Genomic DNA, 72,089 nt, shown 5'->3' on the forward strand with positions numbered 1-72,089 from the left:
TGCGTCGCTCTTTTATAAAGGAGTGACGCAAATAACAAAAAATAAGTTTATCTGAAGAGTTATTTGCGTCGCTCCTTTATAAAAGAGTGACGCAAATAACAAAAAATAAGTTTGTCAGAAGAGTCATTTGCGTCGCTTATTTATAAAGGAGCGACGCAAATGACAAAAAATAAGTTTATCAAAAAAAGTCATTTGCGTCGCTCCTTTATAAAGGAGCGACGCAAATGACTCTTATTTGCGTCGCGCCTAGGAGCGACGCAAATGACTTAAAAGTCATTTGTGTCACGAGCAGTTGCGTCGCTCATAGAAGTGACGCAAATACACTATAAATTAGCGACGCAAATGAGCCTTTTTCTACTAGTGATTCTATGGAGTGGAATTTGACTACTATTGCTGAGCATTTCAATGAGAGGGACCAAAGATGTATTTTATCGATTCCACTTAGTTTGCGAGCTCCGGAAGATAAGCTTACTTGGGCATTTTCGAATGAAGTTTTATACATTGCCAAGACAGCTTATATGCTACGGAAGGGATACAATTTTGATGCTTTTCATTTAGCTTGGTTCGAAATCTGGGGTATTGAGGCTTCTCCAAAGGTACGACATTTCCTTTGGCGTTTATGTACTAATACTCTGCCTACCAAAGATTTGTTGCGGAGACGTCACTTGTTAGAGGAGGCTTTGTGTTCTTAGTGTGGCGTGGAAGATGAGACAAGTGAGCATGCCTTGTTCGATTGCTTTCGAGTGCAGAATTTGTGGAGTGAGTGTGGTTGCAAAGAGCTAATTTTAAACAGAGAGGGTAGTATGTGTGATCTCTTGGTGCAGTGGAGAGGGTCTAATATCTTGTTAGTATCATGCCTAGGATCTTGCTATTTTTATTATGCTTTAATATTAGCATGAATATGATTATGATTATAATTGTTATAATTTATGATGATTATGAATATTATTATTATTATTTTGATAATGATTATTTTATTTATGATTATTATTGTTTTGATTTTATCTATGATGATTATTATTATGTTGCTTGATGCTTATTATTTATTGCTTGATCACATCTTTTATGCATGTTTAAAGGGAATTTGTACTTGTAATCACGCTTAATAAGATAATTAATAATCTTGTTAGGGTTAATTGTGATTATAATTCAAGTGATCGCCAATAATAGCTTATTTGTGCATTTATATTCAACCAACATAGATTAAACAGGTTTAGGGTTAATCCTATTGATTGTATGTTAATCAGAAAGCGCATATGAATACGAGCAGAATAAAGTAGAGGCCTATTAGTAGGGCAGGTTCAATCTCTTTTAGGTTGGATTTGTACCATCATCCCCGAACCCTTATTTGGTTCATGACCTTATGGAGTTGACGATCTCTTGGATCGATAAGGGGTGTAACCTTTACCTCGGGAACGGTTTACAAGTTCCTAAAAAACTTGTTGGCGACTCTTTTGCTCTATCTTCTTCCCTTTTGGACGCCACCGTACTTTAGTGTATGATCACAGTGGGGTTCAAGCTAGTGGGATTCTAAAGGCTTGAAATTATTCCCTACAGTTTTTGGCGACTCCACTGGGGAGGATTTCTATTTTAATTCCTGAATTTGTTTCGGCAATGATTTAGAATGAGTGGATGAGACTCGAAAAGTTCTAAGTATTTCATGTGCGTAATTTTGATTAACATTGTGTCATATGCATAAAAAGGTTCTCATTGGAAAGACCATCCGTAATGAGTAAAAAACATAGGATTTTACACGTAGGAAATTTGAGAAATGTCTTTCACAACTAGGACTGAAATAACACCACGCGAAACTGGGTGATTTTATTAAGCACAGAAAGTTGCTGAGGCATGTGGGAAGTAGCGTCAGGGGCCAGAGCTTGGCGCCAAACTTTTAGCCGTAGCGCCAGACTCCAGTATTGGCGCCAGGCGCTACAGTTAAAAGTTGGCGCCAGTCTCTGTTTGCTGGCGCCAATTTCCCCCAATACCGAGCCAGAAATATGCGTTCTAATTTCGACCGGTTTTTCGTATTGTTTGCTCGATCCTACTTCCTGATTGAATTTTTTCTCACTTTTCTGAAACCCATATGTGTTCTACATATGGACATAACCCTCTGGGAATTCATGCTCTATCTACCTGATTGAACGCTCCTGGCAACAAAGGGTATATCTGAGAGGTTGAATTCACCAAACCATGGAAGTGAGTTTTTTCTAAAAACTCGCGGTGTTCTATCCATGCGCGTTAACCCTTCACGGTTAGGCTTCTACGCGGTGCATCTGGACAATTAACCATGGACCCTATTTGACTAAACCATATCCCGAACTTTAGAGAACTAGAGTCATGGTTAGGTTGCGAACTCATTGCATCATATTGTGCTTACTTGACTAATTGTGCATTATTTGTTGTGCATATATATCCTATGCTCCTCTTAACCGTTTGTTGATTTGTGTTGAGATTATAATTAATGACTTAAAGAACTTTGCCTAATTAATTAATTAATTAATTTGAGTCAATAAAGTTTTTTCTTCTTTTAATCGGAATCGACCTAGTACGACTTTAGGCATACCCCAGTTGACTAATAATACCGAAAACAGTCCCAGACCGAGGCTCCAACATTGGTGCCAAAATCTGAGCTGTAGCGCCACTGTATGGTGTGTAGCGCCAGACATTTACTAAAAAGTCTGGCGCCAATCACCATATTGTGACGCCAGTCCTGTCGCTTGGCCGACAGTTTGGATTATTTGTCGAGTCATCACCTAGGGTCTAATTAACCAGTTTACTAATTAATTCGATTAATTTTCGCTGTCAATAACACCTTGTCAAGTCATTAATCGAGTCTTGGTCACATAGTCTAGACACATGGTCATGATACGAGTCTTAACGCACCATTTACACTCACTAGTCTTAGCACACACTTTGAGTACACATCACCATGACCATGTCGTAGGTCCATGCATGAGTCGGTCTTTCGGTCTTTCCGTCATTTGAGTTGGGGGGTACATTCTATTCCTAATTCTTCATATCCCTCCATCTAAATCTTTCTTCACATTCTTCCATCTTTCTTCACCTCCTCCATCCATTGCATGTTGAATAAAGTTTGAGTCAAATAATTAACAATAAATATCCCCAATTTCCTTTTCCACAGTACTTGGTCGAGGAGAGAAGGGCGATTAATCAAGGACAACCGCTTTATTCAAGTCTCGCTTTTTGATAAACCGATTCGTTAAAAGAGGAAGGCTAAGAAGATAATGGCAACTCAAGAAGAAGTCAATGAGCTTAGGAACCAATTGGTTACCATGACTGAAACACTGAAACTACTCACCCTCAAAGTTGATGATCCCGTGAAGCAACAACGGATGGACCTCATGCAAGAAAGCTTGAGCAAGATATCTAGTGACTACAAATTTCAGGGCATGAGTTCGCAAGGGGTCTCGCTAGACAAGGAACTTCTTCCGCATAAGTTCAACGCCACTGACATCCCTAAATTCAAGGCAACAGATAACCCTTAATTCCATCTAAGAGCTTTTGAAACTATAATGAGCATTAAGGGTATCGATAAGAAGGTTTTCCCCTCTCTGCTCCCACTATCTCTTGAAACCGTTTGCCAACAATGGTTCTTCTCCCTTGATAAGGAGAAAACCTCTACCTGGGAATTGATAGTGAACGCTTTCGTCGGTAGGTACAAGTGCAATACCCAAGTTGAAACCGACCATAGACAACTTGAGATGCTAAGACAAAAAGAGAATGAAGGCTTTACTTCTTTCTTTAATAAGTGGAGGGAAACTTCCGCCAAGATGATTGAGGTCCCCACTAAAAAAGAATCCGTGAGGATGTTTATCAAGAATCTCCAAGAAAAGTATTCAAAGCACTTAAAATATCAACACAACTTGAATACTTTCAAGGATGTCTATGACGTAGGTATCGAGATCGAAGATGACCTCGCAAAGCAAAAAGCTACTAATAATAGCAACCACGGTGGCTGGAAAGGAAAGAAGAGCGACAATCCTTCTTCTTCCGAAAATGCCTACTCTAGTAATAATGTTAGTACCTTTGACCATAATGGTGTCTTAGCCATAGATAATCAAGGATCTAAAAGGAAACTCAGGCGAGAATTCACACCCATTGGAATGACCTACGATGCTGCTTTCGATCGTCTTTATGATCGAGGATTAATCAAACCTATTGGCCCTACCGAGGATCCAACACCAGAAAATCGATCTTCGAGATGGAATCCAAATTCCTATTGCAAGTACCATCGAGGAAACGGTCATACCACTGATGAATGCTACAGGTTTCAAAATCTCATTCAAGACCTCATAGAAGCAAACAAGGTCTCATTGCCTCTAGCTAGCGAGAAGACTGGGTGATGATGAAGCGAATGACACAAGACAAGAGGCGAGCTTCAATGACAAGATTTCATGACCTCTTTTTCTATTTCTTTTTCATTTTTTCCTTTCCCCAATAAGTCTAGCATAGGCACCTTTTCTTTTCCTTTAGATTAATTTTGTAGATTATTTTCTTTCTTTTCCTTTAATAAAATGAGCACTTATTTTCTTGCATATGATCATTTCATTATATTACATTTAAAAAAAATAAAAAAAAATAAAACATGTTGAATTAAGCACAAGGTATACTAATGATTTGAGGCACCCCTTGTAGCCACATCATATCTCCTTTCGCCCTTCAATTATACAATCCTTTCTTCATAAACCACTTTGAGCCTCGTCTAACGATATACCCTTCTTTTTTAACCTACATCTATCTAACCTTGGGATGGGATGGTGTGCAACTTTTGCAATTCTAAAAAAAAAAGCTTGAGTGATTTCAAAAGATCAAAATAAAAATAAAAGAAAAATAAATAAATAAAAGTGTACAAAAGGGTAAGTGTTCCAATGTCTTTGATATGAAAATATCTTCGATAAGAACACGTCTCCGATTGCGTCTCTTATCGAGTACTCGGTACCGTGCCTGAGAAACATGAATGCCAAGTGAGTGATAGACCGCATGATCGGGATTGCCCACACTTATAAAGATAAAATAAATGCTAAAGCAAAAGAATGAAAGAGCTAAAAAAAGAGAGTAGAAACTCAAGCATAAAATTATAAAGATTCAAAAGCGAGGTTGCACACCTTGGGGGCTTATCTAGGGTCTTGAGCCTTTATCCCTTTTTTTCTATAACCTTTAGCCTAACCACGTTACAACCCTTAAAAGACCTTTTTGAGGTATATACACACTTGTGCGAGGTTCGGCTAGAGCTACGTTCGGCCTGATTCCTAACGGATACGTAGGCAACCTCACATCGAGGTGCGGCCGTAATAAAAATGCATTCATATTCACATTCATACACTTACACCATGATCATATCAAGGGATCCCCTGTGCTCATCCCTATTCATTTAGAGCTAGACTTGGGGGCTTGATCCCTACATCATTAGCTTACCTAGCCTAAGAGTCACCACCATTTGACTCTTTTCAATAATATATTTTTCCAAACACTTAGCTCTTGCGGCCTAGCTTTAATGTCACTATTACACACTGCACATATACATGACCAAATATACTTCCCTTAGGAACCCTTTGTCATGAAATCTTAACATTGAAGCATGCCTTATCATATCAAAATCACTTATCAATCACAATTGTCATTGCATCACGAAGTATGAAGTGCTTAGCCTCCGTGCCTAAGTTACCCAAATACTTTGATTATGGAGTCAGCCATTGAGATAGCCTAGGATGGATTAATCCTTGAATCTTGAGAGATAGTATCAAACAACATTTGACTAAGCTCATTCAACATGCATCTTCAAACTTTCGATTCTTTTTCGCGTCTTTCCTTTTCGGGAGAAAGTCGGTACCCTCCACAAAAATGACGGAAAATTTTTGCTTTTTTGCATTTTCAAGTCGCATAATCAACACTATGCACACACGGGTCACGAGTCACACATGTCATGTCACTTCGAGTCGAGTCAACCTCGAGTCAGTCAATCAGCGAGTCAAGTTTATACCTTGAGTCGTGTCAAGTCAATGAGTCAAGCAATGCTAAGCCTTAGGTCAACCCTAAGATAATTAAAGAAATTGGCAAATTTCTATAGTCAAAAATAAATACAGGTGCAGCAGAACAGGAAAGACCCTACTCCAGCGCCTGGCGCCAGAAATATCTCAGCAACGACAGAGCTCGAAGCCTCCCAGAAAGGTGATTTCGACCTCATACAACAATTTTGGGTTCCTTGGTACGCTAGTTAGCCCCTATAAGCAATTTGACATGATTAAGTAGTCGGTTTGATTACAATTGCAATAAGTGATTGACCTGACGAAAAATCGTCTCACTTAGCTTAAGCGCCTAAAACACTGGCTCATTACAATCGGTTCAAAAGCAAGCACGTAACTGACAATATTTCCAAAAATAGATTGTCGTGCATCTTCTTCAACGACAATTTTTCCAAGATTGGATTGTCATCTCTGGCAAAGTTTCCAAGCGTGGATTGTCGTGCTCCTTCTTTGTTTGGCAATTTTTTCCAAGTTCGGATTGTCATCGCTGGCAAGTTTTCCGAGATTGGATTGTCATACACCCAGTTCCCAATGGCAAAGTTTCCCAAAGAATTGTCGTAGGTCTCTACTCATCATAAATTTCGGCAAAGGTTCCTCAACGTGGATCGTCATTCATTTCAGCAAGTGGCAAATTTTCCCGAAGTGGATTGTCGGTCGACTCTTTTTTGCAAATGTTCCAAGACGCGGATTGTCAATAGTGGCAATATTTTCCCAAAAGGATTGTCGCATAGCGTTGGCAAATTTCCAAGGTGGATTGCTTTCAAGAGTTATATTCCAAGATGTGGATTGTCGATCGTAGCAAAGTTCTTATGAAAGATTGTTACGAAGCATTGACAACTTTCCCTAAATCGGATTGTCATACATCATACAAGAGTTGTGTTGGCAAATATTCCCAAAGAAAAGAGGATTGTCATCACAGCAAAAGCACCGACATACTGGTTCACAAGCAGCAAAGCGCCGACGTACTGGCATAACAAATATTAAAAAGCAGTGATCTTTTCGAAGACTATCACAACGGGAAAAAGAAGCTCTTTGTTCAAAGACGAGTGAACATCGAAACAGCAAGATGGCGTTCTCTAGTTTGTAGAAAGTCATCAAACAAAATACAGCAACAAATCAGTTACTTTCAGAGACGTGTGCTCGACGGTGCAAGATACGCGTTTCTTAACTCTTTTATCTGTTTAACTAATGCTAGTTTTGCAGGTATCGGCGTTATAAGATTGATTTAGGATCGCAGAACGTTCTGAATCATTCTCCGTCCCTATCGATACTTTGGCTTTCATTTTCGAAACTCGCGTTTCTCCAAACTCAGTCAAAGTGGGGGCTTCTGTAGACACCCATTTGTGTCTCCCCAAAACCAAACCCAGTGATGAGTGCCTTTCACGTCGAATCATAATCGAATGAAACAAAAGTGTGGAAAGGTCTAGTGTTGCGGAAAGTTTTATTTCTTTTCTCTTTGTTTTTGAAAACTTTATTTTTAAGAAAACAGCCAATCCAGTTTGGTTGGTCCATGATATGGGTCTAATGATGGTGTAGTTGGATGGGGTTTGCAAAGACCTTTCCAACGATATATTATAAGCCCAATTCCGATGAATATTGAGGAAGTTATGGCCAATTTACTAAACTGGGCCTGGTTTGAGCTTTAAGTACGACCCTATGATCTAGGGGAGGGCTTAATATGATTTATCATTCCTAATGCAATTAGGAATGGTTTTAGTCTTCTAGAATATTCTAGAAGGTTCTTTTCATTCCTAATTTAATTAGGACTCTTCAGAGTTTTAATTAGATCAAATAGCATTTTCGACTGAAATTATATTATTTTATCTTCCAGTACAGTAAGTTTATCAGATTTTCGAAAACGCGTTAAAAGCCAATTTGGCGTCCAACCCCAGGCCTTGGCACCTGGAATCGGGATTGGCGCCTGGCGCTAGCCACTGGTCCTGGCGCCAATTAGCCAGGGCTGGCGCCAATGTGTTTTTGTGGTCTTCAGACTCTGTTTTGATAAATTATCTTTTTTGGATGATTTTTTCTATAAATATCGTACCAAAAACTCCGTTTTTAATCACCAAGTTTCACCAATTCTCTTTATTCTTAAGTTTTAACCAACTCTCATCAAGATTTTCTTGATTATTCTCTCTCTCTCTCTTTTTCTAAACTAGCCTTTTCTCACACACAAAATTCCGCATTCATTAGATCTAAAAACACCTAGCCATATTCGAAGTTGCCTTCGTCCTAGACGTGAAAGGTTTTAATTTATGAGGGTTTGGTCCCAAATCTCTCTTTCAATTATTTAATTTAATTGTTTTGTTTTATTATTTTCCTTGAAGTTACTAACGTGTGTATTTTGTAATTAGAAAGAGATACGAGGCATCCAAGTAAGTACTTTAATTGATTAATTGATTTATGATGTAGAAATCATGTTTAGGTTGTTATGATATTCCTAGTATCATGTCTAGGGTAATTTTAATATTAAATATGATTGCTATGATGCTTCCTATGTTCTTCCTAATATTTATGATTGTTAGTATCATGTTAGGGTTAAAGATTTGATTTTTATTGCTTAGTGACATCCTAGGGTTTGTTATTAATCTTGTTAGTATCATGCCTAGGATCTTGCTATTTTTATTATGCTTTAATATTAGCATGAATATGATTATGATTATAATTGTTATAATTTATGATGATTATGAATATTATTATTATTATTTTGATAATGATTATTTTATTTATGATTATTATTGTTTTGATTTTATCTATGATGATTATTATTATGTTGCTTGATGCTTATTATTTATTGCTTGATCACATCTTTTATGCATGTTTAAAGGGAATTTGTACTTGTAATCACGCTTAATAAGATAATTAATAATCTTGTTAGGGTTAATTGTGATTATAATTCAAGTGATCGCCAATAATAGCTTATTTGTGCATTTATATTCAACCAACATAGATTAAACAGGTTTAGGGTTAATCCTATTGATTGTATGTTAATCAGAAAGCGCATATGAATACGAGCAGAATAAAGTAGAGGCCTATTAGTAGGGCAGGTTCAATCTCTTTTAGGTTGGATTTGTACCATCATCCCCGAACCCTTATTTGGTTCATGACCTTATGGAGTTGACGATCTCTTGGATCGATAAGGGGTGTAACCTTTACCTCGGGAACGGTTTACAAGTTCCTAAAAAACTTGTTGGCGACTCTTTTGCTCTATCTTCTTCCCTTTTGGACGCCACCGTACTTTAGTGTATGATCACAGTGGGGTTCAAGCTAGTGGGATTTTAAAGGCTTGAAATTATTCCCTACACCTTCATTCCCAAATGTGGGTTAAGACAGGGTGACCCTTTATCTCCCTATTTATTCCTGTTCTGCATGGATGTCTTGTCCCGTATGCTCTCCTTAGCTGAAGACATCAATTTACTAAAGGGTGTTAAAATCTCAAGAAGGGCCCCTTCAATTTCACATCTCTTCTTCGCGGATGATGCTATGTTTTTTTCAAAGTCACCACAGATTCCTACAACACTATCGCAGACATTCTCGGTTTGGAAAAGCCTCCGGGCAACAAATTAACTTTAACAAATCCTTCATTAAATTTAGCCCCTCTGTTCCCCCCTCTTTGGCAGAATCTTTAAAAAAAATCCTTCGTTTTCCTGTAGTTACTAGTATTGGGAACCATCTTGGGGTCCCTGTTGATCTTGTGGGGGCAAAATCTCAACATTTTGCCTATCTAGTTGAGAAAGTCAAAAAGAAGATTATTTCCTGGGCTCACTACAGGCTCTTTGAGAGCGCAAAATTAATCCTCATCAACTCTGTTCTCATAGGTATCTCCTCGCATGTTCTAAAATCTTTCAAGATTCCTCTGGCAACAGAAAACAAAATAGATTCTTTGATCATGAGATTTTGGTGGGCTAAGACTGGTGACAAAGGTATCCACTGGATAAATAGACAGGCGACCCAACTCCCGAAAGGTATGGGTGGTCTGGGAATCCGTGCGGTAAATGTTTACAATGACGCCTTGCTTTTCAAACATGTACAGAGAATGCATACGAACCCCCAACTTCTTGCTTCTAAAGTTTACAATGCAAGTGTTGGCTGTCTGCTCTGCTCGGGGGATCCCCAAACTAAAATCCCTTCCAGCTTCTCTTGGGTTAGACGCAACATGCACAATCTCACCCTCAAAGTCATGAAAGGCTTTGCCTGGAAGATTGGCTCTGGGAGGAACATCCTAGCAAGTAGCTCTAAATGGGTGCATGGCCAAACACCTGTGGTCAAGTCAAATCAAAACTTGCTCTAGAGCTCAAAACGGACTGTTTTTGATCTTATTAACTAGTCCACTAGAAGTTGGAACACTAATATGGTTAGGGATCGGTTTGATTGGGAGAGCGCTCAGGCTATACTCTCTGTTGATCTTCCCACGAAGGAGGAAGAAGACTTTCTTTATTGGCATCATCACCCGTCAGGGAAGTACACAGTTAAACCCGGCTATGCCTTCCTTGCAGGTCTACTCCAGAGCTCGGAGCCCCCGCATAGGAAATAAACTTTTGATTTCTTCAGAATCATCTGGCACCTTGATATCCCGCCTAAATGGCGTTTTTTTTTTCTGTGGAAACTGGCTACTAATGTAATACCCCGTATTTTAAATGTATTTTATAAATTATTTATTTAATTATAAAATATATTTTGGGTCAAACTATTTTAATTATTGAATTATAAATAAAGCAAGTATTTATATTTGGGTCAATAAGTATTCAATCCAAACGTAGCCCATCTTTATTGAACCCAATCATCTTATTCTTACTTTGGGCCACCTACTTCATCATTTAAGTCCATTATTTTTATGAAACCCAAACCTACCCTAACCTACTCTACACTATAAATACTCTACTTATCCCCAAAATTTTACCACCCAAAAAGGTCAAATGGTCAAGGTAAGTTATTTTCTTTTTATTTTTATTCTTTCTTTCTTCTTTTCCTTTTTCCTTTTCTTATTCTTTCTTTTTATTCTTGATTTACGTGGGTTTTGGGTGACATAAACCCACCCAAATTTCAACACCGGCTGCCACTACCCATCGCCGGCTGCCACCACCTGCCACGCCACCGCCGGCTGGCCGGCCACCACCCACGGTGGTTCTTCCCTTCTCTCTCCTCTTTTATTTTGTTTTAATAACTATTCCTATAATATATACTTTGGGGTTTTGATTTTAAATTGTTTAAACATGATTAGTATGTTCTACAATTGTGTTTTGATGATTAAAGGTTGTAAATTTTAGATTATAAAGTGTTTAATTTTAAGATTTTATGAAGTATTAACAGTTAGGGTTTTAATTATTAAAGTGTTGATTTTAGGGTTCTAACTTACAATTGATTTGGGGGTTTTATATACCCATTGATTGTCAGTGGTAATAAAGCTTAAAGATTGTATCTTTATGGAGTTTTAATGAAATTTAAATGGGTTTTTATTAATAGAATAATGCTGGAATTTTTATTTACATACTACTTTTGTGTATTAATTAAAAGGAGTTGATTACCCATAAGTAGAGAATATTTTAAGTGGTTTTAATATAATTTTCAGATTTATTTAAGGGGTTTAAGCCTTAAAAAGTATGCTGGAATTTTTATATGAACAAGCAAATTCATGTTTTAATAATTAGATTTCCGTTCGTTAATATAAGTCTCGTTTTAATCCCGATCAGGTTCTAAACTCCTCCGATTTTGATAAAAAAAAGTAGTGTTTTTCGAGTGGAAACAACATTTTTGATTTTTAACGAAGTTTTTTTTTTATGCTTTAAATTTTATCTTTGAATTTAAAAGGGGTAAGAGATAATTTAATGTTTCTATGGATAATTTAAGTATAAAGATGTATTTTGATGAAGTTTTAAAGGATTTTTGATTAGTTGAAAATGTTGGAATTTTATTTAAAGTAGTATAATTGTGATTTTATATAAAAGGGTGTGATTATCCATTAAAAAGGAGTTTAATTAGGGGTTTTTAAATAATTTTCAGATTATTATAAGTTATTTAAAGTGAGTTTACGTTGCTGGAAATTGTGTATACAAGTGTAATTAATATAGTATTATTGTCCCTTTATGTAGGAGACTTGGTTCGAGAATTGTTGTAGAGTACTCGGTTATTTTAAGAGCTATTTGAGGTACGTACGCGTACTTAGCATATTTTGATGATGTAGAATCATGCTATGCTTGATTTCAATCAATTACAAGTAGTATCATGCTAAGGTTTATGTATGGAATTGTGAATTTATGGTGTTGGTGATTGAATTGTGAAGCATGAATTATTTGTGATGGTTTATGGTTGGAAAATTATATTTTGGGCATGTTTTGTTTGAACCACACCTTTATTTATGGCATGTTAAAATGCATGATCAATTAAACTACATGTTTAATTATGTTAGGATATTGAAAAGGAATTTTATTATGGTTCAAATAATTTTTATTGATGCTTTAAGCATGAGGAAGGAGCTATATAAGTGTCTATGTACACAAGGAATAAATTGTATGTTGGTGCCTTTGTGCACTTAAGGTGTTTTTAACACCGAGGGATAGGATTTTTGGCGCTTTATGCGTTTAAGGTGTCTTTGACACTGAGGTAAAATTTAAAAGGATTCAACAATAAATAATATGTGGTCACTAATTATTCAAGAACTTAAATTGGTATGTGTGTTGATTGAATAATTATTGTTGATTGACTTATTATGCTTTGAGAGTCATCACCAAGTCTAATAATAGGTAAATAACGTAAAGTGAAAGAGATTACGCACCAAAACTCTTGGAACGTATATACCTTGAGTATGAACAATGGGGGGTTATGGGGTTTTATATTTAACCATAACTTCTAATGGAGTACAGGACGCTGTATATTCCTTTTTTATTATTTATTATTATGCGCTTGAATTCCGCCACCTTTGTGTGGTTTGTCGCTGGCACGGTTAGCTCCCGTGCCAATTAACCTCAAATTTATTTGGGGGAGGTTAATAGGTGGAAACCCGTTCGATGCGTAATCAATGCAAAATGAATTAATTAGTGTCTAGTCATTGTGTCTTTTTGATTGGTGTGTATGCTTGTGAACAGGTGCAATGAGGTAAGTGAATGTTGATAGGTGAAAGCATATTAGTGTGGCTAATTTACGCTTATGTACTCAGCTTTGCTGATTGTGTGTGTGTTTGTGTATTTGGCCATGTCTTTATCTTAGCCCTATGATGACCCATTTTTAATAGAGAGTATTGGAAACAAGTAGAGATAAACTTTTCAGGTATTGAGGCATACTCATGATGGGGCACGAGTGAAGAGCGAATCATGCTAGTTTATATTAGTTACAATGTGTTTCTGCTTTAATTATTTATGCTAATATTTATATGCGGAGCTAATATCAAGTTTGGATTTGGGTTGGTTTTTAATAAGGGCCTTTAATGGTTCCAAGTTGTAGGTTGATTTTCATCTTACTTCGCTTATTTTGGTTTAAACTTTACTTTCGTTTGGTTAGCTTTTCAAGTTGGATTGTTTTGGAAAGGTTTTTAAAATTAGTCTTCCGCTGTGTATCTTTGATATTTGCCTTAACCGTTTTCACGGTGGCGGTAATTTCTTAGATATTCCTATTTAATGTTTATACAGGGCAAAACAGGTATTTTAAAATAAAGGAATTTCTAGGGTGTTACAACTAATAGCTTACCGGTTAATGGGAACCTTCTAATTAGAGGGTTGCACGCAGATGGAAGATGTGGTTATTGTGATAACCATTTGGAGGATACTAACCATCTCTTCCTGGAGTGTTCTATAGCAAGGTATGCCTGCGATAACTGTGGCATCCCGAGCTGTAAAAAACCAAATGGATCTACTCCGCTTAGAGAATTGATTCAAACCTATATCCTGTTGTTCTATAGTCAGGATGGAGTTCGTAGCAGCCGAACTCAAAAATTTGTTGCTACCCTCTGGTCACTGTGGATGACTCGCAACTAGAGGGTCTTTGAAGGTGATAATGGCTACCTTAGAGCCTTCTTCACTAACCTTATCCAAGCATTTGATCTGCTTAAGGCTTATCTAAAGCCGGACGTTAGGAGTCTTGGGACCTGTAGGGGCAGTCAAACGTCCGCTGTCATCAGAGTGGATGGATCCTGGCTCAAACAAACGGGAATCTATGGCACGGGATGGACCCTTTCCTCCTCGGATCAGGTGGAGATAGGGGCAGGAGGGGATACTGGACTAACATCTTCAACCTTTCATGCGAAAGCCTTTGCGTGCCTTTCAGCTTTAAAATGGGGCTCTGCCCATGGTCCGCACTCGGTTACTGTCTTCACAGATTCTACAGCCTTAGTTGAATCCCTTACATATGGGAAACAGACTAACATGGAGACATATTGGACGTTAAAGGAAATCCGCAAACTGGGTGCCTCTTTCGACTATTGTGTTATCTTAAAGGTTAATCGAGATGAAGTTAAGCAGGCTCACCAGCTGGCCAACCATTGCAGGATGCTGCGTATGCCTCTTTCTCTTCTTAGTAACTAGTTTGTTTTCTTTTTCATTTCTTCCTTTTATGTAATCTGCTATTGTAAAAAAAAAAATTGTGTATATTGGCTAACGATTGAATGCAAAGCTTACGGAAAATATTTCCTTCAGCAAATGCCGGAAATTCTAGTCAAAATGGTTAGAATGGTAGTGCTACTTAAAGCTTTTACAACTTTGTGGTAGTTATTTTTTTTAAAAAAATTAATAGGTAGTTGTTTTCAAAACACGTGAGGTAGTTGTTAACCAAATTTCCTTTCAACTATTATTACGGAATATATTTAGAAGCATTTTTTATTTCAAAGTTGAAAATAATGAGAAAAAAGCTATTTAAAGATAGTATGCTAAGAAAAATAAAGAATTATGAATATATATTGAAGTGAGACTGAAATATTGATATATATGTGAAATTTTTCTGTAAAGTATTCTTTTATTTTTATGTTTCCATAAAATAATGTTTTTGTAACACTTCTCATTTCCTTAACAAAACCAGAATTAATCAACTCATGGATGTATCCTAGCCTTTAATACTTTATTAAGCTTTATTTTAATATTGATTTTAAATCGTATGAAACTTTTTTTTTTTAACAAACGTATGAAACTAATTTTGATATTAGTTTAAATGAAAGTTTCTTTTCATCATCATTTTATTTAATAAATATTAACTTCAAATAATAAATATTGTGTTATGGCTTATGGCTATATGTACGGTCTTAAAATAAGTTTATTCTCTAACTATTAATAATTGTGTGCCTCCTTAGTTCTTAGTTTTATTTTTTTGTGTTTGTGTTCTAGAAACAAAATGCTACTGAGAGTGTTAGGGTATTTCAGGTATCAAGAGATCTTAGAGTCTAAGTCCAATTGTCCAAAAATCCTTAAGAAAGTCCATGAACTCCTTTCAAGAACGTCCAAGGGCTTGGCCTACAAGAAGGAGAAGGTTAAATTAGTTACCTTGGTGGTGTGACCCGGGAAAGCCCCTGCAATGCTTGAGTCAGTGAAACGTAATTTCAAAAGAGAGAAAATAGAGAGAACATTTTCGAGCGAGAGAAGGAGTGAGAATTACAAAAAGTTACCATAATTAATTATTTATGAGCTTTATAGATGTACTTTTAGGTGGTAAAATTGTAATTTAGTGGACACATTAGAGGTAAATCTGTATCTTGAGATGATTAAGGAAAGTGGGATGGACATGATGGAGTATTTTCGTCATTTCAACAATATTGGGCTTAGGACATAGAGCAGGCCCAAATAGTGTTGTTTGTTTTTTCTCTGTTCTTTGTTTTCTTTGGAATACAATTTCCTCTTCTAAATATTTTTTTTATTTTGTTTTATTTTTGAATGAGTAATCACCGACCATACAATATTTAGGCCCCGTTGTTTAAAGGTGCTTTGCTCTGCTCTACTCTGCTGAAATATGCTTTGCTCTGTTCTGCTCCTTGCTGAAATCTGCTTTGCTCTGATTTGCTGAAATCTGCTCTGCTCTGCTTTAATCTGCTCTGCACTTCCCTGCTCTGCTCTACTTAAAATTAATACTTAATATTGAATTATTATAATAATAATTAATATTTAATGATAATAATAAATATTTAATATTTAATAATAATAATTAATATTTTATAATAATAATAATAAATAATTAATATTTAATAATAATAAATAATTAATATTTAATAATAATAAATTATTAATATTAATAATAATAAATAATTAATATTTAATTATAATAATAATTAATACTTAATAATAATAATAAAAATAATTAATTATTGATATTTAATAAATAATAATAATAATAATAATAATAATAATAATTATTAATATTTAATAATAATAATAATCTTAAATTATTAATAATTAATAATAATAATAATTAATATTTAATAATAATAATAATCTTAAATTATTAATAATTAATAATAATAATAATTAATATTTAATAATAATAATAATAATAATAATAGTAATAATAATACTTATAACTAATAATATTAATTATAATAACAATAATTGATTTTTATAATAGAAAATAATATTAAGATAATAACTAATATTTAAAGATAATACTAAATATTAATTTTTAATAATAATAATAATTAAATAATATTTAATAATAATAATAATTAATATAATAATAACAATTAATAATATTTAACTTTTAAAATTTAATGATTATAATAATAATAATAAAGCGATAATATTAGTAGTAGTAGTAATAATAATAATAATAATAATAAATAATAATAAATAATGATAATATAATAATAAATAAATAAATAAATAAATAAATATTAATGATAATAATAATAATAATTAATATTTAATAATAATAATAATTAATATTTAATAATAATAATAATAATAGTAATAATAATAATAACAATAATAATAATAATAATAATAATAATAATAATAACAATAATAATAATAACAATAATAATAATAATAATAATAATAATAATAATAATAATAATAATAATAATAATAATGAAATCTACTCTGCCCTGCTCTGCTCGGCTCTGGTGAAATCTGCTCTGCTTTGCTCTGCTGAAATCTGCTCTGCTCTGCCCAGAAGCTCAAAAGAACAGGGCCTTATTGTACATTTGTACTGTTGTACATCCACTTTTCATCAAACACTAGTGTGTGGCTCGGACGATGCCCCGAGTTGCTAGTTTGTAATTAACGTTTGATTAATTTTTGCTTAATGTATTGAAAATCATCTTCAAAATTTAATATATTGAAAAATGATTTGTATTAGGAGAACCATATTTAATATTTGTAACAAAATTTAATACAAGTAGTTAAATTTTCCTATGATGAACAAATTGTACAATTAAGGACTAATCATCTTATTCAAGTTAATTATAATTTTATTGGGTAAATTTACACAATATATAGATAACTAAGGCGGTAAGACTTGCATCGTAATACTTGTTCGTCTCAAGTTACACCTAACTCATAAGTGTCCTACTATTTCCATAGATCTCGTGCCCCCGCCCCCTTGGGTTGTGGTGAAACGTGTCTGTCTACAAACAATGCAACCTCTGTGGTTCATCTTTCTAACCGCTGTGACTCAGGCTTCCGTAATAACAACTAGTTCTCTTCCTCCTAACTCTTCTCTTTTGCGCATTTCGTCGAACATCTTGTGGGCTCATCTCCGAAATCCTTAATTTATCATCCGTTTGATGCTTCCGAATTTCAGGAATAATCAATGAGGCATGCCGCCGCCATTCTCCGTTACCATCGACATGCACCGTTCCGTTCTAGAGGTATTGCCATTGTTTCTTGTTTGATCAACCTTTTTCTAATCGTCCAATTTGGTTATTTAATTCAATTGTTTTGGGTTTTCAATATTTGGGTTCTTCAAAGTAGACAATTTTTTCAACTGAGTTCAATTTTAATTTTTTTTTGGTTTATATGATTACTTATTGTAATGTTGCCAATATGCATGAATTGTAATTGCTCGCAGTTTCTGTGTAGTGTTTATCATTTTGGGCTTAACAATGTGTTGCTACTTGCTAGGGAATATAAACTCTATATGATCACTGTTATGGTGTTAACTCTTGTATGTAAGTTGTGTTGGGGTTTGATTATTGCCTTGCATTGGATTGGATATGTGAAAGGCAGCTTATAACCAAGCTTAATTTTCGCCTTGTCTCGTTTGTAAAAATACATTAGATCCCCAATCTCCAATTTCTTTTTTGCATTGCAGTATCACTTCTTAGTTCTTACCTTGAGCTGTTTTGTGTGTTAATTCTGTTTTTCTTTTTTTGGGTTACTGGTTACTTTAGTTCTTCCATTTGTAGCATGGAGGAGGACATGGCAGTGTTTATCATTGAGAGAATGGAACGGTCCGAGAGTGAATGAAGACCTTTGGTTTCCTTCCATTATACTGCAAAAATATTGGTGAGTAACTTGTTTATAAACTGTTTTACCACAAGCTTCACTATCCTAGTATCGTAGTGATTATGGAAGTATATTATGGTTCAATTTCTGGTTTCATTATTTTGCTCTCCGTCCACTGTGATTCTCAGTATCTGATTTCAGTCAGAAGTCAAAACATAAGTTATACAAGTACATCTGCTGATAAATATTAGTAGTGATATAATCCAGGGCCATCAGAGTAATCCTACTAGAGAAATGTGTCATGAGATAGGGGACTTAGAAGCAGTAAACTCATCTGAGGTTGTTAACTATTTGTGTTGAAAATTGACTGTTTATACCATAATATAATGGAGGGTCTGATGTTTCCCTGTTCAATATGAATTTTTTTCTTCAGTGAGGTATTTGAAAAGGATAAAGTTAACAGATGTTGAATTATGAATAGAGAGATGAGAAGAATAACATATAGCATTCTAACTTGTATTCAATCCACTGAAGTACATAGCAACATATGTATAGTGCATATCTAAGCTAAAAATAAAGAACATGATCCCATGATCATCATGCTTAACATTAACCCACTAAATCCACTACTATTATGAATCCACTAACACAAACTAATTACTTAGGAGTTAACTAATCACTAACAATTTGAAGTAAATATTCCAACAACAGATATTTGTGAATTCTGGAAGAAGGCAGGAATTTCTAATGAATTGGTGTCTGACATGCTTTTCTTATGGGAGTTTATATTTAGGAATTTTTTTTAGAATCACCTTTTGAACTCTTAGGGACAGAACCTTGTAACAATAATTTATTCAAAAAAAAAAAAAAAAAAAGGAACAGAACCTTGTAAACATCATGTTTTAGATGTCAGTAGACCGAAGAAACTCTTTACTAGATGTATGGCACGTACCAACTTGATTTTTAATAAGATATTCAATAATGCTTGATTAATTGATGATTACACCCTCTCCAGATTAAAAAAAAAAAACTCTCAGACCAATTTCCAATCCAAAACACAGAGGCACTATGCAATCAGTCAGCATATGCATGTACTTTCCCATACCGTACATTGTATGTTATCTAAGGGTGGGTACTTGATGCAGCTTTTCAACTAGTTTTAATAGCGTGCACGGTGAGAGGCCATCTGCTGAGTATGCAAGGCAGAGGAAGCAATCATTAGAGGAAGAATTTGGACACGTATTGGGGTCACACAGCTCCAAAAGTGTATCTGTAGTATATCGATTTGGACCATTCCTGGCATTATTCAGAGCAGCAGTTATCTCATACCATGTGTTAAAGTTGTCTGCATGGCAACTTTTTGTTCATGATATTCACAAACGTGCCACTAAGGTGAATTTTGTTATCTCTGTTCTACCTATTTTGAGCTTGTATTATTTCTACAAGATTGCTGTAGATCATGGGAGACATGCCATTAATTCTTGCATATTGTAGCTGCTAAATCTTTTTAAAATAAATTTATGCTAAAATAAATCAGGAGCAAAGACCATGATGCTTGAAAGCTAATATATACTCCGTATAATTTTATAAACAATCAAAGAGAGAATAATGCCAATTATGCTTTTGCAGTTTGCTTCAAAATCCAAAATGACAAAAGTCTCAGTTTATAGAATTTAAATGTTTGGTGGAATAAATTTTTACTAATCTTTAGTAAAGATTAGTGCCAAAGACAAAGAGCCAAAGGCATGCCTTTATTTATTTTTGGAAAATTTGCCATTTACAACCGCTAAAAGTATCCATTTAGCGGGTTACAACCATCAAAGTTTATTTTTGCAAATTACAACCAAAAAAGTCACCAAACAAAACTACAACCAAAATTCGATTTTCGGCCATTTTCAACGGAATATGATGTCACTACATCAATAAATGATTCCAAACTAGTATTGGCTGCTGGTTAATTTTTATACCAATAAATGATTAATGACGTAATATTGCAAAAACAGTGGCCGAAAATCGGATTTTGGTTGTAGTTTAAAACGTTTGGTGACTTTTTTGGTTGTATTTTGCAATAATAAACCTTGATGGTTGTAACTCGCAAAATGAGTACTTTTAGAGGTTGTAAATGACAAATCTTTCTTTATTTTTTAATTTTTCATTTTAAGTCTTTCTTTATTTTTTAATTTCCTTATAATTCTAACCTGTTTTTTCTGTAATGTTTGATGTATTTGATAACTCCTTTTGGAGACTAAAGAGTTTTATGCAGTTTTATACTATATGAGGTCCAACCTTCTAATGTTTGTTACAAATGTCTTATTTAATTATTTCATCTATGATATTTTTCTTTGAAGTATCTTTGGGACAATGCACATTTGCACCGGTATCCTGATACATTTGCAATTTTATGCAGTTTTGCGAAACTCTGATCCAACTGGGGCCATTTTATATCAAGGCAAGTTTAGTTTACCCTGCTGCTTTAGCATAGGATGTTCATACTTGCCCCTTTTTTTTTTTTGGAGAAAAATGGATCATATAAATATTATTATGCAAACTTTTTCTATGCAGTCATTATGATTGTGAGTTTGCAGTATTATTTTCATGCTTATTATCTCCATACCTTAATGTTTCTTATGTTTTCACTTTGAGTTCTAAATTTCCCAAAGAAGAAAGAGATGGCCTTTATCAGCTGTTGGGATACCATCATCTTCTTCTATATCCGAAAATATTCTGATGTTCTGGATATCTGCTTTAACTGACATACAACTTGTTGAATGCAAGATACATGTAAAAGAAGAGATTCTAAAAGTTTTGCTTTTGCCCGTGGAAAATTCGTCGTTTTAACGCATGTTTCCGACATGGATGAGCGACATTACACATGCTGTTACTTTTTCTTTCATGTAATTTTCAGAATAGCTATATATTGTACATAGTTTGAGGCTACTCTTAAAAATTTCAAATGGTACATAGTTTGAGGCTACTCTTAAAAATTTCAAATGGAATTCTAGACTTCACTTCCAAAGCATGCAGAGGATGAAGAGGGGAGGATAGATATGGAGTTCATGTGTTTCAAAAGAACACATGGAGCTTAAAATAGGTAAAGCGCTTGAGTTGACTAAGAAAATAACTAATATGCAAACTGTAGATATTGATTAACAATTTTTAACTCCACCATGGTGGAATATTTCTTAGGTTTTGATGAGTTTTGATGGTTACCATTTTGGGATCGACTTTATTTGCACTGCAGAGTTTATTCTTGAGGCTGATATTGTATTTTGCACTCATAGATAAGCAATTTGTGGCTTTGGGGAAAAGGCATATGCCAATTAAGTTTTTAGAGCCCAAATAGAGCTTTTATTATTTTTATCATAGGTTTCATCTCATTACTCACCAACTGCTTTAATGTTGTAACTTTTCCATCTATATCTTTGAACAAATATAGTGACATCTCCAGTTGTTCATCATCTAAGACTTCTGCCTTCCTCTACTTCTTGAATATGATATGCTTTATTTAATCGTGGCCTCAACTGCAGTGACAACAGTATATAAAATTAGATAACAATCATTGATACTGTAAATTGTTCTTGTTTCACAGGGAAATTTCTGTAGAACTACTTCCACTGGTGTTTGTGTGAGTGTTTAGGTAGGAATCATAATAATATAATTTTTTCTAAAGCAAAGACTAGGTTTGGCTATCTTGTTTGATGTCCGTATGCTTGGTGATTGCTGCTCATGTGATTTTCTACACTGTCACGTGACAAACTTTGTTTGGGAGGTTGTTTTCTAGGCATAGTTGTAAAATTTCCCTTTTGCTGTTTTGGATTCGTTTCCTAAACCATATGTGAGGTTTTTAGTGGGCAAGGGGAAGAAGATGTTGTGATGCAATGCCTTTGTGGGAATCTTGTGATGTGTGTGGGTTAGAATAAATTTGTGGTTCTACGAGAGTCAACCTATTAAGTGTGTCTATATGGAATATGTTGTAATCAACTGTCCTTGTGGGCTTAAAAAACTGGGGCTTTCAAGTTCTATTCAATTGAAAAGATTCAAACTCAAAGAAATGAAATCATTGTTTAGCCACTTGTTTGTGTTAGAGGGACAACTATTTCTTGTATTTTGTTACACACACACTCATTTAAGGATTCAAATTTGATAAGAATAATTGTTCAAAAGAAGTAGAAAGATAAGTAATACTAACAACTTCTCTTCTTCTTCTTCTTGAATGCCTTAATCCCATAAGTGGGGTCAGCTACATGAATCAACATGAGGACTTCCCATAAGGTCACCCATTTTAGTACTACTCTCAATCATTGTGGCTCATGTCAAGTGATGTGACAAAATTTTACACTTGCTGTCACTTGCCTACCGTAACCCTCCTCCTTTATCCGGGGGACTAGTAGTGGGAAACCCACTAGCGGAGTTCAATACTGGCAACCGCTTTTAAAACGGAGGATTGTGTGATGAATTATTGCGTGTTTCGAAATTTGAAGTAGCAATAGTGGTAGTAATTTCACTGCAATCTGTTGCTAATATATGTTTTGGAAGTTTTTTTAATTTCTTTTTTCTTTATTACTGTTATAGCACATGCTAGTTGCTTTTGTCATCAGAAAATTGTGAAGAATACTCTATCGATGTCAATTTGTTGTTCATTTGTGCAACCCTTGCTGGGATTAGAACATTAGAATGAAGAAAGGATTTGACTGTACTTTGAAATAAGATGTTTGACAATGCTGCAGAAGTTTTGAGAGTTGTAATACCAAAAATGTCAGGATTTGTTGAGTCGTTTTGCTGGAAGTTAGTTTAAAAAATTTTGATGATTTGAAAGTAAAGTGTATTACTTCGTATAGTTTTCCTAGGCCAATTATTTCATACGATACTACGGTTGCATATGTTTGGAGCTCCTCAATTTGGGTATGTACTTGATCATTTTGACGTTGTACTTATAGTGTTGCATTGGTGGCACACGGGCACCCTCAAATTGTTGAGAACTTACACTTCATAAGATTTTGTGGACCAGGTTGGAGCTAAATGCCTCCAAGGGGGGGGGGGTTAGAAGTAGTTGTAAAAATGGTACCTTTTTTTTTCCCTTTCTTTCTTTTCCGATATTTAGCCATGTGTAAGATCGGTGTACAAACCAATCCAAAGAAGCAAATGAATTGTCTCTCAGTTCTTATTTAATGCAGGCCATGAGAGGCTGGAGTATTGTTACCTTATTCATTGGCATAGAGAGATTAATTGATGTTGGACCATGTACCAAATATTTGTTGACCGACAAACCATTTGATTGTAAATGACTGGTAGCGGATATTCAAATGAGGTTTTTTTTTTTTTTTTTTTTTTTTTTATCTTATGTAATTTGAGGATAAACAATTATTAAACTCTTTGCTCTTGGAAACAAATAGTTATGCCAGATAATTTGCCTCTAAACTTAGACTAGCTAGGGATGAAGATGTGTGTTATGTTAGCTTGTTATCGTCTTTGTTTTAATACTCTACTGCTATCTAATTTCTTTGTATCTACAGCTTGGGCAGGCATTGAGCACTAGACCTGATATATTACCGACCATATACTGCCAAGAGCTTTCAAAACTCCAGGTTTAGGCTCTCTTCTGCTCTGTGAACCTCGTATGTTGTGATATTACCTTAGTGATAATCATCGAAATAATTATTGTTCCTAATTTCTCCAGGATCAAATACCTCCTTTTCCAACTTCTGTTGCCATGAGATCCATTGAAACCCAGTTGGGTGCTCCTGTGTCAGAAATCTTTGCTGACATCAGCCCAGAGCCTATTGCTTCTGCTTCTCTGGGGCAGGTTTATAAAGGTGAGAAATTTCTGCTAGTGATGAGATTGATTGTCAATGTTATTTTAGCAAATATGTTTCCTTTTCATCTCTTTAATGAGTATGCTGTTACTAGAGAAAGCCTTTATGTTATGCATGATTTTAATCCCAATATATTTGTCGATGATTCAAGTGATGCAGCTCATTTGCATTCCGGAGAGCTGGTAGCTGTCAAGGTGCAGAGGCCTGGTATGTCATTGTCATTGACTCTTGACGCATTATTGTTTCACATGATAGGCGGGCAATTAAAACGTTTTGCCAAGGCTCGCAAGGATTTGTTAGTTGCAGTGAACGAGATGGTGAGAGAATAATTTATTAGGTTAATATTTTTTTTTTTTTGCAAGTCTGTGATTTTGGGGCTGTAACAATTCATATGATATGTGGATTATTTCTTGAACAAACTAAAATCTTAAGTTGTAACTTCTGGCCTATTCTTTTCCGCTATGTGTTTGGTCTTGGAGTAACTCTAGAATGTATACAGGTTTCTGGGCTAGAGTTTCTATCACCTTATTCTGTATGCCCATTTTTTGATATGTTATTGGTCTTGGAGAACTCTGAATTTAGTCAGGATTCTTTGTGTATAAATTAGCACCTAATTTTTTTTAGTCCATTTTTTGGTAAATGGTTGGTCTTGGAGAAAGTATTGAATCTGTTCAGGTTTTTGTCAGGATTTTTTTTTGGCATACAATGTTTTAAACCTGTATGTACCTTAGACTGGAGTTTTCAGTCACTTGGTATACAATGGTAGTGGAATAGATGGTATTGACCTTTTGATTTTAATAAAGGAAAATAACCATTATTAGAGTGGAAGATGGGATTATTGGAAGGAATGATGTACTCAAAATGAAAACCAGAAATACAAATAACATAAATAAATCAAAATATATAGAGAATTCTAATGGAAGTACATATTTTCCCTTTTCCTTTGAGAATTGATACTTCCTTTTGTGTGGCCTACTAGCCTCAATCAGAAATTCTGAACAGGGATAATGCCTCTTGCGCCCTCAACTAGCTCCTTGGTGTCTTCAAAGTGCATGCAAATCTCTTTATTTTTGCTCGCATCTATGTTGTTTCAGACTCTTAGAACAGCTGAGTGCTTTGTAATCATTGAGAGGAATTTCAGTGTGTGATTCCAATATGCCTGATTTCTAGTGTCCACATATTTAGTAATCTTGGCTTCATCAAGACCTCAAACTAACTAATCCTTCCTGCTTAAAAGAACTAGTTTCGTCCAGTGCTATTGTCTTCAGAAAGTCTTTCCTTTTATTATTCGAGATAACTCTATGAAACTTGTCGCATTGATGCAACCAAAGATATTGTATAGTCATTGGTACTGTGGTGGCGTGGTGAGACGTATCATAAGCATTTTGCTAATATGTGTTTTCATTATCCCTTGAACCTGATGAATTTTCTTTTGGCTGTAACCATAGAGTTCAGGATTTATGTTTGTCACAGTGAAATCCCTACATGTGGCAGCATACAATTGTGCTTGCTTGATGCACTTCATGGGTAGATTGATGTGTATTCAGGAACTTGATGGATATTAGGCATTTACATGCCTAGTGCATTATGTAGCACATGTCTAGATGCTGCCTCTTTCATAGATAAACCTGCCTGTTGCTTGATCCTATCCCTTGAATTGTCTTCCACATACCACCTTGTATATTTGACTTTACCCTGGCTTTACTACCCAATTTTTGATTAGATATTTATATAAATTATAATCGTTAGCCTAGTGGTGAGATTTTTGGTATCTTATCTGTTTTCATGTCTGGTTGTTGCCTATACAATACCTCCTTGAAGACAGGTCTCCATGTGAAGGACCAAAGGCTGGTACTGCCACTGATCCTTTTTTTTTTTCTTTTTCTTGGTGTAGAGACTAGAGAGAGCTGCAAGAGAAAATGATTTAGATGGGATTTGATCCTAGGTCTTGAGTACTACACTACTACCCCTCAAGACTTTAATCAATTGCTACTGATCTATGAATCAGAAGTAATTCCGTTGGAAATCTTAATCATAAGTGATCTCGACTTAGTTATGAGTTATGATCTTTGCTCATTTTAGAGCCATTTAAAAACCCTCCTCATATATCTGTGGATATGGCTATGCGGATGTGGAATTTAGGTTGTTGCTCTCTTCAGCATGTCATATTCACTAATATGGCTAATAGTCAACATTTTGACAATTTTTGCGTTGATGCTGACAGAACTTTTATCCAATTAGTTTCCATAAAGAATAGATTTGAAGTTTTACCGTCAAACTGAGTGTTCATGGATTAAAGAAAGAGGAGAATATAGGAGATGTAGAAGGTGGAGACAAAATGTGTATGGTAATTTGTTTGAATATCATGTTAGGTAGGGATTAATTGTTACAGCAACATCTTACAGCAAGTTTTATTGTTACTTTCATTAATTCCTGGAATTAATATGAGAAATGTATACTGCTTCCTCTATACCCTTACATCCATCAACATATAATTCAGTCATCATGAGAATTATGTTAGTCTTTTTTTTATTCCTATTTCATGTAGAACAAACCTAATGTTTAACGTAATTTATGTCAAGTCTGATGCTTGCTGTGACAATTGCCTCTGGTACTAGTCCATTATATAGAAGGGCTTTCCTTCTTTTGATTTTTGAGCCTAGTTGAGTCCATATATTTTCTATTATTAGATTATTCATTTTCAGATATCTTCCCTATGTTTCACAGCCGTAGATGCCCCGGTTGAGGATTCTATGTGCAAGGTCCTAATAATTGTGTCTTTTCATGGTCGGATAGGTCAGGCACATGTTTGAAGAGATAGATTACATCTTAGAAGGAGAAAATGCAGAGCGGTTTGCTTCTTTGTACGCTTCTCATCCTGGTAATTCCAACATTTGGTTTTTTAAAATTTGTTTTGTTTTGTTTAAAAAGGTAACATGTGCACAATTGTAAAGACTCTTGTGACTAGTAATATAATCAAAGGTGGTAGAATTTGGGCTTCATGTATAGTGCCAAAACTCATGAAGGATTTTCATTTTTATGATTATATGGAAGAGTGGAAGGTGTCCAGATTGTTGTTTGTTCATTGTGGATATGGTCTTTTTTGTCTTTTGGATAATGATCCTGGTAAAGAGCTCATTATAAACTTCATGCTACAATTGCTTGGTGTATTTTTTATTTTATTTTATTTGCCTGCTCAATAATATTTGGATTTCTATTTGTCTGTTTCTGGGATTGTACTTGTGTTTTCTTCAGAGTTGTCAAAAGGATAACTATCCACTATAATTTGAAACGCATTGTTTAGAGGATTTTGGTACCTATCCTATTAGGCCTCTTATAATGAATTATCCATTTTGGGAAAAAAGGGATGAGAAAACTGAAAGTTGATATGCACCAGCTATCGCAACATTTTGTTCATATTTAGTAAAGTGGCAACAGTATATAGAGTTTATATGGCAGCATCAATGTTCTTAATTCATATAGTCTCATGGTCCTGTATGGTACCTTCTAAGACCCATGACTTGGTAGGAGATCTTGCAAGAGTTGCAACCATCACTATCTTGCTTGGATTAATTCATATTGTACCTGAAGTAAAGAAAATTTGCAAAGGTTTACTAGTTGTCTTATTTTGTTGAAAATAGGTTAAGTAGCTCTGAAGACAGATTGGGTCTTCTAGTTTGAGGGATCAAAACCTGTTACGCATATTCTTACTTTGGAAAAATTGACACTATATCTCCCATGTTTGTGATGTCTTCCCACATCAATCCCAAGTAAAATTTATTTGCTAATAATCCTAAATTCGGAGGTAGTTTTCTCATGATGGTTCAGCTGACTTGTTACCTTTTACAAGGATTAAATATGCTAAGTGGCTCACTATTTTTCTTTATCTATGTTTTTTCTTTCTTTTTTCAAGTCCTTAGTTCACTTCTTGTCAGTCTCCTCCTCATCCCAACTTTACTACCATCACCACCACATGACACCTTAACTGCACTGTCATATATGCCAGCAACCAGCATTTATCAGGCCCATTTGACAAGTACCACCACCTCCAAGTGCCCTTGCCACATTCACCATCACCTCCTAGCTCTGGCCATGCATAGCCACATTGCTTCCTGTTCTCAACAATCTGCTGAAGCTCAGCCCCTTTCCCTTCTATTTCTGTAAAGCCCAGCTCCCTCACTGCCCCTTTTCAACCTTTGCTTGTCCTTGGCCTGCTGCCCCCTCTCCACCAATATTATTATCTCCAAACCCCCATCATCTCCTCCTCCCCCCAACCCCCCAAGAAAAGGAAAAGAAAATAAAAGGATTCCACCATCATGACAGTCTCACTATCGTGTATCACTGAATATACCCCACACAACTTAAGTCACTTCACTTCACCTCAATAGCTGCACCTCACTGCTTCCCACAAATTAAACTAAGACCACCTTGACATTTAGAGGATTTGAGAAAGAGACGAAGATAATAAGTTAGATATACTTGTTTCATTAGTATATAACTTTCAATGGTCGAGTTTGACCATGAAAGTATGCATAATGTGTTGACAAGGTGGCTAGGATGGCGGAGTCATTGCAGCTATTATACAATTTTTTCCAGCAGTTTGATAGTGGTGCTTCAGAGAGAGATGGAAATGAGAGAAGGGGGACATGGTCGTAAGGCATCACTGTAACTCTATAAGTATCAATAGGAAGGGAACATACAGGGTATATCTCAGGACTAGGGAGGGGCAGAATGCTAACATGAAGATTGAATGAGGGAAGAAGAATAGAATGAAAAGTTTTTTGCCCTTAGAGGCAGCGTTTCCTAGATTCTTCTAAATTTCATCCACATCATTGGAAAAGTCTAAAAGGTATGTAGACAAACCCAAGTACTTACATGCAAGAATGTAGTGACACTTGATAGTTGACACTTTAGAAAGATATGTGATCAATTTTTAACATTGACTTGGCAAAGAACTCTGTAAATAATTTTATCTGGTGAAATATTCAACCATGATCTTTATTGATAGAGTGTGTCGTTATTCAATTGAATTAATCTTCCAGATGGTGTACACAGAGATTCCTTAGTTACTTTAGCCTTCCAAATGAAATGATTACAGGAAAAGGGGGCTGCTCTTGTGGCAAGGTTATATGACTCAGAATAGATTCGTATGAAAAGTATCACCAACCCACATCCTAAAAATTTCAATTTAGACAAATGGAATTCCCATAACCTCAATTATAAAAGTATGCATCTCCATATTAATATGGCAAATGGCCTTCATTACTTTAGCCAGAGGAGAATTGAGAATTTTTAGCTGCAGGGTCAGCGCTCGTCACTTTATGTGACTTACACTTGTGTAACGTGTCATGCTTCCTTTGGAAGCCCTATATTTTGCTATTGATATAAAAATCCTGTTCAGATGGATTATAAATGACTATATTTTGTGCAATATTTTTATCATTCTATTTCGCTGTTGCTCTGAAGTGGTCTGTATATGTAGTTGGATTTTACCAATCTATTCTTGAAAGTCAATTTCCATTGGCCTCCTGCTCATTGTCCTCATTTAAGACCTGACAAGCCTGTGCTGTATTAATTTTGCGCATGAGTGATTTACTACTATTGGTTGGCCGTAGTCTTTGTAGTTTTTCTTGCACACTCTTTATCCTGCGTCCAATCTATGTTTGTTTGCATGTCTGATAAAATCACCTTTATAAGAAGTGATAATATTTTCATCTCTCCTATACACTCTTTTTGGCTCTCTAAATCAGTCTCTCTACCACTTATTTCTGAGTAAAAGTATGATTTGATTGAAAGGTGATGATAGTCTTGCAAAGAAGTTTGATGCTACAACCGGGAATCCTCAAACAAATAGAGGTCAAGGCCTTATAAGAGTTCCTAAAATTTATTGGAAGTACACTCGTAAAGCTGTGCTGACATTGGAATGGATAAATGGAATCAAGCTTACAAATGAGGAAGCATTAGCAAAGCTCCAGTTGCCACGCAAGGAGCTTGTTGACCAGGTATAGGCCAAATTTGAAGCTTGAAACATTAACTGCATCATCCATAGTTATCCTATCTGGAGTTAGCAACCCATTACCATTTAAAAAAAAAAAAAAATCTTTAGAGCTTTTAATCACTCATTTTAGTGTATGTCAAATGAAGTGTTCAGATGCCTTCTAATGTACTTTATCCGTTATCTTTCATATATGCATTTGCTATTTGCACAAATATTAAGAAAATGGGTGGTTGTAAGATAAAAGGGGTTAAAGTAAGAGTGTTAAAAGGTGGTTGAGTGTAAGATAAAGGTGGAAATATTGTGAAGTAAGTGGGTTAATGTACTTCCTCCGTTAAATGTTGATTGCAACAAAGGGGGTGTGCGCGGAACCCAATGTGAAATTTCTTAAGCATGATTATTGAAAATTAAGGGCAAGTACTTAAGTATTAAACCAACAAAAAAAATCTACCACGATTAAATAGAACCACCCAGCCCGTGCCACCGAGAACCATCCAACCTTCCCACGAACCCTGAACCCACAAACCACCCACCAAACTCACGAACAACCACCAACAAACCTCCACCACCAAACCCACAAACCACCAGTCCACCACCACCTACGAACCACCACCACCAAACCCACAAACCACCACCGCTAAACCCACAAAACCCACAAACCACCTCCACCAACGAATCAACACCAATAAACCCACAACACAGAACCACCCACGAACCACCACCACCAAACCCCCAACAACCCACCCCCACGAACCACCCAGCAAACCACCACCCACGAATCACTCGCGCAACCCCCACAAACCAGATCTGAAATTGAAAAACTAAAAGGTGGTCTTCTTCAATTCATGAGAATGGGTTGAAGCCTTGAAGGAGGAGAGAGAAATATAATGAGGGAAATGAAAGATGAAGGAAAGAGAAAGATAATGGGGAGATGAATCTGATTTTTGATGGATGAGATAATTAAGTTAAATTAGGGTTATAATGATTTGTGATTATTTGCAGTATTATGTGTTAATAATTTTTTAACTGAGGGTATTTTGGTCATTTTGATATAAAAACTTGTTAAATAAGGAAAGAATTTTTTTTGTTGCAATTAATACTGAGCATCCAAATATAGTAATTGTTGCTATTAATATTTAATGGAGGAAGTATTAAAATGAATTTGTAAAAAATAGAATAAAGTGAAAGTATTATGAGCTTATAAAGATAGACTGAAATGGAAAGTGCTATGATTATTAAAAACAGAGGTAACATTATTTATTTAAAAGAGTGTTTGGATAATAAGAATGAATTTATATAGAATTGTGGTGTCCTGTATGCAGTGATGCCTTAATAAATTAAGGATCCAGACAACAAAAATGGAACCAAGATCATGTCTTAGGTGCCAGTTTTGTTTTTCTTTGATTGATACATTGTGCTTGGCATGCTCTTTTACCACTATTCTCTGCTGGATAACTGATTGTTTGCCGATAGCTTCCTTTTCTTTTTTTTTTTTTTTTTTCCCTACTTAGTACATTATTAGAAGTTTCTCTTATCTACGAAAAAGAATGAGATGGTTGATACTTAGAAATTCTCTTACTATTGCAACATTTGGGTTTACACTGTGTTCATGCAATACTACTTTGATTTTATATGGTGATTTTTACGTAAGGAAAATATAGTCATATTAGCTCTTGTTAGATTTGTCCTTATTCTTTCAAATCAATCAATCAATCAAAGCCTTAATCCCATAAGTGGGGTAGGCTACATGATATTTAATAATATTGATGGTAAAATTTGTGTTTTGCCAAGTGTGCATTTTCATTTGTTGCAATAGATAAAGAACGGAGGAAGTGATAACGAGTTATAGACTGACATTAATATATTATGGGTGATTATGTATTAATTCGAAAAGGATTGATGTTTGCATAACTTGGGGCTTTATACAGGGTGTTTATTTGTCCCTCTAAAAACACCCCTCTTATTCATTGTTGCCTTATATTCATTCCAATTATTTTTGCTTCTTTGCAGGGACTGTACTGCTCTTTGAGACAACTGCTTGAGGTGGGGTTTTTCCATGCTGATCCTCATCCTGGAAATCTGGTTGCTACGGATGATGGATCTCTAGCCTATTTTGACTTTGGGATGATGGGAAATATTCCACGTCATTATCGTGTTGGCCTCATTCAAGTGGTATGAATCCAATATTCTTCCTTAAGTAGCTATATAACCTCAAAGATACGAACCATTGTACAGATTTTGATATGAATTGCTGGAAATTGATGTTGGTGATAACAAAAATTTTGATGGAAATATGTGTGGCATACACAAAATAAAGCTGATTTTCTGTGTTGGTGATGGTGGTGGTCTGCGAATTGGATGTGCCACAGCAAAAAAACTTAAATATCAATGCAATATAATCTGTTTTGTTAGGAGATCCTGCGACCAGCGTCTTTCATAATCCGTTTTCCTGTCAAATCATTTGTAAAGAGGTTCTTTCTAAAAGACTATATGATGACATTTTGACATAATTGTGAAGTTGTGAAGAAAAGAAATTTTTAGAGCTAGAATGGAAAGAAAGGCAGCTGAGATCAGTTTAGAACTGAATACCACTATTTGAAATTTATGGTGTAAACACATGCAGGAGGGAGGTACTGCTTAAAAGCCTGTATTCATGAGTTAGAAGGGGCTTCTTCCTTTTTGGGATTCTGTAACATGAATCCTTATAAAGGCGCCAAAGTTTCAGATGTTTTTCTTGTTCACTTCTCCTTGATTCATTTATAGAACTATTTATTCTTCTTGTTATGCTGATATTGATGTAGTTTGATATGAGCTAAAGAAAGAGGCTAGCTAGCTAATTACTTAGAGTGATCCTTCTGATACATTTGTCTATTTAACAATTAATAACTCTCTGCTTCTTTAATGTTTCTGACCTCTTTCTTTTCTCCAAATGCTATTACTATATCGTGTTTTTGCCTCACTTTGTTAAACCCTCTTCTTTTACTGTTTTCTTACACTTATTTTCTCCTTCAGTTGATAAATAAAATTGTGATTTACTATCCTGGCGGGCCTTGTGTACTTGTTGACCTTAGCAAACTCAGTGTGTGTGTCTGTGTGTGCTTGTGTTCTTGGGGGTGGGGGGGGGGGGGGGTGGGGTGGGGTTGGGGGGTGGGGGGTGGGGGGGGGTGGGAGATTGTGGAAGTGGAGTGCTGGGAGTCAATTGAGGGACGTAGGACTTGAATTTGTGATCTTAGCCATTGTAGATTTTCTCTTTACAATGTTGTTTTCTCATGGAAAAATTTTCTTCACTCCTTGTCAGGTCTACACCTTAAGATGCTTAGAGCATAGATCATCTTTAGTTGTCTAATTTCACTGAACATTATCTGCTTGCCTTGTTGTAGATATTAACTTTGATTTAGAATTGCTTTTGCATTTGTGGTATAGCAAGTGGTATATCTGCCTAGGCTGATCTGGTTCTCTTCTATTGTACACTTTTTGCTGCTTCGTCATTCCAGAATCTCTTTAATCAAATTCAACCCCTATGGGTTAACACCCTTCCATTAACACAAACACTTATCTTCTATCTTTCCCCTGTTTCTATGAGGGGAAGGGGATTGGGTGTTGGGGGGGGGGGGGATAGGATGTTCTATTTGTTTGTATCATGGTGGAAGATATTGTGGCCTAAAGACGAAAGCTCATATTTTTACAAGTGGGATCATGTTCCTGTGTTGCAAACTCTGTAGCAACAAAGGCATTACCTTTTAACAATTTCTGAGCCTAATAGACACTGATGGCCATGTTGTACAGCTGCTGGCATAAGTTACACATCTTAATTAAGGTAGAGCTTAGAGCCAATAGTGGTAAGGCTGCATGTGACTTTGCTTGACCCTGGTGTTAACTAGATGAAATCCATACTGGAAATAGTTTCTGGCTATTGCTGCTGTTAGTTTCTGTCCTGTGCAAAATACTAAATTGGCTTACATATCTTGTGCCCTTTTTCTTATTCTTTCAGTTTCTATTATTTCGGGGATTATGGAGGGGTGATAGTATGATTTTTTTTCCTGACTGAATATGTTTATTTTTTGCAGCTTGTGCACTTTGTTAATCGTGACTCACTGGGTTTAGTAAATGACTTTCTATCCCTCGGATTTCTCCCTGAAGGTGTTGATATCCTGTTGGTTTCTAATGCCTTACAAACATCCTTTGGTGATGGGACCAGGCAATCTCGAGATTTTCAGGTCAGTTGTGATAATCACATTTTAAGGTGACTAATAGATTATATGGAAATAGATGTTGTGAGAGTTTATGTTGTAATGTGGTTGTCATTGTGAAAATGCTGCATGTTATCTTCTCTTTGTTTGTCTCATAGAAAAATGTATGAAGTCCCACAATTATTTCCATATTTAATCTATAAGCTTCATCAAATGTGGCTTCAACAAACAAATGAGGTACTTTTTGTTTTTTTGTTTTTTCTTTGAAGATTTTCATTTTTCAACTGAGGCATCATATATCTAAGTGCTTGCTGTGAAGTTGGGGTTGAGTTTCATTTGAATGATTAAAGAATTTTGTTTCTTGTAATTTTACATAGTAAAGAACCCTTGAGGTAGACAGTCTTAATTTTTAAGCAAATGGAACTTTGGAAGTACTCCTTCCATTCCTGGTTTGACTCTTTTTGTCTCAATCAATCAATCAATAAATCAAAGCCTTAATCCCAAAAGTGGGGTCGGCTAACATGAACCAAATTTGTCTCTCAAATAAATTTCAACTAGAAAGAACATTTTTGTGCAGAGTACTAAAGATCATTTCTATATTAGTACTAATACGAAACAGCAAATGGACCCTTGCAGTGAATGAGGAATATGACAATTTTCTCAGGTTTAGCATATAAGCCATCTCCATTTTCTAGTGTTAAATAATGGACAGAGAATTTTATATATGGATGATTCCTTCAGACTTGTTTCTGTGTTAGTAGGTTTTCCATGGCTTCTTTTGTGTTGGGAACCTCGCACTTACTTTAGTAGAATATATGTCATTTGGTGTATATGTTTCCCTTATGAGTAGAGAAAGTATTAGTAGTGTGAGGAGTCTGATGCGTCTCTACATTACAATGTGGAAATTGATGTATATGTAAAAACAATCCTCTTTTTCTTGTTTTCTTCTAGGTCTAAGTTCAAATTCATAACTTCGCGGATAGAAGTAGTATTTTTCCCCACACTATAGCAGAAATGCTTGAATTGTAGCCATTGCATCCAGTTTTTAAATGTTTCTCTTTACTCTTCTCTGTAGGTTCAATTTTAACATATTTATAATCTGCATTTAGTTTTTAAATGTTACTTTATCTTTAGTCTTCTCTGTAGGTTGTATATAACATAATACAATCAAATTTAGACTAAAAATGTTACTTCCTTGTTTAGTAGTTTGGTATCATTATTTAATTTTTTGGACATTTAACTTTGCCTTTTCTAGTTAAATATTTGAGGAATATTTCTAAAAGAACATATCTTTACAAGCTTGAACTTAGGACCTAACTGGCTTAGGTCTTCCCTTTCACATCTAATGTTTCTTAGTCTATAGATAACAAATATGTCCCTTTAATTTTTATTGCAGAGCATAATGAACCAGCTATATGATGTGATGTATGAGTTCAACTTCTCTCTCCCTCCTGATTATGCTTTAGTGATAAGAGCACTGGGATCCCTGGAGGGGACAGCTAAAGCTTTGGACCCGGATTTCAAAGTAGTTGAAAGTGCATACCCATATGTTATTGGGAGGCTTTTGGCAGATCCAAGTCGTGATATGAGGAAAATACTGAGGGAACTGGTTATTCGTAATGATGGGTCAATAAGGTGGAACCGTCTTGAACGTCTGGTATGGTATCTAATTATAACATTGCAATTGATTAGTTATGCATAAATAATTATTTTAGTATCTTATGGGGTCTTCTTTAGCTAGCGTCTTTGTTGGCTTTTTATATATTTAAATTTGCTTTATGTATTATCTCAATTCTGTCATATATGTGATATATCTCATCTTGTAGCATTTAATGTCAGGGTAGTATATGTCCGCTGCCTGCCTTTTGTAATCTATAGCTATTAATTGCCTTGTGGTTTATGCTTGATATTAGGTTGGAATGGATTTAAACATTTCAAATTCATACCACTTTTTGGTTGAAAATTCAGGTTAAAATGATACTGGCGGAGCCATGTTGAGAAAACCTAAGGCATAATTATTTCATACCAGTGAGTCTAGTGGAATTTCCCTAACCCACACCCTTGAAATGAAGAAGTAAAGATGGGGATTCTCTCCCCAACTTCCCCATCTTCTTCATCAACACCCATACCCACCATCTCCATTTTTATCACTATTACTACCTCACAGCAACCAGTCACCCAAAAATGAGTACACTAATTCCTGAACTGTCACTCTGTCAGCATCTTTGTGCTTGCTTGTTTCTATTTAGGTCATGGCCTCATGGGCATGAGTTGAGTATATCCAGTGGTTGCAATATGTAAGTGCTTACAGTTAGATGCTGGTATTACTGTCTACATTTAGAACAAATGTTGTTATCGATAAAGCTATCAGATATTACAAAATAATGTAGTCTTATTATAACTACTGAATTTACAATTTTTGTCAATACAATGAGAAACCTATCAACCAACTCAACGGTTCAAGTTCTTGTGCAATTTATTATTTTTAACTAAAAAGTTTATAACACAATCTGATGATTTATTTGCACAAGATATTTGGACCAAACTAGTAGGCGTCTTAGTAGTGAGTAGTGACATCAACAAAGGGCCTATTCTCCTCAGCTTATTTTTGCTGAAAAGCTTTTATTACTGGAAAAGGCAGTAATGATTGTGATTATGGCAGCATTCAAGTATTGTGGAAGCATAATGTATTGGGATGTTGCAGAAAGAGTTACGGGTGACGTCCTTGATGTAGCATGATTTCACTTTGGTCATATCAGTTTATTATTGCCCTCTATCGCCTTTGGGATGTATCGACCAATATGTAAAAGTTCTTTATAGTTTACACTGTAAATGCTGTTTTGGCAAGTTGGAAAACCAATTCGAAGTACATATTAGCTGAACATCACATATCAGATAAATTTTAAAACCAAATTATAATCTCCAAAGCATAAGTTGGAATATGGTTGTTGTGCTACATTCATGCACTATCATAGACAGGGTTGATGCTAGCCTCTTCTTGTTTTCCTTACAGATACTGGATTTTGCTTTTGAGCAGTCCTTTAGCTATGTGCACTTGCTTTTATGCTTTATGCATGTGAGGAGTCATTTTGCTTTGTGCATGTGCACTTGAAAGAACATATGCTTGCTATATTTATTGGCTTGTGGTTTGATTTATGTGGTTTCCTAGTATTATTTCCTAATTTTTCTTTAGATTACTAATATTTGCAATGTCTTTAAATGGCTGTTAGATAAAATGCTGTCAAATCCTGAATGTTTGTTCTTCTAGATTGTAGCAATATCAGAAGCAGCGTTTGACTCTGCTGAGCAGCCTCACACCTCTGAACAAGATTCTTCAAATCCTTTGAGATGGAAATCTTTCAACATGCGATCTGTTGTTGGTGCTACAGAAGATCTTCTCTTATTTATACTATCTGAAAATGGTTTGAGGATACGTATGCATCTCACGAGGGATATACTTCAAGCAGTGGATGCATTCTTGCAGGATGCAGTGGCTGATCAGAACTCTTACGGAGACTTCATTGAGAGGAAGACATCTGAGGTAACTGTTGATTCTTAACCTCTCTTCACTTGTTTTATGAATTAGGATGTCACAGAAAGTCGGAACGTGTTGGTGGTGTTGTACTTGTACCTTCCTGTTACTAGTTACAATCTGTACTCCATATGAAAGGCTTAATTTTCTGGTAATTGATCAGTTTGGAGAATGATTGTCATTTGTTACTTTTGATAAAAGGTGATAATGCTTAATTTTGCAATGGATTGATAAAAATTGACTTAGTTTTTTTATTATCAGTTGACTGTATTATCTCTCTTGGTCACTTATTTTTGTTTCTAGTTAATGTATTCTTTGGATATATGGTTGTCTTTTGAATTTCTTCCTTTTGTTGATGTCATTTTAACCTCATTTCACTTCATCATATAAGGGCACAGGCTTCAAATTGTGCTCTTAGGAAGATAAAATCTTGGATCATGTAACCAATCCCATCTTTAAGATTAGGGTTTTGATTGTTGTTATAGAAGTGAAAGTGCAAGAAGATTTGGGGGGAGAGCCAATGGCTTCCCCTTTTTTCCGCCACACACACACACCCCTCTCCAAAAAAAAAAAAAGAAATTTCTCTCTTTTAAAAGGATTTAATGACGAAAAATCTTGGGTTTAAGTCAATCTTTGCATTGTTTTTTTTGGTGAAATTTTTTTTGCTATCTTATTTGGGATTAAATGAGATAGAAATTGATTTTTCAAGTAGTTTTGTGTCCTTGAAGTGTAGTAATTTGTACAAGGGGATTATATGGTTCATGTTGGAAGGAATATAATGTTTCTGTTAAACTTGTCCCTTTTTTCGACCTTATTTTATTTATGGTTTGCCTGCTTTCGACCTTTTATGTTATATCAGGAACACTCAAGAAGTAGAAGGGTGGCGAACGGCTTTCACTATTTTTGGCAGGCAGTGAAGAAGTCCCCAGAAGCATGGATTTCAATGCTAGCTCGCATGTCAATAAAACCAGAGTTCCACAACTTCATTTTAGACATAGCTTCAGTCTTGATGCAGCATTCTAGCCGTAAAGTTCCTGAGACAACCTGGATACTTTTTTCTAAATCACTTCACAATTTTGTAGATAGCTCAAAGTCTAACAACCTATGAGATGGCAAGTTATATAGCTAGAGGGCCTTGGTTCTAACATGTAAGGGCCTTAGTAAAATAAGGGTGTAATGTATATAACACTGTCAAAATTTACTTTGTCTGATGTCAATTCTGTAGTTGTATTTTCATTGTTTTTTTTTTTTTTTTGAAGCATATTTTCATTGTATTTGATGTGCTGGTATAGTTCTAATTTTTTTAAAGTCTTTATTGATAGGCATTTTTTTGAAAATATATATATATATATAGGTAGGAAGTTTGAATGTTTGTTATCTATTACATACTGCTAAAAGCAAATGTAAAGGGACACTGGCAATGTATTATTAATATATATTTTTTTTTGGTGCCAAAATTACTTTTTAAAAGTCATTGTTATATAAAAACAAGGTTTGTATCTAGATTATGAGTTATTTAATTTAAAGTAAATTTGCTAAAATATTAATTTGCACATTATAAGGTTATAAATATTTAAATATTTTTCTCACATGTTTATTTGTTTTAATATAATTTATGCGTTTTAATACCTTGTTAGTTGATTCATTATTTATTATATAATTATATATTTATTATAATTATTTAACAATTGCACATTACATGAGGTTTACTCTAGTTCTGTATACGAGTAGAATTGTATTATTCTTTAATCAACATAAGGATTGGTAACATAGATATTTGAAGTTGATTGTTGAAATAAATAAAACCATTTAGAAATAATAAAAATAATGAAGAAGCAAAATACTACTATGTTTGCACCATCTATAATGGCAATTGTAACTAATTAATATAAAAAAGAAAAAAAAATTGAACTTTATAATGGAAATCGGGCATGTTATTATTAACATATTATCACTTGAATTATTAACATATAATTGATCTACAGTTTTTTTCATGTAGTGCGTTGATTTAACACAAACTTTATCTTTTAGAAATGCCCACACATCTTTTATCCATTTAGAGAAATACAAGAATTATAAATTTATAATTATGAGTATCACTATTTTCCTTATCATTATTGCAAGTGCATAAATATCCAAACAACATAACTTACATAAATAATTAAAAACAATTTATTAGTAATTAGGAATTACTCAAATCATATACGCAAGTACATGTGAAATTATGAATTGAAAATTGGGTCTGGACCGCACCTGTCACGGGAGAATGCAAATCCACCACTCTACAAGACCAAGGAGGTTCCACCTCAAAACTATATGGCGATGAGGGGAGTAACCCCTTAGCCTTATATTGTGGTAGAAACTCTTGAATTCTTTCAATGTAGGATTGCATTACCACTACACTCCCCCTTTAGTGTTTTAGTGTGGGGCAAGAGAATGCTCACATGTGGGTTGTTCCTGGGCTGAACAGTAACTACTCTAACTTTCAAAATTATATATCATTAAAATACCATCAAAATCGTGATTGTTAGCATAGAGGGATGATGGTACACTTTGATCTCCCAGGGAATCTTCGTCTTCGTGTTTGGCATCGTTAGAGTTGAAGTAATTCCCATACAAAAAGGTTAGGATGACACAAGTCGATAACACAACAAGAAAACGAGTTGTCGATTGAAATCGATACAAATGATAAGCAATACAAAGTGAGGCTGCCATGACGAACTTGAAATAACCATAGTCTGGAACTGGCTCACCAATATACAATCCTCGAATCCTATTCATTTCTGCCCCACAAAAACTCAAAATAGGGAAACACAATATTCCAATGAATTTCGTTACACTAGTAACTTCGGTTGTCGGCTTAGAGGTATAGAGACTTATGAACTGCAACCCAAAGTAAAGAAACATAAAATTTCTACCGCTGACTTGACAATCCATCATCCATTTTAAATTAGACTTGAACGTCATGAACACCATATACACGACCACATAAAACAGAATGTTGATTCCGGCGATAATGCAACCATGTGTGTAGCTCATCCCGCCGACCACGACAACATGTTTGTCTTCTAAATCTAAAAGTGGAATCATTATATCAAGTAAGGAAAACATACTTCCTACCAAAGATACAATAAGTAGAATCAAGAGGACAATGATTTTTATATGTACAGACTTAGTTTGCCATCTATTCATTTTCGTTCTTGATTCTTTTCATATATTTTTGGTTTTGTGAAGGGAATTAATACATATATAATGATGCGATGGAAGATGTTGAATGACGATTAATTCAAAGTTAGCTACTGGTTGTTGTAAGTGGTTTTAATTACTCTATGCGTTAAGATAGGAATAGGATGTTCCAATTTTTAAGTTTTGTTTGTTAAGTTGTTTGCTGCGTATTCTCACTAGGAACAAAACCATGCCAATAATCTCTTAACTAATACTAAAACAAAATATGCTAACATCATTTTTCTCTAAAATTATACACATATCGTTTTTACATCTGATTCAAATTTGTATATACAATGTAATGCAAAAGAACATAAGTTACAAAAAAAAAATTAGCATTGCACGGGGATAACCTAGTAATTACTATAGTCATGATTCGTGAATGAAAATAGCAATTTATATTGTATAATTAGACCTCATGTTGGTATAGTAATTAATTCAATATAAGGTCCAGAAATGCCAACAATTTTATTGATATATTTATACGAAGTATATGTTGTTGGTACAATTACATACCAATATACCACCAACGAACCCTAATAGTTACGGATGAAAACAACCTCCTTTGTAGTGCTATTTTTCTTATAATATTTTTTCTAATTACTCTTTTTTATTAATAGGGCTGCAAACGATCCGAGTCGAGTCGAGTTTTAGTCTGTTCGAGCTAAGCTTGATAAGAATTATTCGTGTTCGAACCATCTCGAGCTTGAACGAGCTTTTAAAAATCTTGTTCGAGCTAGGCTCGTTAAGAATTTGGCTTGTTCGAGCTTTGTTCACAAACGTACTCGTTTTCATTTCGAGCTTGAACGGGTCTAAATCGGGTTGGTTAAATAAACGAGCCTTAATTTATCATTTAAAAAATGGTTTCTTTCCATTAACACATCCATTTAATTTTATATAAGATGTTTATATTCTTTTTATAAAAAAGGTAATGACGGAGTTTTCATGCTTTTACCTGATGAAATAATTAATACTTTTTACAAATATGTATGAATAAAAGATAAATAAATTTTTCAAATTTTAATTGGGCGTGAAAAAACTTATAAATTGACTTAAACAATCTGTTCATGAACATCACTGAGTCGAACTTGTTGTTCGAGCTTTGTTCATTTATTTGACGAGTTTAAGATTTTTGTTCAAGCTTGTTTGTTCGCTTAACAAACGAGTTTTAACCAAGCTTTGACCGAGCTTGTTTGCGAATAGTTCACAAACGTATCGGCTCATTTACACTCCTATTTATTATTACTCATGTTATTTTTTTTTTGAGAGAATTACTCATGTTATTTTCGGTTTGACAATATATACAGAAAGATTGATTTAGTGTTCTCTTTACTTAATCATTGAACGAAATAGGCTTTTTTTTTTTTTTTTTTTTTTTTTTGAGGAAAGGTTTATTTAAATTTAATGACGTCAAATTTGTATGCTAAGTTTGACCTATTCAAATAATAACAATGAACTATTATGGGTACAGTTTCAAATGACTACAATAAAATTGTGGCCATTGTAACTGAGTAAATCTCAACCCTCCAATTAACAAAATTCATCACATCCATCTATTGAGGGTCTGTTCACATTTACTGAAATGAGTTGAACTGAACTGATTAGAGCTGAACTAAACTAATTGGTAATAAAATCCTACATTGAAAGAATTCAAGAGTTACCACCACAATATAAGGCTAAGGGGCTACTCCCCTCATTGTCATATGGTTTTGAGGTGGAACCTCCTTGGTCTTGTAAAAGTGGTGAACTTGCACTCTCCCATGATGGGTGCGACCCAGACCCGTATTCGGGGTGCACCACCGACCAACCTTGATCTTCTGAGAAGGGTTCGAGTGAGAGCATACCTGTCGGGACCCGAAAGATGGTGAACTATGCCTGAGCGGGGCGAAGTCAGAAGAAACTCTGGTGGAGGCCCGAAGCGATACTGACGTGCAAATCGTTCGTCTGACTTGGGTATAGGGGCGAAAGACTAATCGAACCGTCTAGTAGCTGGTTCCCTCCAAAGTTTCCCTCAGGATAGCTGGAGCTCAACAGAGTTGAACTAAACTGAAATGAATATTTAATGAGAGAGGGAAATCAGGAGCTGAACTGAAATGAACTGATTGGAGCTGAAGAGCTGAACTGATTAGAGCTGAACTGAACTGAAATTAAGTAAATGTGAACAAGCCCTTAGTTGACTTTAAAATACACCTATTAAAAAAAATAAAAATAAAAACTAAATAAAATAACAAAATTTCATCTTTTTTAATATTGGAAAATTTAGTTGAAGGATTAAACTTATACAGAGTAGTGATCTATCTTAATTGATGTTTTCATGGATTTATTAGCTTTAACGTCAAATGATTGGTTTCTTGAAAATTAGAGACAAATCTCACAATTTTTATATCTTTATCTTCATTTTTTTTCCTCCCTTTTTTCTTAGGGAGTATTTTCAATTATGGAGGGTGATTCAATTTTTATATATATATTTGATACAAATTAAGTTATTGTTAATAAACCAAAAGCAAATGTTGGTTTTTAATGGAGATTGGAGAGTCGTCAATGGCAAGGGGCAAAGACGTTGCAGCTTTTTGGTTTTAGAAACTGAAATACAGTTTGTTTTAATCATAATCAAGAAGACTTTTTTTTTTTCATTGATAAAAATTGAAGTCAACTGAATGAACGGGCAAGATTGATCATTGAAAATATAGGGTCAAGATTAAAACTAATTACAATAGCCACAATTTTATGATGTAAATCTCCTTTTTAAAAAAAAAAAAAAAATAGAAAAAAAAAAGAAAAACTCATCTTATATAAGTTATATTATTTCTAACTTCCAAAATTTTAATTCTCAACAAATATGAATAATATTCCACTATAGTAATGCTAATAGTTGGCTTGAAAAATGTTTTAATTTGGTTCAAAAACTTTCTTTCAACCAATAATTTAAAATTAAGATATTATTCCTTAATTTTAGCAACAATAATATTTGTTGCATCTTGTGTTACCATACTTGAGATTTTAGTGGATAAAGCAAAACCCGAAAATCCACTAAAAATAGATACATTATTATTATGCAAAGCTTACCTACAAAATGATAAACTACAAATGAATTATAATTATGAGTATCACTATTTTCCTCATCATTATTGCAAGTGCATAAATATTCGAACAACACAAACGCTAAAAAGATAAATTTCTAAAGCTAATAATTTACAAAAATAATTAAATATTTTTTTATTAGTAATACTCGTAATGTATATGCAAAGGAATTACTCAAATCATATAGGCAAGTACATATGATATTAGGGTAACTACTCTAACTTTAAAAATTATCTAGCATTAATAAAATACCATCAAAATCGTGATTGTTAGCATAGAGGGATGATGGTACACTTTGATCTCCCAGGGAATCTCCGTCTTGGTGTATGGCATCGTTAGAATTGAAGTAATTCCCATACAAAAAGGTTAGGATGACACAAGTCGATAACACAACAATGAAACGAGTTGTCGATTGAAATCGATACAAATGATAAGCAATACAAAGTGAGGCTGCCATGACGAACTTGAAATAACCATAGTCTGGAACTGGCTCACCAATATACAATCCTCGAATCCTATTCATTTCTGCCCCACAAAAACTCAAAATAGGAAGGCACAATATTCCAATGAATTTCGTTACACTCGTAACTTCGGTAGTCGGCCTAGAGGTGTAGAGACTTATGAACTGCAACCCAAAGTAAAGAAACGTAAAATTTCGACCGCTGACTTGACAATCCATCAACGATTTTAAATTAGACTTGAACGTCATGAACACCATATTAACGAATATATAAAACAGAATGTTGATTCCGGCGATAATGCAACCGTGTGTGTAGTTCATCCCGCCGTCGACGACGACTTGTTTGTCTTCTAAATCTAAAAGTGCAAACATTACATTAACTATGAAATACATACACCCTAGATAAGATACAAAAAGTAGAATCAAGAGGACAATGCTTTTTATATGTACAGACTTAGTTTGCCATCTATTCATTTTCGTTCTTGATTCTTTTCATATATTTTTGGTTTTGTGAAGGGAATTAATACATATATAGTGATGCGATGGAAAATGTTGGATGACGATTAATTCAAAATTTCAAAGTTAGCTGCTGATTGTTGTTAGTGGTTTTATTCTATGCGTTAAAATAGGATGTTCCAATCGATCCAATTTTAAAGCTTTGTTTGTTATGTTGTTTGCTGCATATTAAAGCTCAACTAGGAAGAATTCCACGCTAAATAATTACTGTAGTCATAATTCGTGAGTGAAAATAGCAAAATTATGTTGTATATTTAGACCTCAAGTTGGTATAGTAATTATCATTGTTAAAATTTCTCTTTCGGTTATAAATGGAAGCAGCGCAAGTTTGGTATTGGCTTACTATGGCAATATTAAAGAGACCGGTATATAGAAATGGGTATCTTTGATCAACATTATTTTTGGGAGGAATACTTGTCTGCCATATTAACGTCTGATATGTGCACCCAATTAAAAATAATTAAAAAAAAAACGCGGAAAGTTAATACTTGTGTTTGAAAAAAAAAATGAACATTAAATAAAATTATTAAATAAAAACCATAATTTTTATATTTTATAAAATCATCAAATACACAATATTAAAATCTACACTCTTTAAAACAAGTTTCGTCCCCGAAACTTAAACTTAAAGAATATATTCTTAGAAAACCCTAAGGGTCGTTTGGTTAGGGGTATTCATCAAAGGAAATGGGAATCACCGAATCAAGTACCCTCATTCCCTTTGTTGTTGTTTGGTTGGCCATTTTTCTCATTCCCTTTACCCTCTTCATTTCCCTAAATCACTCCAAGTTGATTCCCCACCCCTCTAGACATTTCCATTCTCATTCCTTAGCCACCACCTCAACCATAGCACTACCCTCTTACCTATCCTCACAATCAAAAAATCATCCACCGCACCGCCGCTCCTCCCCTAACCAGTCGCCACACTTCCCCTGCCCCTCGCCACCCTTTCCCTCACCCTGCAAATATGCCCCTCCCCGTAAAACTTCCCTCAGCCCTCCGCAAAACCCTAAAAACTCTTCTCCCTCCCCATAAAACCGCTAGTCGCCTTTCCCAGGCCACCACCCTCGAAACCCTAGACGATGGTTTGAGAACCTGATTGAAGAAGACCAGAATTTTGGAGGAAAGGCGGCAGATGGTTTTATGGGGGGAGAGAGAGGAATATTTAGGGTTTTACAGGGGAAGGGAGGGGTAGAAAAGGGTGAGGGTGGTGCGGCGAACGACGGCGAGTGGTGGGGGAGGTGCGACGAGCGGTGAGTTGGCTTGGCGGTGGCTGAAAAAGGAGGGAATTGAAAGAAATGGGTGGTTGTGGTGGTGATGTGGTGGTGGGACTGGTGGCTAATTGTCCATTATTTTTCAAAACAAACAACATAGCAAATTTAAGGGCTTTCCATTCCATTCTCTTTCTTTCCCTTTGTTTATTCCATTCTGATTACCCCTTGCAAACCAAACGACCCCTAAGTATAACAAATTAAGAAGTTTTGGGGAAAAGGGAGAAAGGTCGTGTTTTGATGTTACCTTAGTTTTATAGTTTACATGATTCCAATTGTATCAAGGAAGAAAAAACCTAAGAGCGGATCTCTGACCCAATTTTGGGGGACTTTTGGGCAAAATTTATTTGGCCCAATCCAATTTAGTTATTTTTACGAGCGGGTTTGGGAAAGCATTTTCATGCAATTTTAGTTGATTTTTTTTGCCCGGTCCAAAAATGAAACGAAAAAATCCACACAATCTGGTCATTTTTTGTGGGTTGGGCACATAATTCCCGGTCTGAAGCTAGCTAGACACGACTCGAGAAGTGAGCTATTTTATTTTGCATCACCCGGTTTGAATCCGACCCGACCCGCCCAATAATCACCTCTAGAAACGTAGGTTTTGATTTATCTTTTCATGGCAATTATACAATAACATTCTTAGTAATAGGATATATAACAATCTTTGTTTAGCAAATTTAGGTAAAATGAGAGACAAGAAAGGAAATTAAGGTAAATTAAACGTGCAATAATTGGGGAATATGAAGTGTTTTTCATGAGCGTGTCGGAAAAAATAATTCAATAGTGGGAATCGGGCAAAAGATCATATATATCTCACAACAAAAATTTATTTTAAAGTCTCAATTTTCCACTTCTATTATAAGAGGTCCTTTTGAACAAAATACTAGTACTAAAAAGATACGACAATTTTCCTATAAATTATTGAAGGAAACCAAACTTTAAAGTTATAAAGTAATTAAAATTTCAACAACGGACAATTAAGGTACAATCAGGTGTACGGGATAGTGCCGACACCGTTAAGGATTACCACTACTAGAAAACGGGCCATTTCCGACGGAACTTTTTCGTCGAAAATACCCTGAAATCCGTCGGAAATGGTGTTTCCGTCGGAAATGGTTGTCGGAAACAGGGTTGTAGGAAAAACCACTATTTTCGTCGGAAATTCCGTCGAAAACACTTTTTCAACGGATTTCCAACGGATTTTTTCCTCGAAAAGAGGTTTTCAGGTGCCGGAAAAATCCGTCGCAAATTCCGACGGATTCACTTCGGCTTTCTCCCCATAACAACCTATTTTCGGCCATGTGGAGAGCTACTTTGACCATGTAGACACCTGTTGCCTACTAAGTCAATCATGTCACCTATGTCGATAGGTGGCACCAGCTTGGCTATCTCTATATAAATATAATGCGGATCAAGTACCAAAAATTTAGGATCGGAGTCAAGATTTATTTTTTTTAGGATTTATTTTTCTTTATTTATTTTATCGTGTTAGTAGTTGGTTTAATATTATTAGAGTTGGTTATGATTTAATATTATCTTTAAGGTTCGTTTATCCTATCGAGCATGGGATTGTATGCCTATAAATATTTGTTTTCATTAATGAGTTTAGAGATGGATTGAGTTTATGAAAATATGGAAATTGTGGGTTAGTTCAAGTGAATCGAATTGATTTCAAAACGTTGTTTTTCTTTCGAAAAGATCAAAATTTATGTTGCGTTTCTTCTTGTTTTAGTCGAAAATAAAGATCAAATCTTTATTGAATTAGGTTTACCCTAATTGCTAGTATCCCTTTCCGTGGTTTAATCCACATCAAAATACCCAAGCATATTTCATTATTTAGGGACAATCTCTCTCTCTCTCTCTCTAGAATGAAATACATTCTTACCTTCTCATTTATTCTTCTCATCAAATTGCTAACTTTAGCATCAGAGCGGTTATTGCCGGATAATCCCCTGGATTAGCTAATTTGTGCTAACCGTACAAATGCTTAATTGGACGGTAAATCTTTAACAACCCCAAAGACTTACGATACCGGAGAGAACTCACCCGAAACATTAGCGGAGATAGATTTCAAAATACTAAAATTGCGTTGCAATAACCAACGATGGAGGTATTGCAGTCTACAATAATCATTGACAATATTGATTGTCTGTAATTGATGGTTATTCTTTTACACATCATATCCCATCTCTATTCTCTAAGCTTAATTATTTCTGAACGTACACCTATTAAATGACTAACTTTTTGTGGAGATTAACAAATAAAAAGTCTACAAGCTAATACTATACGGAATACTCCCTCCGTTTCAATATGATAGTCTCATATGGAATCAATCACATAAAATAAGAAAAGAAGAATATTTGGAATCTAACATTAAAGTCAAAAACAATTCATAAATAATTTTGCCTTATTTAATTTTTATTTTTTTTATTTTTTAGGAAACCATCAACCATAATTGCATAATACAAGGGTTTAATTTCTTTACTTAGGGCATGTTCATATTTACTGAGCTGAACTGAAATTAAGTAAATGTGAACAGACCCTTAGAGTCACGTCATCAATTCACAATCAATTAATTTAACCAATTATAATTAAATATGTATAAAATAGGAAATAAAAACTAAATTAAAAGTGGAATACATTCAATATGGGTAGATCTTTTTGAAACACCCAAAATAGTATATGGGACTAACAAATCGAAACGAAGGGACGGGGTATCATTTTGTTCAAATTAAAATTATAAATAAAAAACAATTTACTGGGGGAAAGAAACATGTACATAATTCATTCATATATTTAATTTTGTTTTAATTTGAACAAAAATTAATGTTTAAAAATTAAAGTAACGAACACAACATAACACAAAGGTAATATTCCTCACTTCTTTCAAAAAAAAAAAGGTAACGTAATATTCCTCACTTTACTATGTCTATCAAAACATTATGAAATAGAGATAGTGATTAGTTAGTATAAACTTAAAAGGTGTTCATCTGAAAAATTGTTGGATTTCCTATTTTCTTGCCAAGATAATCATGTCATGATCACATATAGAGTAATTATAATATCAAGTTTTTCAAATCAAATTATTTTGGTTACAAGCTGTAATGCTTAGCTTGACTTTAATTTATACGTAGTACGTATTTGTTTACACAAACATGCATTACTAATGGCAATTTCAAATTTCTCCAAATTAATGATGTACATTTCAATGATTTCATCGTAAATTTTTTTAGAATATATATTGCATATATATTATAATAAAATACATGTAGCATTATATTTTAATCAGTTAAACTTAGTTAAGTGAAGTTTGTATTATGGATTTATTTTTTTTTTCTTTTGAACGGACAGGAGGGGGAAGATTGTATTATGGAGTTAAATTGTTTCTTCAAAAAAAAAAAAAACTACTTAAATTGTTGAAATTAAGTAATGTGTTAATGATACGCCTCTTTTTCTTTTTTCTTTTCTTTTTAAGACACAAATTTGAAAGAAAATGATACCCTAGTTAAGACTTAAGAATTAAGACACAAATGTACAACAGTACTTCATTTTTGCCTCAATTTTACAAAGTATTTTGGTGGGATTTTTGCCTCAATTTTACTAAAAGGATCTGGTCAATTTTGTGTTCAATGATGTTAAAGGGACCCACATAGTTTTAGGGTTTATTTCATATTCGATTTTTGGAATTGAAACCTTAATTAGTTTCAGGTTCAACCTAACTCCAACCTATACTATTAAAGTCATAAGAGGTCGATTACATTCAGATTGAATCAAATGTTGTTAGTTTACTTAGTTAGACAAGTTCAATTATAATTTTATTTATACTACGTATATTATTGTAAGAAAGCTAGCCAAATTGTCTGATAAATACAAGACTTGTCAAAGATTGATCAACCTACTTAATTTAATTCCAACAAAAATTTACTATTTGCTTTATCCGAATACAATCAAAATTTGGTATAAAAAAATAACCCTATTTTAGTTGAACTTGATTAACCTCAAAATTTATTATGTGTAAATCCAACTTGATTGAATTTTTTTTTTCTTATTTATTTATTCATAATAATATGAAGTATAATATAATCTTGCTACAAAAAGTGAAAAAATAGTGCACAAATTAAAGCCGCATTGGAGCAATATAATGATGAGTTTTCAAAAAGTGAAAAAATAGTGCACAATATTAAAGTCACGTTGAAGAATTAATTAAAACAACAACAATAATAATAATAATAATAATAATAATAATAATAATTCTCTCGTTTTAGGCGATTAGGGTTGGGTTGGGTTGGGTTCCACGTCATTTTCCGGCGTATTTTCCGGCGGCTTCAGTGTCTCGGTGGCTGTGCCTTCAGGTCCGGTGGTTTCAGGCGTCTTAGGTGCTTCTTTTTGGGCGAATTCCGGGTGGAATCGGGCTCCTCTAGTGCAATCCTCGAGGGTGGTTTTCCGTTGGTTTTCCAAGGCAGATTGGCTGCGTTAGTGCTCAGGTTTTCCGGCTCCGATCTCGGGTTATTTTTAGGCTTCATCTGGAGGTGTTTCGGGCGTGTTTCTGATCGAGGTTTTGGTCATTGTTCATGCAGTTTTTTGCTCGTGGTGTTCTGCTTTGTTTTCAGCGTGATTTTGTTTTGGTGTGGTTTTGGTGCAGTTTTGGTGTGCATTTGTTGCTGTTTTAGGACGTTTTTAGTGCAGTTTTGGGTGCAGTTTTGGGTGCATTTGTTGCTGTATTTGTTGCTGTTTTGGTGCAATTTTGGGTGCAGTTTGCGTTGTGTTGTGTTGCGTTTCTCTTGTGGAAAGTTGTGGTTGATATTATGCCTCCTTTTGTTCTCTTTCATTGCCCGTTTGTGGGTCTTAATGGGTGTCAAGATGGAAGGGGTAATGGGCTCACTAAAACCTCTTTGATCACTCATCTTCGTGACCGTCATTGTTGTGAAGATGCGCGGGATTTGACCCGACACTCTCTTACTTCGGATTTGGCTATTCTCTTGGAGGCCGAGACGACCTTCCGTCGTATGGGCATTTGGCTTTGTGGGGAGTGTTTCAAGACGCATTCTCTTCGTATGAAGTGCCGGCATGGTCATGGTTCAGATGATTTTGTGGCCCCTCCTGACTTGGGAGATGGTGTTGTTCGGTTTGTTCTTTTCTGTTTTCCTAAACCGCAGGTTCCTTCGGTGGTATCTCCTGGAGGGCCTCTTGAGCCTCATTTTGCTTTTGATGTTGCTCTTCTTGATAGTTTGCTATCTAAGCGGTTTCGTTAAGTGAAATCTATCCCTCCTAAGTGTCGCTTGGGTTTTTCTCGGGTTCTCAAAGGGGCCCTTAATAAGGTGATTGGCAAGCCTGATGACATCTCTTATTGGGTTCAATTGCTTGTGTTGCCTCTCTGTGTCCTTAAAACCTTTTCCCCAAGGAGTAGTCACGAGTGTTCTTCGGGTGTCAGGCGTCAGCGACAGGAAGAGGGTATCACCTCTGCTATTCGTTCTTGGTGTGAGCCTGGTGGTTCTGTGCAGCTTGTGCGTGACACGTTGGCTGATGTGTCTCCACCTTTGTTGGATGCTGATGAGGACCATGATTTGTCTGAGCGTAATATTAAGCAGTGTAAGAGAAAGATTTCTAACGGACATTACACTGCTGCGGTTAGGGTTCTTTCGTCTTCTGGTCTTGCCCCTTACAATGACGCTACTCTTGCATATTTACAAGCTAAGCACCCTTCCTTTCCGGCTCCTATCTTCCCAGATATTCCCGTTGATCAGCACCTTATTGCTACTCCTGCTGTTGTTTTGGATCAGATTAGGGGTTTTCCGCGAGGTACGTTATGCGGTAGAGACGGCTTGCGTGCTCAACACCTTATGGATTGTTTGAGTGGTGCTGCAGTTGCTATTTCGGAGGAGTTGGTGGACTCTATTACGCAAGTGGTTAATCTTTTTCTCGCTAGGAAATGTCCTGCTGTGTTGGGAGAATACATTGCTAGTGCTCCTCTTATGCCATTTGTCAAGCCTGGTGGTGGTATTCGACCTATTGCTGTGGGTACTGTTTGGAGGCGTCTGGTTTCAAAGGTTGGTGCTGCTTTGATTGGTCCGCGTCTGGGAAGTTATCTAGGAGGTCTTCAGTTTGGTGTTGGGGTGCCGGCGGGTGGTGAGGCTATTCTTCATGCAGTTAATCGTTTGGTTGAGGCGCGTGGTGGTGATGTTGGCCTCTCCATGTTGTTAGTGGATTTCCAGAATGCCTTTAATTTGGTAGACCGGCCGGCTTTGTTGCGTGAGGTTCGTCTCCGTTGTCCTTCTCTCTCTCGTTGGGTTGAATTTTGTTACTCTACTCCAGCCAGGTTGTTTTACGGGGAGCATATCTTATGGGCATGTCAGGGGGTGCAACAAGGTGATCCTCTAGGTCCTTTGCTTTTTGCTTTGGTTCTTCACTCGTTAGTGTGCCAAATCAGGGATTCTTTTGACTTATGTTTGCAAGCTTGGTATTTAGATGACGGTACTATTATTGGTGATACCTTAGTGGTAGGGAAAGTTTTGGAGTTGATTTTGGCGGAGGGACCTCGTCTCAGACTCCATGTCAACGTTGAGAAAACGGAAGTATTCTGGCCCTTGGAGGACCTTCGTAGCCGTCTCGTCGGTGTCTTTCCTCCAAATATTGGTCGTCCTTTGCATGGTGTTAAGTTGCTGGGTGGTCCTGTCAGTGCTGATTCCTCTTTCTGTGGTGAGCTTGTTTCGCAAAGAGTGTCGAAGACCATTGTGCTAATGGATGCTGTTGCTAAGCTCAATGATCCCCAATGCGAGTTGTTACTTCTCCGTGCGTGTACTGGTGTTTCAAAACTCTACTTTGCTATGCGCACTTGTCCTCCTCGTCTTTTTGAAACGGCGCAGGTTTTATTTGACGTGGCCCTTCGAGCTTCTTTAGAGTGTATTGTAACTGCTTCGGGGCCTGGTTTTGGTGATTGGCAATGGCAACTTGCCACCTTACCTTTTTCTTATGGTGGTTTGGGTGTATATTCGGCGGGTGATGTTCGGCATTACGCTTTCCTTGCGTCGCGTCTCCAGTCTTTTGGTCTTCAGGCTACGCTTCTTCGCGATTCTGGTATTGTTGGTCCGGGACCGGCCTTTTATGGTGCTCTTAGTCTTTTTAACAGGACTGTGGAGACTGACCTTTTGAGTAACCCTAGTGAGATCGCTGCCCCAGACTCATGAAAAAATTGGCAGATATATATTTCACGAAGGTCACTTCATCTGTGGATTCCACTTTCTCCTTATCTCCGCGTCAGGTTGCCTTATGGAAGTCCCAACAGGGGAATCACTCTTCGGCCTGGTTGCAAACGGTCCCGATATCGGGTTTGGGTCAGACTATGAATGGTAAGACTTACCGTTGTGTTCTTTGCTATCGATTGGGTGTTCCATTGTTCTCCGTTTCAACACCGTGTTCTACTTGCTCAAGGGTTTTTGATGGAGATATTTATGGGGATCATGCAGTATCTTGTGCTGGGATAGTAGGTATTAAACATCGGCACAACGTTGTTCGTGACACCCTTGTTGATATTTGTTTTCGGTCTGGGATTTCTGCTCGAAAGGAGGTCAACGTTGGGTTGACTGGTGGGAACGAGGGGGCGCTACGACCAGCAGATGTGTTGCTTTATTCCTGGGATAGAGGACGTGATGTATGTGTCGACTTGACGGGGTCTTCACCTTTGACACATTCGGGGTTGTCTGACTTCGTTCCTGGTCGTGTTGTGTCGGCGGCGGCTCAGCGGAAGCGGGACAAGTATGGGGCACGTTGCACGGCTAATGACTATGGTTTTCTTCCTTTCTCCTTTTCTTCATTAGGGGAATTAGAAAAGGATGCTATTGCGTTGCTGAAGCGGGTTCAGGCGTTCGCTAAGACTCAGGATATTGGTGCTCGTGCAGCTGCTCACATCTTCAGTAGGATCGGGTTCGCTATAGCTAAAGGGGTGGGAGCCCAGATTGTATCTCGGCTCCCTACCAATTTCTTGTAAATTGATTGAATTTGTAGGTTTTTTTTAATTTTAATAATAATAATAATAATAATAATAATAATAATAATAATAATAAAACTTTCATTACACAAGCCATTAAACAACATTAAAGACATAATAGAAACTAAATTAAACACCATACTTAAACTAGAGCTAATTAGAACATCAAAGACAAAGTACAAATTAAACTAAACCTAATAACCCAAACCAAAGCTAAATCTAAGACAATATTGGATAAAAAGGCCTAAGAAATCACTCATCCCTTCATTCAAGACTAACGAACATGTAGTATCTCAACACATATCGCCAATCTTCACCATTTGTTTCTTGCACTAAGGCTCGAAATGAGTCATTGTACATGGAACTAGGAATCAACTTGTATTGCTCAATTCCTTGTACACGATAAGTTTTAAGGTGGAAGAGCAAATTTGGATTTGTTCGCTTCAATTCTTCCAAAATAACAGCTTGAGTTACCTCTTCAAGTCGATAATTCGCGGGAGGAACGGCATGCAACACATAAACCTCTTCACCAAAAGGATTGTAAGTAAGTTTTGCATAATAATAATGCAACAATAAGCAAAACGCAAAACTACAGATCGACACCACCCACTCCGCGATACTTCCCGGAAAACATTGGATTGTACTAAATAAAATTGAAAAACCAGCGGACACCAAACACGCGTAAAAACCGGTATCGGCTTTTGGTTGGAAAAAAAGTTGGAGTAAAAATGCCCAAAACATTAAGACTACAGCAACCGTGGAACTCAATACATTGTAATTTTTAAAAAGGTTTGGAATCAAAGATAAAATTAGAGTAGAAAAAAATAGCAAAGATTGACACTTAGGGGGTTGAGATTGAGCAAAAATTTTCCACGTGAAAATATTTTTTTTCTTAGCAAGTAAAATTATATGACCAACAAATAATATCAAGGAAATGCCACTTAAAACCCCTAACACAATGATGTAAAATTTACTTCCTTCATGTAATAAAGTTAGTAAATTTTCTTGTTTTTGCTTTTCGGAAAATGATAAACTACAAATTGCTAATGGATTTTCGGTTTTTGCTTTACTCACCAAAATCCCAAGTATGGTACCACAAGATGCAACAAATATAATTGTTGCTGAAATTAAGGAGTAATACCTTAATTTAATACTATTGGTTGCAAGAAAATTTTTTAGCCAAATCAAAACTTTTTTCAACAAAACTATAAGCTTTGCACATAATTTGAAAAGACCAACAATTAGTTTTGAGCATATTTTGCTCAAACCAACTATTAAATTTCCACAAAATTGCAATAATGTTGCAATTATATTACCTATTAAAAATAGTATATTAGGCATATTTGTTGAGCTAGAAGTAAAAATTTGATAAGAAATAATATAACTTATAAGATGAGGGTTTTTTTTTTTTCAAGAATGAGGTGATTTAAAATGCATCACATTGATGCATATATATATACACTAGAGGAGTATATTTTGTCTCATTTTTTACCTAATCACCTCTTTTAGTCAGACTTGTATACAAGACAATATTTTGGACTGCATTTGGACTCTTATGTACGACGAAGTAAATATAGACGTAAACAAGACAATTTAGTGACAGTTTACTAATTCATCTTTAATGGGTTTTGTTTTTTGGACTGCATTTAAAAAAAGCAAATAGTTATTATAAAGCATCGATCTTTCAAGTTATCAGCTTTAAACCCATTGGTGCAAAGACATAAGCTTCAAGAGATGATAAAACTGCAGATGATAATTTTAGGTAAGTAATTATTAGTTTTTATATTACTTGAGATACAAAACCATGTAACTTATGTATCACGAAGTAAATAAGGTAGTGCTGTAAAAAAAAATAGTTGAATCCAAAATAGCGTAACCAAATAAGGTAGTGCTGTAAAAAAAATGGTTGATTATTAGTTATTACGGAGTATATACATACACGGACTCACCCGGTGCAAATTGTTCTCTAACATAAAATGGAGTATTTTTCCTTTGATAATTGCTCATTTAATTACTCTATATGACCAAATGAGCAAAAGATACATGTAAAAACTGTTATTGAATCTGATAAAAATTACAGTACATTAAGTTAAAAGCATATGGAGTACTATATAACATTGATCAAATTACTCAAAGATACTTTTGCGGTAGAAATTAACAATTGCCATATTACTTCGTATTAAATAAAAGATTTCTTCCTTCAAAAATAAAGGGAAGATTACTAACCAAAAGTCCAAAAGGTATGTTAAGCCTTCAGCCTTCTTCATAGGCTGAACCCTTCTAAGTAACGTGACACACAAGAAAGGAAACTATAATTTTTATTTAGCTGTGCTATTTTAATTTATTGTCAACAGAATTCAGAGTACGTTTACTCTTTTAAATTAAAAACCATGCAATGCCATAAATGATACTCTTTAAAACTTATAACATCCTGAATAAGTGTAAAGTACCATTGACATTTAGCATATAATTCCCTTGGTGATACTTTTGGAGATCTTCTCATTTACTTCAAGGTTATTGTTTGGGTATAAAGACCTAGCAAGGTCACATCAAGCCATGACAAGTACATCCCAATTTCATACTAAGAACTGTAAGAACTAACAAGATATTTTTTTTTTTATTTTGAGATATATCATTATTATATCTACACTTTGAATATAACATGGGTCAAAAACTCAAATTTGATCACAGTTTGAAATGTGATCGATCTATTTGTAACAAGATTATGGTTTAATTTGTGTCCAAAAACCAAGATTATGGTTAGTGCAATCTTATTCAACCCTACTACTTAATACAAGTATGTATTTAAGATACATACATCAACTTAAATATATAATACATGTATGTATGTATCTTATTTTGAGATACATACATACGCAATGTTAAATATAAATTCCCGTATGAGCATATAACTAGAGATGTTAATATCTATGTAACACTCCTCGTCGTCGTTGTTAATATAGAATTTGCATGCACGCAATGCTAATTTCCTTTCCTTTTAAAAAAAAAAATAAATTAAAAGGCTAATTTTTTAATGTCAAATGTTATTAATTGGATTCATTTACATATCCTTACCCACCACTTAGGGCCTGTTCCGATTGACTGAATTCAGCTGAACTGAACTGAACTGAATCGAGCTGAACTGAACTGAACTGAACTGAACTGAACCGAGCTGAACTGAACTGAACTGAACTTATTAATTAGTGATTTTTAACTACGAATTAGTGATCTTTGATTATTTATTGATTATTTATTGATATTTATTACTATACATATGTGTATATACAAATGTACATATTAAAATATTTACGAAAAATATACTATATAATTATAATTATAAAATGTATGGAAAATATATTAAAAACTTGAAACCTCTAATTTTCTCAATGAGATTAACATTAGAAATATGTTTCAAAAAAATAGAACCATTTGAACAATGAATTGTATCAATATTATCATTGTTATTATTATTATTATTATTAATTATTGATAATTATTATTATTATTTATTGATTATTATTATTAGTATTATTATAGTATTATTATTATTATTGTTATTATTATTATTATTATTATTTATTGATGATTATTATTATTTATTGATTATTATTGTTAGTATTATTATTATTATTTCAATTATTGTTGTTATTATTATTATTATTGTTAATATTATTATTATTATTATTATTATTATTATTATTATTATTTTTATATACTATTTATTATTATTATTTTTGTTGTTGTTGTCGTTGTAATAAGATCTTAAAAGAATGAGATTTGGCTTTATATCATTAGCAATATCATTAGACATAAATTAAGAGTTGAGCTGAACTGAACTGAACTGAACTGAACTGAGCTGAACTGAACTGAAATGAACTGAATTTCAACGGAACAGAACAGGCCCTTAATTATTCTTATTCGACACAATAAGTAAGATTGTAACAACTTTACTTTTGTCACAAATTGTGACTTTTAGCATGTTAATTAATTCAATTTTCGATGGCATTTAGCATATAAATAGCTTGGTGATACTTTAACGTCTTTGCATGTTGGCGGTTGGCCTACATATAGCTATATTATGTGAAAAAATAAAAATAAAAAATACAAAGCAAATTCAAATATATATCAGCACTTCCATCTTGGTTCGTTTATGCTTGCTTGAGTTGCTTTAACTTATATATTTACAATTTTACAATGACTATAATAATTTTGTAGTCATTTTTATCTTTATAACCATGATCAGCTGACCAAATATTTTTGATATAATACTATTGAATCTACACAATATATATACGAGTATTAAACTATTAATTTAAGTTTACCAAAAAAAATTAAGTTGATCACGTACTAGATATTTTAAATTATAAAAGTCTATACAATACACATATCCTCTTTGGCTCTTTCATTCCATCTATTTTGACTAATCATGATTTCTTGTCAATCTCTAATTCGTCAAGACTTTAAGCTATTTACATGGTTAATTATTAACAGAACACATCTCTCATCTTTATTTTATTTGGGGCAATGACATTTACGTCCAGTAAAAAATCCTTATCAATGATATCATGGCTTGATTTGTAAAATTACAATAGGCATTCTTCATCACTGTATACATTATTTCATGCTTTTTTCCATGATACTAAATCGTTTTAATTAAGATTTTCTTTAGCCCAAAAATGAAATATTTATTGTTCTACTCTGTATTTAAAATAGAAAACAACCCATGCATCTTGAAAATATTCATAAAACAAACACCTTGATTAATTTATAATTTAGGATTGTTTGGTCCAAGTATTAAAAAATTTATTAGTTTATCACCTTGGCTAATATTAGATGTAGGTATATAAATGGATAGCCAAAATGATGTCACTTTCAATCTCTAGGATAAGATTTTCCCATTTCATTTACCAAAAATGTTGTGGGCATTTTATAAGGACTACGGAATAGTATACATGCAAGTTTGGTTTGCACTTGCCAATACTGATGGAAGCTATGAATCTTGTGCTCTATTTTTTTGTAAAGCATCTTGATCAAGAGAGATATATGATTATTATGGAGCATATATGTACACCTGGTGCAAAGTGCTCTCTAATGTGATATTTTGGTTCATCTTTTGAAAACAATATTTTGGTTCATTTTAATAATTGGTCATTTAACTACTTCATATCAAATGAGCAAAAGACTTATATGATCGGTCTCTTTGATTGTAGCATGCAAAAAACTGAAAAGAGACTGCTTAGATATAATAACAGGTCTCTTTAATTTGATTTTTTTTTTTTTTTAGGGGTAGCATGTGCTACCCCTTGTGACTTATTGGATTAGCCAATGGTGAAACTATACTTTGGATTAAAGGATTAAGATAATTGTTGGATAAAAAAAAATTAAAAATAAGAAAAACCCAAATGCTTTAAATTAATGGGAAATAATTTCACTCTACAAAAATAAAAAAATTCGAGTTCAATTTGAGTTCGAGCTCAAGTCGAGTTTAAGTAATAGGTTTTCGAGTTCGATTCGAGCTCCATTTTTTTGAGCTTGCGAGTTTCGAGTTGTAGTTTTATGTTTTCGAGTTCGAGTTGAGCTTAGCTAAACTCGAGCTCGACTAGCTCGCTTCATAAGCACCCCTACACTTGACGCTTTTTTTAATTATTAAATTTTGACTACCTTTTATTACTTATGTATAAACATTGTTGCACAAATATATATATTAGTGACATGTTTAATAAGTTAAATGTGACACATGTCACTTTGTAACTGGTAGGTTTTTATTACAATTTTCTTATTAAAAAAGAAATTTTGGATTTTAACATCAGGGAAAAAAATTAAAAAAACCCTAAAATGGTTTTGACACCCCCATAAAAAAAATTATTTTATCACCAGCAAAATTTTAAAAAATGAATTTTACCACCGCTTAACGGTCTCCGTCCAAAAATTTCGTTAAGTGGCCGGGGTCCACAGTGACACGTATCACCATTTTATTTGTTTTAAAAAAATTCCTAAATATACCCAACCACCCCAGCCCCAGCACTGCACCAACACTGCCACCTTCACCCAACGCAGCCGCCGACCAAACGCCGAAGCATCCCCTCACCCCCCCTCTCCTTACCCTACCCACCTGAACCCTCCCTTTCCCTTTCTTGCAGCCCTAATTTGCCCCAAAATCACCTAACCATTAACGGCCGAAACCCTAATCTGCAACCCTCCTTCCCCAAAATGGCCACGAATTCGAAAATTAATGGCTGAAATCGGTCAATTTTGGGGTTGAGTGGCCTTAATCAATGGCCGAATTCGTGATCGTTTTTGGGGAACGACGGAGGGAGGGGTGGGTTCAGCTTGGTCGGCAGGGAAGGGGGAGGTGATGCATGCGTCGGTGACTTCGTCGGCGGCTGTGGGTGAAGGTGGAAAAAAAGGTGGTTGGGCTGGGGTGGCTGCCCTGGCTGGGTAGTTTAAGTTTTTTTTCTTTTTTGGCCAATAATAAAGCGACACGTAGCTTTATGCCCCACTTAACAGATTCCTGAACGAAATCAGTTAAGTGGTCGTAAAATCGAATTTGTTAAAAAGGTTTTGGAGTTAAAATAATTATAGGAGCGTTAAAAACCATTTTTTGGGTTTTTAATTTTTTTTTTTCTGGTGTTAACTATTAAAATAAATTGATTTTTTTTAATAAAAATAACCCCCAATCAAACAGCCTTTACCTTGTCAGTGGTTAGCGATTACCCCACCACCAACCTAGAACCCCTTCACTAACAACCCGTCCCACCCTACCACAAGCCTAGAACCCCTTCACTAACCCGGCCCACCCCACCTAGCCCCCCCCCCCTCCTAAACTATATCTTTGTTCACCTTTATATAACCCTAGCTTCCCTAACCTACTAGCTTAAAAGCCCCCCAACCCACCACCAACCCGAAAACCCTACCCTTTATCCCCACCATAATTGAAACCTTGCCCTCACAAAGGGGTAGGTGGTCGGGGCGGGCTGTGGTAGTTTTGGGTTAGGGGTAGGGTTGAGGGTCAGAGGGGAACTAGAAATTTTTTATTAGGGGGGGAGGGACTACGTATGTAGTAATATCTCGCTCATGAAAATAGAATGGAGTATATTAATTATAAAAAAAAGAATGAAATTTAAAAAAATAAAAAAAATAAAAAAAAAAAAGTCATTGGGAGAAGATTTGAACTTGAGAGCAAGAGAATTCAATGTTTACAATTTTACACAAAAACTCATTTATGATACAATTAACATAATCTCATGCCAAAATTTAATAAATAACCAAATTCAAGGGGAGGTCAAGGTCCATCCTAAACTCTCTTGGTTCCTCCCCTGGTAAGGGGGTGTCATGTATTAACAAGGGTCAGATGGAATTGGGGTTCGAATATGAGAAGGGGAGGGAGATAAGTCCTAATTTGTACACAATTTAGGTGCATATTTACACTCAATTGCTTATACATTGAAATAGGGTTGTTCAGAATGTGATTTCAACCGCAAACATAAAAATAAAAAAAATAAAATAAAAAAATTCAAATTATCTTTGTTAATCAACAATTTGTGTTATTAATTCAGTGGTGACATTAATGAGATTAATCTATAATCATAAGCCTAACCATAGTTAACTAAAGGCGAAATGACTAATATATCCTTGAAAATCAAATTTTCCTGTATTTTTTTTAACAATTAAATTATTATTTTTTTAAAAAGAACTATTGACTACAATTCCCCAGCCACCACAGCCAGCCACCACCCAAGCCCATCCTCGATCCCCTTCCCCCCTGCGCCAGTCACGCCTAGACCCCTCGGCGTCGGCGCCCACGAACAAAGCAAAAGTTCAATAAACTGATTTTTATAATTATATATATAAGCAATCAGCCTAGTTTATTTTATTTTATTGATTAATAATCTGAATTTTTTATCTACTTTGTTGAAAATTATTAAGCTCAAGAATTCTGGTTTGTGATGGGAAACCGTTCAACCAAAGAATTTTATTGTAGAATGATTTAGACTAAAAAAAAACATGTCACTTAGACTATTATTAATGGAGATGTGGCTTCTTAATGGTTGAGACTTTGATGCATTTTTTTAAAAGAAAATTGTACTAGCAATGTTGTTTCTTCTTTTTGTATTGAATATTTCCTATTTTTCATGGATGTTTCGGGTCTTCAGATTTAGTGGAGTATAGACTCAAGAATCACATGATGTAGAATATAGGAAATTTAAAGCTAGTGTATATGAGTTGTTGCTCAGATTCAGTACAAGTAAATAAACCTTTGCTAGTTTGCTTTGGTCTTAATTTTGTAATTATTTTTTGGGTTTCTCAATTAAGATCACAAATGAAGCCTTTTTTGTTAATTAACCTTAATGATGTATGCAATAGGTGTGTTGCATTTTTTCATCCTATAACAAAGAGGCTAATGATTATTCTTCGTACGTTTTATTTTAGATGCAATATTATATTATATACCCAAGCAAGGAACTTATTGAGACACTCATACGCAAGGTTCTCTTCTAATATGTTATAAATTATTGCTTGATATTTCAATTTGGAATCCATTATTTCTTTTTTCTATAGACATATTCATCATAGTGGAATGTAGTTTGGTAGAAATTTCCTACGAAGTATTTAACTCGATACACTAGTTAAATGATGAGATTTTTATTAGTTTAAAAGAATTATTTTGGATTAGGTTTTTGTATATCCATAGTTTAGATTCCTTTTATTACCAGTAGTTTTTTGTATATACATAGTATAGATTCTTGGAATTCAATTGAATTTCATAACTAGATGGAAAATTCAGAGAAATTAGTTCTTATTATATGCGGGAGTTACAACCCTGACTTGATCAAATGTAACTTAGCTTCTTTTGATTCTCTAAGAAATGTGCAATAGTTGCTTTCAATGTGATTATCTTAGCTGCATTCAATAAGAAAAACTTGGTAAGGAACACATCTAGATTGTTCTACTTTTCACCTATTAAACTTCAAATTAAAGGCCTACCTATAATAAACAATCTTGCTGAACATGTTACTAATTAAGCTAAATAAGCTTGTAAATCTGATCGAATTGTAAGAATATCCTAACTGGTGGGAATAATCAAGGCACGATTGGAAGAGCCAAGGTAGAGAACAACTATCCCTTAAAGCCTAATTTATAGCAAAAAATATATAGACAATTTGAATACATACTACTCCGTATCCCTTAAAGGCTTAAACATTACTATAACAAACTCTCGTATACTTAGCTTGCGGTTTAATGAAAAAAAATTAAAAAATATATATATATTATAAGATTCATGACTAATTCTGTGTCAACGAAAGAATAGAAAGTTTTGTGCCTAATTTATAGCAAAGATTATAGACTAGAAACAACAAAGTTCTTCTTTAAAAAACAAATAAAAAAAAACCTTTGATTACAATGCAAAGTAGAAGAAAAAAAAAGCTAATAAAACTATGATGCACTTAGTTCATGACAAGCTCCACCGTAACACCATTATATGGCTTTATGTCCTCCTTTTTAATGGCGTGGTGTCGTCATTTGTTTGCTTTTATAGCTTTCGAAGATTGCATCATAAGAAACAAGAAGATCATCAGCTTAAACAACATTACTACTACATGATTGCCGGGAGCTTAGCATTTGTGCAACCAATCATTATGTGTGTTACGTTACTTTTTATTGTACGCAAAGTAAAAATAAATCTAAGCTTCTATTCAAAAATAAATTATATATTGACTGGTTATCTAAATATGAATCTCTTAATAGGGTTTGCTAGGGTGGTTGTATTGTTGATGGCATGTTTTCAGGTGTTTCAAATCTCGGATAAATCGTCGACGGCGGGTTTTTATGCTGTACTAGGGTTGTTAGTAGGGAGTTTTAGCCTGGCTGAATATATGAGTTTGTTGGAAGGAGTTGGGGTAATTGGTGTTGATGTTGAAAGAGATTTGGGGTTTTTCAAGTTTGTGATTGCAAGTGCACTTTGCTCAGTTCAAAATTTGTACGGAAGTGGAAAGTATACGACGATTATATTCATTATGTGTATGTTTCTAAATCACTTTCATGGCTTCATATTGACGACAGGTCCAAACAAGGACGCTGCCGTCCACGACGTTGAGCAACTTGCCAATGGAGATAACACTGCTGTTATACCTCCGGTACCTGCGACTATTACGTTGTGAAATAATGAGTGAATTATAATTTATAAGTAGGTTTTTTTTTTTTTACTAGTTATAAGTATTTGTTTCTAAGTTTTCAAGTAAAGTTGCTCAAGTTTAGTGAAAACCAAGTCTTTTGAATTAAAGCGCATTATAGAATTTAATTATGTTTGTTGCAAGTTTGCAAGGTAAATTATATTGCTAAATGATCATGGTCAAGTCTTTCATTAACCGCTTGCTTCATTCTAGCTCAATTTCGCCTTGAAGACATGATTTGAGATCCTTAAGCAAGATATATTTATTTATTTATTTCACTTAAAATTAGTCACTTAAAATTTTTAGCTAACCATAATCCATTTGCAAGATATCTTCATACTCCATGATTATTAATATTTTTAGTTAATCATAATCCATTTGCATCTAAATCACTTAAAATTCTTCAGGTTGTTTATTTTTCCTTTAATTTTTATGTATTATTAGTTAGTAAATTGGGGGTGTTACACTAACGTTGCACGGACGTGCATCACTTGGCATGGACGTGTAGAGCTGTCAATTCAGGTATTCAAGTCGAGTTTGGGTTGGGTCAAATTAGGTCCCTGGTAAATTCGGATCAGGTTATTGTTATATAATAATAATAATAATAATAATAATAATAATAATAATAATAATAATAATAATAATAATAATAATAATAATAATAATAATAATAATAATAATGTTTGAAGACTTTACTTTATTAAGTGTTATTAATCACCTAATTACCTAATTATTTATCAAGACATATTTGTCGTGTTTGGAGATTATGATTTATGATTTGTATTGTTACATCGTAAGTTAATTAAAATTTGTTCTGTTTATTGGAGTTATGATGATTATGAATTTCTTAGAAATTTTTTATTATTATTATTAATCTGGATTGGATCAGACTGGATTCAGACTATGAGATTTTAATTTGGACTGGAATGGATTGGATTTTGAAGACTTTTGATTTGGATTTGAACTATAAAATGAGAGTCCAAATATATTTCAAATTGGATTGGCCAAAGTCCGAACGGACATCCCTAGGCTTGAGTTTACATGCAAAATCGGTGCAAGTTGCGAACGGGTAAAATGACCATTTAACGGCATATTGGTTGGTTCCACTAACCCAATTGGACTCTTAGACGGTATTAAGGACCATGGTAAACATCTCGACAATTTTTATTTTCGGGCGAAAATAGGTTGAAAAATTACAAAATTGAAGGCTATAATCCACGCTTTTTGAGGAAATTTTGAGATTTCGGAGCCCGGTGTCAAAAAGCCTTGAAACCCTAAGGGATACGTCTCGAGATTATACTATGTCGTTTGAAACCATATATGATCATTACATGTTGTCCTAAACGTTCGTGGTAGGCTTGAGTTTACGAAATCACTACAAGTTGTGAACGGGTAAAATGACCATTTAAGGGAATATTGGATGGTTCCACCGACCCAATTTGACTCCTGAAAGATATCAGGGACCATGATAAACATATCGACAATTTTTATTTCCGGGAAAAAAAGGTCAAAAAATTACAAAATTGAAGGCTGTAATCTACGCTTTTTAAGGAATTTTGATGTTTCGGGGCTCGATGGCGAAATGCCTTGAATCCCTAAGGGATACATCTCGGGGTCATATAATGTCGTTTGAAACCATATATCATCATTATATGTTGTTATAAACATCCAGTGTAGGCTTGAGTTTACAAAATCGATACAAGTTGCCAACTGATAAAATGGTCGTTTAAGGGCATATTGGTTTGTTCCACTAACCCAATTGGACTCTTGGAGGGTATTAAGGACCATGGTAAACATCTTCGACAATTTTTATTTCCGGACGAAAAAAAGCTTAAAAAATTACAAAATTGAAGGTTATAATCCACGCTTTTTGAGAAAATTTTGAGGTTTCGGGACCCGGTGGCGAAAAGCCTTTAAATCTTAAGGGATACATCTCAAGTTGTATAATGTCATTTGAAACCATATATGATGATCATTATAGGTTGTCATCAACGTCCGTGGTAGGCTTGAGTTTACAAAATCACTACAAGTTGTGAACAGGTAAAATGACCGTTTAAGGGCACATTCGACGGTTCCACCGACAAAATTGGACTCTTGGAGGGTATTAGGGACCATGGTAAACATATCGACAATTTTTATTTCCGGGCGAAAAAAGGTCAAAAAATTACAAAATTGAAGGCTATAATCCACGCTTTTTGAGGAAATTTTGAGGTTTCAGGAACTGGTGGCGAAAAGCTTTGAAACCCTAAGGGATACATCTCGGGGTTATATAATGTTGTTTGAAACCATATATGATCATTATATGTTGTCATCAACGTCCGTGGTAGGCTCGAGTTTGCGAAATCACTACAAGTTGTGAACAGGTAAGATGACCGTTTAAGGGCATATTAGATGGTTCCACCGACACAATTTAACTCACGCGGGTCGTAGGATATTAGGGACCATGGTAAACATCTCGAAAATTTTAATTTCTGGTTAAAAAAAGGTCTAAAGATTACAAAATTGAAGGCTATCCACGCTTTTTTAGATTATTTCGAGGTGTCGGGGCCTAGTGGGGGTGAAAGTAGTTTGGATAAAAACCGAAAACCGAACCAAACCGAACCGAATAAGCAATTCGGTTCGGTTTTGTTCGGTTTTCGGTTTGGATCGGTTTGAGAAAATGAAAACCGAATTATATCGGTTTGGATTCGGTTTTGGGATTTTAAAAACCGAAAACCGAACACCGAACCGAAATTTATAAGCCCAATTTCTCAGCCCATTTTCCTACATATATATACTCAAACCCTAAATAATTTCCCTCTTTTCCCTTTTCCCTTTCAGAGTTTCAGCCGTTTCTGATCTCTTTCCCTCACTAAAACCCTAGATTTTCCCTCATCTCTCCCTCTCACCACCTCACTCCGTTCGTCCACCACCACCAATCCACCACCTCACTACTTCCTGCTTTCCTGCTTTCCTACTTACCACCTGTGGCTGTGTTCCGTTCGAGTGTTCCAACGCCGGCCGCCGCTGACCACCTGTTCGAGTGTTCCGGTATGGCGGTATGCTTTAATTTCAATATTTCATATTTCACTTCTCTTTCGTTTCTGATCTCTTTCCCTCACTAAAACCCTAGATTTTCCCTCATCTCTCCCTCTCACCACCTCACTCCGTTCGTCCACCACCACCAATCCACCACCTCACTACTTCCTACTTTCCTGCTTTCCTACTTACCACCTGTGTTCCGTTCGAGTGTTCCAACGCCGGCCGCCGCTGACCACCTGTTCGAGTGTTCCGGTATGCTTTAATTTCAATATTTCATATTTCACTTCTCTTTTCCTGCTCGAATTGCATGTTTTCTTTGTTATTTTGAATTTCAGATTTCACTTGCACTTCTCTTTTCCTGCTCGAATTGCATGTTTTCTTTGTTATTTTGAATTTCAGATTTCACTTGCACTTCTCTTTTCCTGCTCGAATTGCATGTTTTCTTTGTTATTTTCGAACTGGTGATAGATTGTTTTCTTTGAATAGTTATTATGCTCGAATTGTATTATGCTCGAATTGCTGATATTCCTTCAGAGTTCAGAATATATGTTGTTCTATTATAGTATTATGCTCGAATTGCATGTTTTCTTTTTGATAGATTGATTGTTTTTCATAGATTTGCATAAAAATTGTTGGTTATTGAGTGAGTTCTTTTTTCTGTTTTAAATCAGATTATCAGAATGTCCACAAATATGGATAATGTTGAAGGGAATGTCCCTATTGAGGAGCATGAATCTGACAATGAAAAATCCAAACCCAAGAGGAAGAGAATGAAGGATCGTTCCGAGGTTTGGGAGCACTTTATCAAGGAAGAAACACACACTGGAATGGAAGCACGTTGCAAGTACTGTGGTATGAGATACAAGTGTGGTACAAAGAGAAATGGCACTAGTCCATTGTGGGCTCATATAAATAGATGCCGTAAGTACCCCTATAATACTCCTAAAGAATCAAAACAAAGTTTGTTGTCTTTCAAAAGCAATAAAATTGAAAGTGGTTGTACTAGTGGATTGTCTTATGTGAAATATGATCCAACTGTAATTAGAAAAGCTTTATCTGAGATGGTTATAGTTGATGAATTGCCTTTTAAGTTTGTTGAGGGAGTAGGCTTTAAAAAATTTTGTAATGTAATGGAGCCTAGATTTCATGTCCCTTCCAGAATTACTGTGGCTAAAGATTGTTATGAAACTTTTTTAACTCAAAAAAGAAAGCTGAAATTGGTATTAAAAAATTGTAACTCAAGGGTTTCATTAACAACCGATACATGGACATCTATTCAGCAAATTAATTACATGTGCTTGACTGTTCACTTTGTTGATAATGACTGGAATTTGCAAAAACGTATTCTGAATTTTTGTCCTATATCAAGTCATAAGGGGGAGGAAATTGGGAAAGAAATTGAGAAATGTTTGCTTGATTGGGAACTTGAGAAAGTATTTTGCATAACTGTTGATAATGCTAGCTCAAATGATACCGCAATAGGATATATGAGAAGGAAAGTAAATGGTTGGAAAGCTGGGGTTCTTAACGGTCGGTTCCTTCATATGCGTTGTGTTGCTCATATTGTGAATTTGGTTGTGTCTGATGGCTTGAAAATTGTTAATGAGTCTATTACTCGTGTGAGACAAGCTGTAAGATTCATCAAACAATCCCCTTCTAGGTTGGTAAGGTTTAAAAAATGTGTTGTGGAAGAAAAAATCAACTCTAAAAAGTTGTTGTGCCTTGATGTGCCTACTAGGTGGAATTCCACCTTTTTAATGTTGGATGCTGCTTTGGTGTTTGAGTATGCTTTTGAGAGGTACTCTGAGGAGGACCCTCATTATGTGATTGAGTTAAATGAGAGGGAGGGGAAGGGCTGCCCTACTTCTGAGGATTGGGAAACAGTCAGAAGGTTTTCCGAATTTTTACAAGTCTTTTATGATCTTACGTTGCGTGTCTCTGGGTCTTTGCATGTGACTTCCAATTTATTTTTCCATGAATTGGTGAGTGTTGCTGTCCTTTTGAAAGATTTGATGACAAATGATGATGTGGAGATGTGTCTTATGGCTACTAAAATGAAGGAGAAATATGACAAATATTGGGGTGATCCGGAGAAAATAAACATGCTGATTTTTATTGCTGTTGTGCTTGATCCTCGTTATAAGTTAGATTATGTTGAGTGGATGTTAATTGAAATTTATGATTCTAAGCATGCATTTGTTTTGGTGAATAATTTGAAAGAGTCTTTGAATGCATTGTATGAGGAGTATCGTGGTTCTTCTGGTGATGTGATTAGGGAGGAAGTGTCCTCAAGTATGGACAGTTCCCAATTTTCTCCCAAACAAAAGAAGCTTCAGGTATTGAAAAGTAAGTATAAGAAACATAAGTGTGAGAAAGATGGAGAAGCAAAAATTGAGTTAGACAAATATTTAGAAGAGGAAATGGAGGAGGAATGTGAAAATTTTGATATTTTGGGGTGGTGGAAGTTTAATAGTGCTAGGTTTCCAACAATTGGAAGAATGGCCCGTGATATACTTGCTGTCTCTATCTCAACAGTAGCCTCTGAGAGTGCATTCAGCACTGGTGGTAGGGTTCTAGACCCATTTAGGAGCTCCTTAACTCCAAGGGTCGTTGAAGGACTTGTTTGTGCTCAAAATTGGCTACGTTCTTCTCCCTTTCCTAATATAGAAGAGTGTTTACAAGAAGTTGAAGATCTTGAAGAAGGTAACATAAAACAACAATTATCATGTTATTTTTTTTCATTATTTCATATATATTATGTAACTTGTTTATTTTTTTTTAATGTTATTAGACTTGAGGAATATGACAATTGGTGGTCAAAACCCGGACTTGGTTGAGCTTGATTGAGAGTTAGCTGCCAAGAATGAAGCTGCCCTATTGATTGAAGACTTGAAGTTTCTGCCAAGAGCCTAAGAATGAAGCTGCCCTGTTGGTTGAACTAGTTCATTTGTGGACTGTTTGTCTGTTTTATTATCAATTCATCATGTGGACTGTTTTGATAGTTTTAAGACTTGTTAAGTTCTTATGTCTCAATGTGGACAATGTGTAAGTGTATTTAATTACTATGGCAGTATGGCTGGACAATTTAGTTACTATGGCAGTATGGCATATGGTTGTGACTTGTGAAATTTGTATGTTAAAATTTATGCTTTAATTTTGTTCAGGAACAGGTACAAAATTTAGGCCTTAAAAGGCCCAAAATTATATGCCCAATAAAAAGCCCAGATTTTAAGGCCCAATACAGCAGCCCATAAAAATTCGGTTTGGATTGGATTTAATTCTCAAAACCGAATTATTTCGGTTTGGATTGGATTGGATTGAATCCAAATTCGGTTTGGATTCGGTTTCAAAAATCCGAAACCGAAATAATTCGGTTTGGATTCGGTTTGGGGTGTAATCCAAACCGAATACCGAACTTTCACCCCTACGAATAGCCTTGAGACCCTAATGGATACATCTCAGGGTTATATAATTCCATTTGAAATCACATATAATCATTATTATATGTTGTCATAAACGTCCGTGGTAGGCTTAAGTTTACGAAATCACTTAAAGTTGTGAACTGGTAAAATGACCGTTTAAGGACATATTGGATGGTTCCACCGATCCAATTTGTCTCCCGGAGGATATTAGGGACCATGGTAAACATATCGGTATAGTTTATTTCAGGGCGAAAAAAGGTAAAAAAAATTACAAAATTGAAGGTTATAATCCATGCTTTTTGAGGAAATTTTGAGGTTTCGGGGCCCGGTGCGTGGCGAAAAGCCTTGAGACCCTAAGGGATACATCTCGGGGTCATATAATTCCTTTTGAAACCACATATGATCATTATATGTTGTCATAAACGTCCGTGGTAGGCTAGAGTTTACGAAATCACTTCAAGTTATGAACGGGTAAAATGACCGTTTAAAGGCATATTGGATGGTTCCACCGACCCAATTGGACTCTTGAAGGGTATTAGGGACCATGGTAAACATCTCAAAAAATTTTATTTCAGGGCAAAAAAATGTCAAAAAAATTACAAAATTGTAGGCTATAATCCACGTTTTTTGAGGAAATTTTGAGGTTTCGAAGTTTTCGAGGCACGGTGGCGAAAAGCCTTGAAACCTTAAGGGATACATCTCGGGGTCATATAATGACGTTTGAAACCATATAGGATCATTATATGTTGTCATAAATGTCCGTGGTAGGCTTGAGTTTACGAAATCTCTGCAAGTTGTGAACCGATAAAATGATCGTTTAAGGGCATATTAGATGGTTCCACCGACCCAATTTTACTCCCGGAGGGTATTAGGGACCATGGTAAATATCTTGGCAATTTTTAGTTCCGAGCGAAAAAAGGTAAAAAAAAATAATACAAAATTGAAGGCTTAATCCACGCTTTTTTAGGAAATTTTGAAGTTTAGGGGCCCGGTGGCGAAAAGTGGCT

At 34.9% G+C, this 72,089-nt stretch overlaps 1 protein-coding gene across 1 annotated transcript; it reads left to right on the forward strand.

Annotated features, from left to right (window-relative positions):
- The first annotated feature begins 17,540 nt into the window (after positions 1-17,540).
- On the forward strand, positions 17,541-39,439 carry LOC110720853 (uncharacterized protein slr1919-like). Its single transcript, XM_021899929.1, has 14 exons — positions 17,541-17,820; positions 18,343-18,457; positions 19,543-19,789; positions 20,805-20,846; positions 23,911-23,982; positions 24,075-24,210; positions 24,370-24,527; positions 27,007-27,091; positions 30,007-30,212; positions 32,216-32,377; positions 34,273-34,422; positions 35,792-36,052; positions 37,664-37,936; positions 38,787-39,439. Exons 1-14 carry the CDS (start codon positions 17,763-17,765, stop codon positions 39,033-39,035), a joined length of 2,214 nt encoding a protein of 737 aa, XP_021755621.1. The 5' UTR covers positions 17,541-17,762; the 3' UTR covers positions 39,036-39,439.
- Positions 39,440-72,089: the final 32,650 nt, after the last annotated feature.

Source organism: Chenopodium quinoa, unplaced genomic scaffold (assembly GCF_001683475.1).
Source record: "Chenopodium quinoa cultivar QQ74 unplaced genomic scaffold, ASM168347v1, whole genome shotgun sequence".
NCBI classification, from domain to species: domain Eukaryota; kingdom Viridiplantae; phylum Streptophyta; class Magnoliopsida; order Caryophyllales; family Amaranthaceae; genus Chenopodium; species Chenopodium quinoa.

Coding starts and splice junctions, on each gene's coding strand:
- LOC110720853 (XM_021899929.1), top strand. CDS start 17,763: ATGAGGCATGCCGCCGCCATTCTCCGTTACCATCGACATGCACCGTTC. Junction 17,821..18,342: donor TGCACCGTTCCGTTCTAGAG/GTATTGCCATTG, acceptor TGGTTACTTTAG/TTCTTCCATTTGTAGCATGG. Junction 24,211..24,369: donor TCTGGGGCAGGTTTATAAAG/GTGAGAAATTTC, acceptor CAAGTGATGCAG/CTCATTTGCATTCCGGAGAG.